Consider the following 55,737-nt stretch of genomic DNA (forward strand, 5'->3'; position numbering starts at 1 on the left):
TTGTGAAACATGGTGGAGGTAGTGTCATGACTTGGGTATACATGGCTGCCTCTGGAACTGGCTCATTGGTCTTTATTGATGATGTAACTGGTGATGACAGCAGCAGAATGCATTCTGAACTAGACAGAAATATCTTCCCATGTCCAAAAAATGCTTCCAAACATATTGGGCAGCAATTCAACCTGCAACAAGACAATAAGCTAAAACATACCACAAGAGTTCATCGGGAAATTGAAGTGGCAACTTTTGAACTGGCCAAGTCAATTTCCTGATTTGAATCCTAATCTGCCTGCTTTACTTGTTGAAGAGAACACTGAAGTCAGAGAACCCCACAATCAACTAAAAGGTGCTGCAGTTAAGTTTTGGCAATGCATCTCAAAGGAACATATGAAGAGTCTGGTGATGCCAATAGATCGCAGACTTCAAGCAGTCACTGCATGTAAGGTGTACTGTATGTGAAACAGGGGAAATGAACACAACAAATGACATTCTTCCAAAATGTCTAAACATGTAGGCAAACCAATACCTAGAAACAAAAGCTGAAATGTTATACTCTGGTCTCATATTAATTTTTTATCTGAAATACAAATTCATAGGTTTATATCAAAATGCCAAATTTCACCCACTGTCAACATTTTTACACTGTTCACTTTCTATATATTGTATATAATTAGCAAATCTATATATAAAAAGAGACACAGGATCTCATCAGTCCAGAGCTCATCTTGGTTTCCATAGCAATAAGCGGACTAGCGACCACATGACTCCCCTCTGGATTACCCACATCGTTATGTCGAAATCTATAATATAATGTATAAAAAATAAAAAACACTATGAAACAAGGCAATAGGTATAGTTTTTTTAGAGCCAATGTGTCTTTTCAAATCATTGTTACTACAGTGTCCAAAATTGTGGAGTTAGCTACACAAAGTGTTATTTCTCATGGCAAGTAATATTGTCATTCTCACCATGTTGTATACCAAGGATAAGCAGGTGCATGTCTGAAGGTTTCACATGTGAATGCCATTGGCAGGATTTGTAATGATATAACTGCTATTTAGTAGACACTGTAGCATAGTGGGTAAGTCCCTCGCCTCATAACTGGTGGGTTGTGGGCTGTTGTGAGGTAATTTACTCTGATTGCTCCAGTCCACCCAGCTCTGTGAATGGGGACAAGTGTTTGCTGGGTGCTGTGATGGACTGGTATCTTATCTGGGGGAAAGGAGGAAATCCTGTGCTCTCTGTTTGTTTAACATAATGAAAACCAGGATAATCTTGGCTGTGGCTGGATTAATGAGCATCCCCACTTAGTCCAGTTACTTTTAGCTGAGATGAAGTCACATGCAGTGTTCATTTTATGTAGAACTGGGTTCAGCTTCAAAGCTTTGATTGGTACAGCTATACAAGAGAAATAACAAGGGTGCCCAAGAAACAATGGAATGTGTTTACAGTGACTAACCAATGACACCACAATGTCCATATAAAAGGTCAAAAATACCAATGGTGTTAAATGTATTCATTTAAAAAAGAATAATCGTAGGTGGGTGTTGGGCATACTTACAGTCTTATCTATTTACACACTTAATGGTTTAACATCCTTTAGTAGAAGCATCTTTAAATTGTGTAAAATGATCCTGTTATAGGAAGGTAGTTATAAAGCATTTGTGTAGTTTATTATTACGTTTTTCTGGCCTGTTTATTGCAGCTCGTTAAAGTGATTAAAAGGCCACAAAAGAAAGGCTATGTGTTGCAAATTTTAGACTGTAAATGAAGGTAAATTGCTTTAGGATTATACAATCCATTGGTAAGACCTCTTTTTGAATACCGTGTGAAGTTTTGGTTACCATGTTATGAGCTGAACACTACTGCTCTGCAATACATTCAAGGAAGAATCATCAGGATAACAAAGTAAAGGACATAAGTATATTTTGCTCTAAACAAAGGAAACTACATGGAGTCTACAAATGCCAAAAAGGTACAGAGAAAATCAAACCAGAAATTCAAATTATCAGTTTACCTGTACATTGGTTTCTAACTAGTGCACTCACCGTAATTCATCTTCATTGTTCTTGTAAAATTTTTCAAGGTGATCAGTCAAATAATATTGATTTTTAAAACTATCGTATCCTCTTGTATTTTAACTCTATTCCTTGTCTTAGTGTAATTTTGAAAAGTGATTTTGATAAAATTGTTTGAAACTTGTTTGGTTGTTGGGTTATATCCAAGTAAGAAGACTCAAATGTGGACAATACTACAGTACATGCACAAAGATCCTGGGTAAAATGTTATTATAAATACATAGGATAAAGGTAGCTAAAAGATTAATATACTATGCTTTACTATATTTAAGCAACATGTACAGTTACTTGCTTATAGATTGTGCAAGGAAAGGAAATAGTGAGAAAACACCTACTCTACAGTATATCACCTGCAAATTAAAGTAAATAGTTATAATACAGTACATAAACTGTGACTTAGCTCTTGTACAAGCATGCATATTACTTTTATTTCTCTGGGACAGCACAGTACACATTAAAAAAATGCTTTATTAAACATAAATGCTTTTTTTCTCACAAAGACCAAGAACATTTCATTCTGTGTCAATCTACAGAACCTTGCTTATTGACTATTCCATACTCTTGCACAACCACACTGGCCTCTGTAATTACCAAAGTAACAGCCTTCTTTACAGGTGCTTTTCTATCAGTAATTCTTTTACTGAGCTGTCAGCTGTGCATAAGAAGTCTGAGAAGAGACTGTGTTGAAATATAGAAATAGAATATATACTAATAAGTTCTGAGGTACAAAAAGATAGTGATGTTACCATCTTATAGGCTGAGTTTAAAAGCTATGCAAGGCTGTCCTGGTCAGTAGGGTGTTAGGAGATTTACAAGGAAAACCATGTTGCAGATGTACTGTAGGTGACGTTGATAGACCAGAGGGTGGCACTCATCTAGCTGGACCAGAATTTCCAAACCAAAGCTCCAGTATGGGGGTTAGGGACAGTGAGCTGTCAACCTTCAGAGAACGTATTTAACTGAGGTCCTGACTTCTTGGTTGATAAACAACCAGTGGTTTTTCTCCTAGGAGTATGGGTGTCAACCCAGCTGTATTAGCTGAATTCCCCTCCAGACTTGCACAGTCTGGCCTATCTAAATGTCTCTTTTTATTCAGCCAAAGAAGTAATTTCACACTTCTCCCCCTGGTGGGGTTGGGTTAAGTGTGTCCTCTTATATATGTGAAATATCTGGATATCCTCTGGGATTAAAAGCACCATATACAGAAAATACAAAAAAATACTGTGAAATCAAAATAATATACAGTATGTGGGGCATTTCCAATCATCATTTTGAAAACTAATGTCATTTTGCATTCTACATGAAGGGACTGGGTTTATTCAACTGGAGTGAACAAAAATTGTATTATTATGTCAGTTATTATGTTATTTTTCTACATGCTCTTATACTCTATATAAGTTACAACAAAGCAGAAAGTTCTTGGTGAGGTTGAAATGTGTGTAAACAAGGAATAAATGTGAGAAATTCAAAAGTTCAGGATTTAGGCAATCACAAAATTGTCAGGACCAAAATATGTGACAAATTGCAGAATAATTTGTGGACAGCTGATTTAAAATTGTTGAGCTTGGACAGAATTTGTGGTTGTGAGCTCTGACAAAGCAGTTTTTCTACTGAAGTCTGAACTTGCGTCTGGGAATAACTGTCTGTAGAGGTACAGCACTGAATCCTGTTAGCCTTTGAATTAACTGTGAGACCTTCTGTCTTCCTGCTGTCCTAGAAATTGTGGCTGGTCCTCTTTTTAATGTACTGATTTTTTATTTAGTCATGGGCTTTTTAGTTCCTACATAGGTAGCCTTGCTGTCAGGCAACAATAGATGTTATCCTATTAAGTACTGTAATTAATTTTTAATATTTAGCATTCTCTTTTATGCTCTATTTTTAGATTTCTGTTTTGCTGAACCTATGTTTTGTGTGTATTACATGACAAGTCTTCAGCCACAGGATAATTACACTAAAAGTTATACTTAGCATACAGAACACGACAAAAAAAAACATTTGTACAAACTCAAAAAATAGCCTATTCTGGAGCCTGATCAATTTTTAAAGCACATTTTAAAAAAAGAATAGCCAGCCACATCTGTCCATCTTCAGATGTTTCGAAGGAAGTCTTATCTCAGCAACAAATCCTGTTTGTATTGCAGTCTGTTGTCTTCTCTACATTTACTATTTGGAATGTTGGGATCTGTGTCTCTGAAGCCTTTGCAATCTTAGTGCAAGATCACATTTAAGCCTTTTGACAAGTGCTGGTTTGTGCACATTATATCTGTGGAACATATTTCCAGTATCAGGTTCCTTCGTTTTTCTTCCAATAGGACACTTTAAATTCTTCCACAAAGATCATTTGCAGAGCTATCAGACTCCCCAAAAGCCTGAAAAGAATAAAATAATCAACAAAACAGCCCAATCATAATGAGGGCATTATTAAATTGTTTGGAGGAAAGATTTTTTTCACTGACAGGCCTCTGATCAAAGTGATTAAAGTGGATGAGGAAAAGCCAGCTATGCCTTGGAATGTGCAATTGCTGACTCACCCAGTCAACAGTTTCCAAGTGCAACAGAAAACAGAAAGTACTAAACACAGAAGAAAAAGTAGGTGTGCTGTAAGAGCCAAACACACAGTTTAAATCTAATTAATTAATCATAATCTGTTATAAAAACAGTAATAGCCTTAATGTTTTACACAAACATATGTTTATAATTTCAACAATATGGGCCTTTATGATTCTTTGTCATTAAGTTAAACAATATTCTAAGTGCTCCAGCAAAACTGTTCTTAAATTGTGCCTTTTCTGCACATAATCATGTAAAGGAAGCAATATTACAATACACGATACCCTGAAGCCCAGCCATGCCTTATCGTCTTAAACTTATGCATTGCTGATGATATATTTAGTCTTTATCTCATTTAGTTTTATTCAGACAATAGACATCTTTCTGGAAGCTTTCAACAACATACAATTAGTCTACCTTTTCACAAAATAACATCAGGAAAGGGTTTAGAAACTAGAACAAAGAAAAAATGAGAAGTCATAAAACAGAGTTTTACAATAAGTAAAATGTGGAATAAAATAAATAGAATTATTTATAAATCAATGAGTACCACACCTGTTGACTATATAAATCAAAACGATATACAGTAAATCAAAATAATAGTAATTTCAATTATGTTTTGATTGATATTTGTGTATGATATACTCAGATATTTTGATTATAGGAATAATTTTTGACAAGTGTTATCTGATGTCTTGCAAATAGCATGAGGTAATTGAAGGAATATTTCTGAAGGTATGGAGAGCTTGAAAAGTTAAGATATTTTTTGATAGGGATGCCTGGGTTTGAGATTATTTGACTAGCCCTCATCCTCGGAATGCTAGAGCCCCAACATCCCCAAAACCCTGAACTAAAAGCCCAGAGTGAGCAGTAGAAGGCACTGACACTGTAATTGTAATGTTATATTGAGATTTGTGTGGTAAGCTGAAACAGCACGAGACCCAGCAAAGGAACTGCAAAGGAAGAAGAAAGAACAGAGGTTAATTCCGAACTGAATAGTAGGAAGAAACAAGAAAAACACAGCGTGATTTGCTGAGGGTCATTCTCAACTCATACAGTACGCTTGTCCTCCCTACGCCATCTCTCAGCCTCATATTCCCACTCTCCCAACACTTTTGTTTATTGTCACTTCGTTCAGTCATGGAATGAACCTCTACTTGCGCCTTTACTGTAATAATTTAGCCTTTTAAAACATGGGGTTAATAAAACTTTGTTCCTCATCTACTGGATGTACAGTATCTACTAACCTCAGAATTGTTTTCATCTGATCATCTTGCCTTTGAAGTCCATTGTAAGCAATGTTTAATGCTTTTGTGCATACTTGGCTGGTTTCAGGACAATCAAGGACTTTCTCACATTGCTGTTTCATGTTGTTTAAATTTCACCTTTATTAATTTTCTGTCTGATCCAATAAGGGCAGCTCAGTGGATGCCAGGCCAATGTTGCTGAGTCATTTTTCGGAGTAAAACTAAGAAAGGAAGACACATTAGCACAAAATATTCAGTCATGTGAAAATATAATAACATTTTGGAAACTGGAAACTGCCACAGAAGGTAAGGTTTGATGGAATGTGGTGACAAATATTGTTAGCAAAATATCCCCCCTTGTGGAATTTTTGAGTGGCCCAAACAGGAAAGGTAGCTACACGAAGCACAGATGAGCCCTGTAACCCAGATGCCATCTGTGACTGGGATTCTCCAAGGAGCAGTATACAACTGCAGCGTGCAGTCAAGGTAAAGTGGGCATAAGGTCTTTTTGGGGGAAATAGAGACACCTGTGCCTTGTCACGCTCCTGCAAGCTTGTAGTGACCTTAGGAAGAAATGTGCCCCTTCACCACTCAGTGCTAACTCTCCTTTAAGGTGCATAAGAAGAATGTCTTTGACAGGCAGTCACACCTCTCCAGTCTTAAAACATTTCTTGACTCCTAGTGTTGTTACGAAAAGGAAGAATCAGATACTGTACCTCCCCACACTGAAATCACAGATGCACACTCTCAACACGTGGCTCTGTATTGTTATTCTTTTTCCATCCCATCTTATAGGATTTAATTGAGTTAAAACTAAATTTTCACCCACCAGTTGTCTTCCTGAGGGTATTATTGACACTCAATAACAGAATGATATTGGGCCATTACAAGAGAAATGTATATTCTTTACTGTGTATCACATTTGTGCATTAACAATACCATCCTAAACACTTATATTATCATCTTCATGTTTTACTATAGGTGGTGTAAAGGTAAGTAAGGTAAATGAATTACTATTACTATATTACTATAGGTAAACTTGCATAATAGGGAGCAGACCAAGCAGCACACAGAGAGAAATGGTAGCTATAGAAACAGATTTTTGTTTTCCAGTAATATTTATGCAGTCTAACAATGTCCCATAACAAAAAATAGGAAGAAGGTGAAGTTGCAATTTATTGGACACTGAACTCAAACCACTCTATTGTTGTTACATTTACAAATACATTGTTTCTACAGCTCATAATGTTAATGCATTAAAAAGAGTGGAAGACGTGCATTTATAAGTCATGTTTTACACAACCACTTAAAAAGAATCAGAAAGTTAAAAAACAAGATTAATGATAGTAAGACTCCTTTATATGCTCCATCTTGAGAAAATACCCCTGAAATGTCTATTTTTGTTCAATCCTTTAATTTCAGATCAGTAATTACCACTTTGGGTTATCGGATCTATTAGTTGTCTTAGATGTTAAAGTTTTTCAAAGGCAGAAAAGGCCATATTGTGTCAACCGTAAATAATTCAAGATATACCAATACTGCCTACTCAGCTGTAGAGAAAAATAGAAGTACTGGTTTCAACACAGAATGGATCAGAAATATAAAAATTATTGGATGCTTTTTATTTTAAACATGTGTAATCCACTTAAATCAATTTACAGTAAAATAAATGTAATGCCTGGTATATAATACCAGCACTCATCTAAAAATACAATATATGCACACACATACAGTATACAAAGTATGTACTGTGTACAGGTAGTATAAATAGCTCTAGTGTTGAAGATGTTACTTTTATAAAGAAATGTACTGTACCAGTCATTGGTTACAGTGCTCTTTATAGAGTGTTTATAGTTACGAGGCAAATTAATTTATGACTTCCCTAAAACAATTTCTCCCAGTGTCTTTTGGACACACATGAAGAAGGTTCCATAACTAAACCTACTTAGGATTTTGCCTGCATCATATCTCAACATCACTACAGTATACTGTATGTTTAAAAATATGAGTGCTATTTCTCCATTGTAAAATAGCTCTGTGAATGCAATCATTTTATCCTTACAATACTACAGAGAAGGTAATATTTATGCATTGTGAGTTCCAGACAACATGTAACATCTCATGCCAGTAAATTAACACTGATAGCATAGATTTGGATGGTGCTGAATTACAGAATCCCACTGAGGCTCTGTGCATCAGACTGTGCTGGGGAAGCAAGGCAGAATATTTGCTTGCAGAGATTTTGTGTTGGCTATGAAAGAGCACATAAAAAAGCCTATAGAGATTTATTAACAGGAATTAGGGCTAGTGCAGCATGAAGATGCATTAATGCTACTGAGGTCTGGCAGTTTGGTCTAGAGGCAGGGTACAGATAATGTGCTTGCCATTCATTTTCTTTTGGTCTTGCACTGTTCCGTCTTCCTGTGGTGATCCTGATTCTGGTCATTCACACTTAGGTTTGTCATCTTTATTATTACTGAATAAGCCCTGGGCCTCCACCCTGCATGCTAATTTGCTCTTGTCCACACATATGGATATTAAGATTTTAGACAAAGCTAAAATTGGCAAATACTATTTTTTTTAGGAAAAGGTGTTTGTGATGAACACTATAATGACAAGGTTAGAGTGACCCGTCATTGTATCCTATGAAAGAAAAGTAAAAATATGAGTCAGCAGCCTGCTGTTTAAGGACAAAAGGGGGGGGGGGACAATCAATGTTCCTGGTCAGAAGTATGTAGTGTACATGAAAAATGAATCTGACAGCTTTAATATTCATTTACACCTTTAAAGTTCTGTTTTTAATGAGGCATTACAAACATTAACCACTGTGCTTATTTCTTTCACTATAAGAAGCACAGGATTGTGTTTCTGTATTGGCTCCCTTGCTTTGACACTGCAGATGAATCAAGTTTAGAAAATGGCATTAGGGCATCATTTGTCCATGTTCATCCAGTCTCTCTTGTTCCGAATGAATACAGGAGTCCTGCAAAATGAAGGCTTTGAGGACTAAAACTTGATGTCTTTCCATAGTTCTTTAAAACTGTGGCATTTGTTTGGATGTCAGGGTGCGGATGGCTAACCCAAGGCACAGTAAAATCTTAAAACAAAATCTGTAAAGACACGAAAACCAGTGGAATTCCAGTCTCCCGCACAAATTATTTTTGGTTGCTTTTAAAACGGCTACATTTTATAATTAAAAAAATGCAATAGATGTTGGAAAAATTAAGGAAATGCATAAAACATCAATCATACTATGAACTCTATGAATGCATAGAAGTCTTTATAAAGTTCTCTTTGCAGTTTCATGGCTGGACATGAAACCGAAACACTGCAAGATATGATTGCTTGTTCACAGCAGAATTATGGAGCTACTTATGGAATTTGGTGTTTCTTTAAATGTATTCTTTACAAAAATGAATATTTCTTGCTACTCGCAAAACAAGCACAATGAAATTTTTTTACACAAATAATTTCAGAGAGTCCAGCTTTAGAATAAACATACAGTAAACAGTGAATCTGAGAGAACTGACTTCACACAGTTGTCTACCCAGATTATTCTTATGATCAAGTCAAAGAGGTAACTGAAAATGTGTATTTTTGTACTTGGAAAAAATGGCAAAATACAATTTTTAAGAAAATAATTCAATATTCAGATTATTAATACTGAAGCTAAGAACAAAACAAATGTTACAAACAAGAGGAGCTAATCAGCTTTCTTAATTTAAAAAGCAAAAATGTAACAAAATCAGAACATACTGTATACAGTATATTATGTATTGTCCTGTGTGATTATGCTACCGAGGTCGGCAAGAAAATAAACAGCCTTGAGGCAATTGGTACTGCATTAATAAATAATGCACATTTTTTACTTTAGTCTGTGGGCAGAGCATCTTTCAACACTGGTTTACAGAGCCTAAGGTCTTTTTTCTAATTCATGTCATCCAAAAGAAATGGCTAAAAATTGAAGATTTAAAGCTTAAACATTACTGAAGAAAAATCCGAAAGCATATGAAATTTCTATACCATCTGTAAGTATGTATTCTTTATGATGGGTATAATGACAGCAGTTTGACAATGAAGCTGAAAATAACCATTGGATTTTATAAGCTTTTTGGGGAAAACCCACCAGACATTGTGGTCCTATTCAATATTTAAGTGAGACAAACAATTTTATTTCTGATGATAGGTGTTTGCAAATCACATTTTTTAATGTCTTAGAAAGACTGATGCTATGGATTTTCTATTTGCCCGTATAATCTATTCATATAGGTTGACCACTTATTGGTTTCTGTGTATACAGTGGCATCTAATAAATCAGTTCATACAATAGGCTGATCTGCAATTCTTTTCTGTGATACTGAACTAAAGGAATTGATTTTCAGCACAGTAGGTTACATATGAACAATTTGTTATGGGACACCAAACTCATACCTAATATCTGTATAAAGGAACAACATTATATTATAGCCTGTATCTATTTTCTAGAGGAATCTGTAAATACTAAATTGATTCAGCATCATTTGTTCTCATTTGCAGTGATATTATTCATAGATAAGATTATAGAGAACATTGAGATATTTGGAGGATATTTCACAGTCACAACTTAATCTGGTTTGGGGATATACCCTTTTATTTCTGAGAGAGATACAACTACATGGGGAAATGTTTATGTCTCATAGACATACACACACATTCTTAGGTATATGGCTGTCAAGCTGTAATAGTAATGAGGGAAATTAAAACCTGCTAAGCTGACATGAAGTCTCGGCAGCTCTATCCACACATGCTGTGAACTCTCTAACTGATCTCAATAGCAGAATCAGAGCAATAGGGGACAAAACTGTATAACAATGACATTACTCCTTACGGTGCTGTTGAAGTCCATGTGTACATACCACCTGGTAAACCTGTTGCAGTGAAAATCTGGGCCAAATGTACAGTATGACCTTGATGATGGTCACCTCTTGTGGACATTATTTTAACTTCTCTGTTATGTGCCTCTAATTGATGAATGTATAATATAGATAAGATCTCACTCTATATACTGTAGCAGAAGTGAAAATACATGCACCAAATTGTGAATAACATCTTCAATTAACATACGTTTTCCCATACATCCAACATTTCTCATAAAAGCCCACCACCACCCCCTTTCTAAAGCTTAAATGAAAACCATGGGTTCTTCCCGGAGAGCCCCAGTCCTGCAGGTTTCATGGCTTTTAAATCAGTTTAAATCAGACCTGGAACAATTTAACTATGATCAATCAAAACATGGTATGTTCAATTTAGAAGTTTCGAAATCATTTTGAACACGAATCACAGTAACTGGACTGGGGCCCTCCATTACCAATTTTAGAGGACCCAGCTTTAAATTACAACCTGTGATGATTTCACATTTGCCCAGTTCCCATTTCAAGGAAAAAATACCAGAAACAAATGATTTAGAGGACAGCTTAAGTTACAAAAGACAGAAATAAATGGAGAGTTTAATTCTTCTGGAAAATTATGTTAAATTCCTAACAACATCTGTGAAAAATGCCACAAAATCCAGTTCTTCTTAGAAAAAGTGAAAGCACCCAAGATGGAGCTACAGGAACTCAGAAACATGTAGGAACTGTCATATCCCACATCTATGGAGGTACACAACCCATATGGTGAGACCAACAACACAGAGGAGATGACAGAGAGATCCAGATTTTCGGGTCCCAGCCTGTCAATAGAAGTAAAGGAATAGTTGACTATCATGACATGCCCCTTTAAACCTAAGATCATATCGCCGGATGGGTTTTCTCCAGACTAGGACCAGGAGAAAGACAGTCAAGACTCTCAATGGCAGGGGAGCAGCTCCCAGGACAACACTATTACAAATAAAGAAATCACAGTTGCAACAGCTTCAGTAAGTGCTGGTGCCATTAAAAGCACAAGACAAAGAGAAGCGGTGACTGTAGCTGACTGCATTCTCAAAAACAGTCTAAATGAAATATGTGTCCAGGACTCTGAGTCAACAACAGCAAGCTACTGTATAGAGCAGAAAAGCTCCCAGCAAAAGCTAGTGAAGACCCAATTACTGCTGTTCGTATGAAGACAAATAACACTTTCATAAACTGAACACTTTCTACATGAACAGCATGACCAAATCAGTGGTCTTCTTGTGGATTCTGTCCACACCATGCAAAGATGAACAACGGAGCAACACAGCACATTGTGCAATGGATTACACCTTAATGAGACAGGATATGCAAAGAAATTCAAAAACATTTACACTACAATGGAAATCAGGGAAAGTCCTAAGAAAATCTGCAAGCAGGATGCAGTAGAGTCAACACAAGAAAACCAGGGCAAAACAAAATGTCAAACAACCAGATATTTTTATGTTTAAACCTAAATGTCAGGAGGATCAGGAAGAAAATCTAAGAAGTAGTACTTAGTGCATTAGCATCCACGAGGTAATGGGAATCACTTGAACACAGAGTAGCTCACAGAAAATGACATTGAAATACAGTGTTGATATACAACATTAGTGGATACATATCTTTCCAAAGAGTAAGGAAAAATGGAAGAGGGGGGTGTAGCATGAACTCTTAAATAAGTAAGCATAAATGAATTAAGTGTTTTAGAAACTATATGGGTTGGACTTTCAAAGTACATGCTTTCAGGTATAAATCACACACAACCAAATTCAGCAATTCAGTTGTGAATCATATTGCAGTTGTATACAGTGTAACGAAAACAGGGTGGTACAGTTAGTGCAAAGGAAGAAGTGAACATTGTGGGAGTTTTTCATTTTATTAACACAGATTAGAATGCCATTAGTGATGTCTGAAAACCAAATTGAAATTGTAGACATAGCGTCCATATTCAAATTCAAACTCTTACATTTCAAAATGCCAGTGTTGATGCAGTTTTTTCAATTAAATTAAAGTGAGGAACCAAAGGTGAGAGAACCATCAGGGAATCACGATCAGAATTTGGGACGTTTTTAAATCACTTTGATATTTTACAAGTACAGTCCAGAGCAAAAGTTCATAAAGTATGGATTATAAAAGAAGGAAACAGAGCTTAAGAGAAGTAGAATGAAATGATATGATATGAAATAATCAGAAGATTAATGACAACACTTTAAAGAAATTCTGCTTGAAGCAAAGAACAGATACCACAATGGGATTCTGTTCCAAGTCTAGAAAGCTGTATCCTAAATTATTTAACAAACACTTCAAGAAAAATAAAAGAAGATAGAAAATACTTTATAAAATGATAGAAAAGAATATCATGCAATTATAGACAGGAAGGACAACAAATTCCAAACACAGGCAAGCAGCCTTATTGGAAAATCCAAGAATAGATATTAAATTAATATTGCACGGGAGGTTAAAATTAATTATAAAAGTTTAGCTGTAATATTATATTGCAACAGCAAAAGAACAGTAGAGTATGAAGTAAGGTGTCACAGATAAAAATGTAAACTTTTACAAGATGAAGTGAAAATGACTAATACATAAAATATCTATTTCACACACAATTTTTCCCAAAGAAAAACTAAATACAGTAGCATGCCTAAGCCTGAGCAAGATGAAACCCAAAATTATATTTTAAAAACTGTAGAAGTGTTGCAGGTACAAGAATGTTCCAGATAAACAAATCTGATGCCTGACTGTATTCTAATACATGTACTTAAGAACGAGTGACGTTGTTCTTAGACTGTTAACAAAGTTCTTTTAACAGTCAAAGACTGGAATATTTCTAATGCAGCGCCTACCCATGAAAAGGGTGACTAACTGATTCAGATAAATGTAAGCTAGTAATTATTGCTTCTATCCCGACTCAGATTATGGAACAATATTTATAACTAAACTAGTGAATAATCTGTGTTCAGCATTTTAAAGATTATCCAGAAAGGAGTTAAAAAAATTAGGCCTTTCTTAACTAACTTGTTATAATACTTTGAACAAGTAACAGCAGTGATGGCTACAAAGTATATGATATGGTACTGTATATTTACATTTTCAGAAGACATATGATAAATTTCCTAAAAAAACTTGGCTGGCAGTAGATGTTCACACAAATGCATGTATTTTGAGTTTGAGAACTAGTCAGATACAAAAAAGACAGCACAGATAAGGGATGAATGGTCATGTTGGTGTGCTGTAACTAGTGAAGTACCACAGGGATCTGTGCTAGGACCACTATTCTTCCTAATTCATATCAGTGATCTAGATTCCGGTGTAGTAAGTAAACCAATTACATTGACAGATTATACAAATATACAGTAGGAGGATTAGCAAGAAAGAAAATTGGTGAATGAGCTCAAGTGAAGATTGTTGCAAGTACAGTAGGTAGCAGAAATATAAACTATAGATGTTAAATGAGAAATATGAAGAGTCTCCTTCTGTATAGAGGTTAAATCTCTGTGTTGACAAAATTTACATCTTCCAGACAATGTGTAGAAGACATTAAACAGGCAAACAATGTTAAGACGTGTCATTTTAAATTTAAGTAAGATTTTAAATGTAACGAAATTATGTTAAATTGAACGATGAACCGGTTGGCACAGTGGCCCAGTGGCAAGCATTGCTGACTCGCAGCACTGGGGCCTGGGTTCGATTTCTGGGGCCCTATCTGTGTGGTGTTTATATGTTTTCCCCGTGTTCACATGGGTTTCCTCTGGGTGCTCTGGTTTCCTCCTACAGTCCGAAGAAATGTTGATAGGCTTACTAGCTTCTGGGGCTAGGCTCCGGTTCTGAATTGGATAAGCGGTTATTGAAAGTGATGTGATGTGATGTGATGTATGATGCACTACTAAGATTTAAATACAATTTTTAATTTTGGAGATGAGAATACAAAAATATTTTGCTCCATTGAACTTAGTCCAGCGAAGACCAAATAAGCACATTCCCAAGCTCAATGGAGTCCTCATCTGGCAGGCTAAAAGAGAATGTTTTTAGATTGGAACAGAAGACAAGAAGCGACCCGATTCAAGTATTGAAAATACTCAAAAGAACTGACAAAGTCAACTCAATGACTTTCTTTACAATCAGCAATGAAACCCGAAAAATGAACCATGGAATATCACTCGACACAAGGTGCATTTGAAACAGAGCAGGTGTACTTCTTATATGGCTACTTTCATGAAACAGCTGGATGCAGTCCTAGCACAAAAATAGGAATCATTAACTAGCAACCAAGCAGGCTATATGGGGTGAATGTTTCCCTCTTGATTGATTCTTGTGTTTCTACGTTTTAGAACTACCTACCAAAGAATTTGCATTCTGGTGCTCTAGTCATCCATAATAGGCATAAGCAAGACTGATGATAAATCCAGTAACACATTGTTTATGGAGACCTAAAGGGACTGATAATTATCTTATTTTTTTATGAGTTTCATGCTACAGCTTTTTGCCTTTTGCATATTCTGGTATGCTTGTTGGGAGATATAACACATTTATTTTCAACTGTGACAGTTATTTTAAAACATGAAAGGATAAGCAACACTGCTTTTTAGTGAATCTTTTAATTTAAACTGGAGTATTTCAGAAGTCTTCTGTGAGTGAAGAGGCCATTCACAGGATTGTTCAAAACATTGGAAGCGATATCCAGACAAGTCAGGGGGAAAGGATTTAGCCCATATACAGTATTAATTTTGTTCGCATCCCTGTACAGATGACTGTGAAGAAAATGAACAGGGTATTTCCGAACATTTGAAACCAAAGTTAATCAAGCAGATTAAAGCAAACTAATTAAAAATAAGATACTCAATAAACATTCACAAAGAGCCTGATTCTCAGATGTCATTATTCCTCGTGAAATATGCTCAGTATCACTAGAGGAATACAGTTATATGTGTGGAGAAAGACTTAATTTATGACAACTGAAAGATTTTGATTTTATAACAATATAGGGAATTTGACATAAATATATCATACAAATTCAATCCAATTCAATTATGTCTGCCATTTTTCCTACACTGTAAACAAACTGAGCAACAATATTTTACCATATTATTTTGCTTTGCTGGATTAATACTTTTTAACATCCATCTGCTTTTATCTCCATTACTTTCGCAGCAAACTGTTATCCTTATTATTGTATAATTGCTCACTGCTGATTTTAAATCCAACAGTGGTTTAAAATATCCTCTGTCCTTGTGGTAAGAAAATGAATGATCTTAAATTAAACATTTCTGAATGTGGACATTTTACCATATTTTTTTTAATTCAATATGTATCTGATTCATATAATTGAAGATATAAATACTAGAGTTACATTTGGCCTTATTAAAAAGTTTATAAAGTCAGAAACTCCCTCACATCAATTGCTGAAGTGTTCACAGTTCCCTTACATTGTTTCGTACTCCTGGAACTTTAAATTTTCCACAATAAGATAACATTTTTAAAGACAAACACATAGGAATATTATAAGATATTAATACTAGACTGAGTGGACAAGTAATATGGTAAAACGATCACTGTGTTCTTCTGTGTGTTTTGCTCATAAAAGGCCTGTAGTTAAATAGCTTGTCCAAATTATAATTGCAATGAAAAGGCCCAACGAATATTAAGGAATAATGTACTTAATACTTTCGTGTTTGATGTTGACTTGCCCTGCTGAGGAAATGACAGCCTTGGCTGTAAGATCAGAGTTGTCACAACCCCCCTTACTTATGAGGAATGAACCAGTGAGGCAGCTGCAAGGGTGAAGATGGGAGAGGAGAATGCTAGAAAATGTGTGAAAAGAAGTACATACTGTAGCAGGTGAGTATGTACTGTATATATAAGAGACAGGAAGTGCGAGATTACAATTTGCCCTCCTCCCACAGTTTTGTTTACACAACTCTGTACGCCATATCCAAAATAGCTGTTATTGTCACTGCAAATCTCACCTGTGTGATAATAAGCAGTTGAAATAATTTCTTAATGTCAATGAAAATCAAACCTAAGGGAAACTAGGAAGCAGTATAATGTGGTAGTTAGAGCTGTAAAGTCGTGGGTTCAAATTCTGGATAGGGCACTACTCTTGTATCCTTTAGCAACGCTCTGCACTCAGCCTGCAGCAGAAAACAGGAATGAAGGCACAGAAGTGTCTCATTATATGGGAAATGCAAAAATGTCATAATAATAGAACATGTAGTTACAAAAGTATATTAAGCAGCTTCATGCAGCTGGTTTCCTTCAGGTCAAGTCCAGGGTGCTGCTGTTGTGCCCTCGAGCAAAGTACTTCGATCAGACTGCTCCTGTAAAATGCCCTGCTGCGTGAGTTTTCTCCAGGTCATCTTTCTAAATGAGAATTTAGAAATTATTTATGTAACTCATCTGGTTAAATAAAGGGTTAAACAATACAGGCTTGTTGAACTGTAAGTTGAAATGGCTTATCCGGTTAGTGTTAAAATGACATGCTTATCTCTCTGTCAATAAAAACAATCACTTTACAAGTGCCTAAGTACATAGGCAAGGTTGAAAGACATCTTCATGAATATTCCAAATAAGCTATTTTCATTTATTTTCCAATGGACATCTACATTATTCACTGTAACTAAAAATAGTTAGTTTTGTACACAAAAACTCATTAAAGAACAAAAACAGAAAGTAATTGAAGAATTTAACTGCTCAGCACATATGGGTCCAGCTACTGACTAGATCAGACAAAAAAGACAGTAAATTTAAAATAAAGAAAAAAGGCAATATAAATTGAGATTCAACATAGACAAATTTAATTGTTTGTTGACTGCACATCACGCTATTAATATTTACTGTGCTTGTCTAAAACTACAGCAGAGTTATGCTGCTTTTTGGCACTTAGAAAACAAAAGACATAAATATAAGCAGAAAACACACTGAAAGGTGAAGAAGACTTTTTATTTTCTTCTTTGAGGTTTTATTCTTTTTTTTATAATAGTGAGCTATATCCGGGAAGGACACCCTCCAGGTACGTATCTGAAGAGTTGTGCAGCTCAAAACATATCTAGGGCCTGTGACTGTCACCTGCACAGGTTACTGGTAATGAAAAACATTGCATTTACTGGTTGGCTAGTTATGCCAAAAATGTACAACACAGAACAGTAAGTGAGCAGTGCAAAGGCATCCATTTTATTGTTTGGTTACTTCTTATCTGCAGTGGTGTTTCTCCATGAAATTTTAAATAAATCAAGCCTCTGCTGCACACAAAACACACAGTACATTAGGAACTGGGTTAGAAATGATTCAGAATGATCCGTTTCTGACAGCATCACATTAAACATGAAAGGGGACATTATGGCATCCCAAGAAGGCTGTGAAATGCAAATTGATACAAGGCAACCGTAAAACAGTTGAAGACCCGTTGGTAAAGCATTAATGACACTGCTCAAGACACTAATTGCTTAATGTAAAATGCCTTTTTAAATTTCCTGGAATTGGCTAATCATACTGCATGTTTGTTCTCCTCTAATTCTAAACAAGTTTTAGATTTTGTTTTCAGTCATTTTTGTGTGTTAACATTTTGGAGGTAAGATTTTAAGCAAAACTCTGGAGCAGACAAATTAAACATTATGGCCAAGTTACAGTATTTGGTTCTGACCAATCAATTAAAAAGTAATGAAATGGCATCAGACATTTTAAGTAAAATATAGGTAAAATACAGTACAAATATAGTTTACATTACAAAGTGTAGTTGCATTTTTAACAAACAGAAATAGCTCAATAAATGAAGTCTAACCAAGTTCTCGTCTGTAACTTATACCACTTCTATTAAGGCTAAAATTTCCCACTACGAAAAATCCAAATCCTCTGGAAAACTGTGGGCAGAGAAATCACCTAAACTGTAAATACTGTACAGAAATGAACAGTTTGAAGTGATTTATATGGATGAATATAAGTGTTTTACAACCCTTTGTCTTAGCTGAAAGTGTTTTATTGCTGTGCCTGGTTTGAAAGACTCAGTTTGACTTAAAATTGTAGCAAATTACACCTTTCATCAACATTTTATTTTGGCATAATAATCATTATCGAACATGAAATAAATGTCTCTACAAATTATGTTTTACATGCTGAAGGAAAAAAACAGATTTGCAAAATGTAAAATTTTATTTCCAAAATTTAAGCAACAGATTACACAAGTAACTTTTGGCAAAATCGCAATCCTAAATTATACCAACATCCGGACCCTTGAAAATGAAAGACTCACATACTTTATACTGCATCTACCTCTAAAATACTAAAAATGATAAGGAATAAATATTAAATTTGTCACAAGAGAAAAAGTAAAACGTAATTCAAAACAATCATTAGAGCAAATGTGCAGAAAGTATAAACAAGACAGTGTGCCTTTAATACAATTGTTTTTCTTGTTTTTTACAAATTGTGCAAGATTTCATACTAAGGCTCTGGTCTCAACGTGACAACTGTCCAACATACAGAAATACACAAGAGCTCCCTGTGATTTTAAGCACACTCAGGAATAGAGCAAACCTTTCCAAATTTAGGCCACTGTTGCTGTGTAGGGTCTCTGAAGGAGTCCAGGGGTAGCATGTGGAAAAGCTTTAAAATCATCATGCACTCCAAAATGATTCTAGACAGCTTCTGTAAAGCCTAGAGTTTACTTGATAGCAAAACTATATTATAACCATTAAGGCAATAATACCTTGAGTAGCATCAGTAAGACTGCAATACGCAGGAAGGGAGGACTGTGATACACTTAACAATACCTTGACAACTGGAAATTAGGGGTTTGCTTAGAAAAGCGCATTTCCACCCAAAACGTCTTCATTTTATTTCCAAAGAAAACAAAATATAGAGAAAAATAACAATGTCAGTCAAGAGGGAAATATGAATATGAATAATAAAACTACCATAAATATGTTCTAATAAAGTTGCAACTTCAAAGCACACAATATCACCCTTCCCCCCAAAAAATAAAACAAACACTTACATTGAAATCAAACTCCTCTTGTGTAGGTGTAATCCAACAATGTTGGCCACCCAGGACACACTTTGCTTTACAAATGAAAAATCTGTTGTAAAATAAAGTGTTGCTTTTTCATTTGTTTTGTTTTGTTTTTTCAGAAAACTGAGAAGTTCTTTTAATGCAATTGTTAAACAAATCAGCATCTTAGCATCTTCTTTTAGTGCAACTTTTTTAAAAGATGTAAAACAATATTCACTTATTCATTGGAGATAACCTTCTGCTTCTTTTATTCATAACTCCTACCTCAAAGAATAATCTTCACCAATCCAGTGAAGGGGGATTCAGTCTTTTGTTTTGTTTTTTGTTGTTGTTTTTTCAAACAGATTTCCACAGCAACGGTTTACTAGAACATAAACACAGGTTTTCCAGGATTCACCATTTCTTATCAATTTCCACTTCTTCGTATGCTCTGCAAACACTCCAATTGTTGTTTCATCATATTTTGAAGAGATTGATTGACAGTCCACTTCAGCCTGTTGAAGAGGAGAGCTGTACAACAGGAGAAACCAGAGATCAATCAGAAAAAAAGAATCCTTCATATAACACAGTAGGGTTCCCTAGGTAACCTGGATTTTCTGCAGTAGAGGAGTGTCGTGCTGAAACAGCGCCTCAGCTCTCTGTTGGAGAAAATGCAGATAAATGGATTGACTCCTGCCTGGGCAAAACTCATCCAGACTGCAGCTGTCAGGTACCCTCCTGGCACTACGGGCCCCCTGGCGAAGACTCGCCAATAGCAGGCTACCAGATAGGGGCCCCACAAGGTTAGAAAGAAGAATGTCATGATGTAGAACATCCTGCTTATCCTCTTTTCAGTTTTAAACTCATCCAACACCAGAAGCCGCCTCCTGCCTGCTGTGTTGGTATTCTGCCTTATTCCTAGCAGGGTGGGTGGGGTTGGGCCTCTTCCAAAGCCGGCTAACCAGTTGGCCGCTGCTTGCCCACTGGCCCCCGGACCGTGGAATGTCCAGTTCTGGCTGACGGCTGGCACGAACTGGACAGGCTTCATCTTTCTGCGGTCATGGACGAAAAAGATTAGCTTGAGGTAGACAAGCTGAGTGGCAAGGAGGATGAGGGCGAGAAGTAGCATAAATCCCAGGGAATCATTGGCTCGGAAGGATCGGTGCTGGAAGGTACATTGATCTTCTTCCCTGATAAACGAATAGGTACCCACGTCCAAAACAGGAGGAAAAGCCATAGCCACTGATAAAGTCCACACCATGCAGATGACAGCCAGACAGGTCCAGAATGTCAGCCTTTTTGTATAAAACCGATGGTGGGCTATAGCAAGGTACCGGGTGACACTGATGCAGAATAACATAAAGGCAGTGTGAAAGCAAGATAATACTCCTAGGAAGGCAATTACTTTGCATGTAAGTGTACCGTATGTCCAGGTCGAGCCATTTTTCACTGAAGTGAACACGAAGGGGAAACAAATTGCAGATCGGAGTATGTCAGAGCCACAAAGATCCAGCAGGAAGTAGTAAGGTGCTCTGTGTAAGGTTTTGTCTTTGACGAGAAGGATAGAGATCAGGAGATTGCCAACAACGCCGACTCCGATGATAAAACCGAGGGACGTCAGTTTGAGGAAAGTGGCAAGAGGAGACACGTTCTGCAAGATGTTGTGGTCACCTGCATGGCTATAGTTCGCCATAGATAGAGGGATCATAAGAAGATAGCTTCAATCAAGTATCATGATCTAGAAGCACAGGGAAGATATAGATCCATTGATGTGCTTTAAAATACAGTCTGGGCTTGAAAGCAGTCTCTCTTCTAAGGCATCCTTTGTTCTTTTGTTTCATCACACCCAAAGCCCTGAAAAATATTATCCACCAATCAGGCTTTCTTTTATATCAAACTGATTTCATTGCATTAATCTGACTACAAAGGGAATACAGTAACTGTATGAAGAGCTGTCTTTCTTCCAGCAATTTTTATTTTCTCCATCCCTGCACGCTACAAATAAAAAAGCAGTCAGGAGAAGATATTCTTTCCTTTTTTTGGTTCTTAAAAAATTAAACGTTTATCTACTACTACCAATGGTCAGCTTGTGACATCGAAAATAAGAAATAATTTTCATCTTTATTGTGCTATGGATTTTAATCTGTTTAATGGTTACATTTCTTCAGCGGATAGAGGCAAAGGTTTAAAATCAATCGAAGCCTGGTAGTACCAGAGAACGCGAAACATTTCATACAAATGCAGCAGAAAGCTGTTGATCACACCCAAAGACCCTGCAGAATTTATGTATCTAGCTAGCAGCAGCCTCTTTGAGCTCACTCTTCATGCATTGTTGAAAATTAATGGAGGGTTCATACAGCGCTAAGCATCTATGTTTTTGTCTATTTATCTGTTCCAATTACTTGCTGCACGTTAATAAGGTTCTCCTTTAAGAAATATGTTTAAGCGGGGGTTATTGTTTTGCAGCGCTTTGATATCCCGGATAAGGCAAAATGCTCAAATTGAGCTAATTCCTTTTCGAAATGTAATTTTTAACCCAATACATTTTTTTTCTTGATGCTTAAATAGTCAGAGATCAAACCCATTCCCATTTTATTTAAAATGAAACAATATTTTTGACTAGGAAATATAATAAGACAGACTGTTCCATATACTGTATAATGGATACGCGTTGTGATCCACTGAAGTAGCATTTAAAAATACGATATTGGAACGAGTAAACTATGAAGCTCTTCGGTTGTGGACATTAGATGTGCCTTTAATGATAACGAACATTTAAAACATTAAATTCCGTTCACAAGTACGTTCTAAGACGCATCATGATGATTTTCCCCCCATTGCAGTTTTGACAGTAAAATGTTGAATTGCACATACACTGTAAACTGCACGTCCATTAAGCAGAACATTTTTAAGTAATAGGTATTGACTGCTATTTACACCACATTTCAAGACACGGAATCGAAACAATTGCTAAGAAATGAATTAAAACCATACCTGTTGATTTTCCTCTTTGTTTCCCTAGAGGTTATTTGTATTGCAGAAGTCACTTTGCTGTAAAAAAGCTTGGTTTTGTTGCCTGTTCTCTTTTTTCACAGTGAATATACAGTAAACGGGCATGCAAGGAGCATGCGCACTGATCCTATTTGTGATCCAAGACGCGTCTTGTCTCTTGTTGCAGCACCACGGTCTCTCCCGGCAACATCTGCTCAATGGGGGCAGCATCAATAGTCTTACATTTTCTTCATCAATCATACACTCCGGCGTGTGCTACCTTCTCACTTAATTTCAGTCGAAGCTGTGCATAAGTTTCAAAGGTTCTGTCATTTATTATAGCCCACTTTTTTTCCTGAGCTAGAAGACCACCCAGAATTAAATGTGCAGATATTCTTAAAGCTGTATAGCTGTAACTACGATAACCACAACCAAAAACGGGAGTATTGGTTGTAACAGTGGTTATTTTTCGTGTTATATGCGTGCACGCCGTCCATTATTACCGAAAACGAGCAGATCGGGAATACAAAAGGGGCCAATCGTTGCAACACTGAACTGCGTTTGCATTTTAAATACATTACGGAGAAGGTGGCTAATTTAAAGATACATTTTCAATGGTAATTACTGACCTATGTTAATCGAAATTCGAGGGTAGTTCGAGAAGTTGTCTGGCTAGACAGGAGGATCAAATAACTTAACCGAGTTGCTTCAGTCCAATGAGTGTGAGCCAATCAATCTGCCCATGCAGTCATTGTTCCCAGATTGCTTTATGTAAAATCTGCTTTTGTAGGTAGAATTTAACGAATAAAAAAGCGAAAAGCTGCTGCAGCACTGTGCCGCCTTTTGTGATTGACTACCTACTGTAGCCTCTAATGTTAGAAGACGGTCTGATCCTTTAATTGGTTTTCACTAAACGCCTGCAAAAGACAAATCATAAACAAGGCACAAAGCAAACTAGAACACCGTGACCTGGTTGTCCGATCACATTAAAATGCACTAAGGAGTAGCAACGTTGCCCCGTGACGTTTCCTTCTGATACACTGCTACGCCTTCACCAACCTCATAAATATACAATCGGCTGGTGCACATATTCAATTTTGTTCCCCCGAGAGGGGCTTAATCTAGTGAATCACCACTCAGGAAGTGCGCATTTACTAGGAAATATAAATATGTCAGCACATGTGCTTCCCATTGAAGCATAAAATATCTAAAGTTAAGAAGACAAGCTGAAGATAAAAAAAGTCTTCCTTTTATCAGTTCTAAAATACAGCAATTAAACAGGGATGTACGCATGTTAAAGGCTGCTGTTTATATTCAATGTTTGCAACATAATTATTGTATTTAAATAGAAAAGATACATTTAGCACGCATGTGTCCTTTCAGTCAAGGGGTTTACAGTTTTAAAGGGGAAATAAATCAAACAAACAAACCTGACATAGCAAAGTAAAACGTTTATTTGAATGTATTATACTGGATACATTGTCAGAGTATACTAAGGCAACAAAAGCAGGTTGTATGGCTTAACATTTCCTTGGGGTAAATCTACATCAAATGCAGATGTTAGGTTTAATTATCGTAACTCACTCTTTTAGAGACATTTATAATGTGGTTTGTAAGATGACTGGTATACAGTACTGAATCACGAAAGCAAAACAAAATATTTTCTGTAGGATGTACACCACTATGAAAACACAAACCTGTGTCAGGCCCGTGTTATTTTAGCTAAAAATAACCAACTCTCACATGTAAAAGAAAATAGACTTTGCTTTTTTTGTCAACTTTTGCCACAACTCAATCTTGAAGTTAATAAACTTGTTGTGCTCTTTAAAACAATTTGTAAAAATGAAAAGGTTGTCTTAATGTTTAATAATTTAAGAGAAAGTGAACTGCGGCCGATCAAAAACAAATCCAGAGCAGAGAGCATTATCTTTCTGGTACACAACCGGATTTTTACTAGTCAATACCAGGGAAAACGGAAGAAGACAATAAATATACAGGGTAACACTTTTTTTAAACAGAATTTAGGGATTAACCCCATTTACAAATGAAACATGTAAACTGAATTAAACATTCAAAAAAGTGGCCAAAAAAACCGTCAAAATGAAGTTTACATTCTGTACTTAACTAGACAAAAGTAATTGATGTTGAAATCGATATCTTAAACTTTATGGCTGTTTTTTAAATTCTTGTAGAGTATTTAATATCTGTATCTCCCCCCATCAAAATATGCAAACGAGCACGTAGAACACTGCGAATCAAAGCAGTATGTTTTGAGGTTAAATATGTATATATCCCAGACAGATTTACACTTAATAGCTGGAGATCACACTCAGTTACTGTTTCAAATTGCTGTGAAATAGAAAGGCGAACCAAAAACCTAAGAAACAAAAGAACAAGAACAGTACAATATTCCCATTTGAGGACACCAAGTCCAAACTGAACTAAATCACTTTCGAAAACAACCCTAAATGGCAACATATTAGACTACAGAACGCAATATCGTTTAAGTTGTCAAAGTCCCAAAGCTGTAGATAACTTTTCAGTGTTTCTCATCAAAGGGGCCCAGAGGAATTCCGCATCTCTCCTTCAATCCGGACGCCAATGTCTTGATGGGATTAATTCATTAGGCAACCTGGCTCCTTCCAGGGATAATCGGAATTAATTCTCCTCCCTTTTATACAAAGTCTGCGACGTTTATCTTCTCGTCCCCCCTTCGTCCTGACAAATACCGCGTTTGTGTCCATTTTGGAGGGCGGCGGGTTTAATTTTCCACCGAAAGAGATGTCTAAATTCGGTTTCAAGGAAGTCCTTTTTTCCGGAGCAAAGCTACTTCAGAATCAAAGCTTTACATGACTTATTTTATTATTTGGTGTACAAAAGGATCGAGCAAGTCCCACGATGATTAGGGATGGAACACATCTGATTTCCGCCTGCAGGCCTGGTACAAGACAACAGCACATCACATCAGGTCTCACAACTGCCCATTTCTTTTTCTTGCATACCATCCCAAGCACGCACAGAACCCGACGACGGTGACCGTCATTCCCAAAAGCAAAGCAACAGCATCTCCGCCGTCAAAAGCTTCCGCGGTCGGCAGACAGGCCAGTAAGAAAAGCCCAAGAGTTACAAAAATGCCGGAGAAGTCAGAATTAAAAGCAGAAGCCATGTTGTTACACGAGTTGATCAGATGACCAGCGTGTATTTCCTGCCTACGTGACAGGCTTATTGTTACTGTTAGTTGTAACACCTGCCTGTCTACGGTGGTGGGAGGGCAGAATTATTCTGCATGGTTTCTTGCACAACGGGCTTCTTTTATTCAATCAGCATTAGAAACTATTCTTATGTTTGTACATATGCTTTCAAACGAAGATTCAGTTTTCAAATAAAATATCACGTCGACATCGTATAATATTGTAATCAGTATTGTATTGTAATCAACCAGCTAATTATTTTGGGTGAATTTGTTTTGTAAACGGATACTGTATAACATGATAAGTTAAGAATTGTTTGGTGCATTATTTTGATTATTTTTGACGTTGAATGTGGAACATTTTAAGAGGCAATTTAACGAACAAAAAATTAATTGGTATCTGGCAAGCTGATTTTAGAATTAGGGAGCATGTGTCTTAAAACATGCTCAAGACTGTTCAACCCCTCTAAACGAGATATTCTTTGTGGGCCTGGTTCAAACACCACCTGAAAACAAAGAAGGAGAAATTATTATGAAATAAATAAAAATTGCCGTTGATCTACTTGTTTTGGATTTTTTTTTCATAAAATAAATTAACAGAAAGACAAGTATTTAAATAATTGATCAAAAAGATTACCGTGATCCAATGATCCCCCCAAAAATATAGAACCCTGTTAAGGAAAAGGAGTGTAACGAACCGAGTAAAATCGTGGGTAAAATGGATACTGCAATGGAGGATAATTTTTTTTTTATCAGTTTTAACAACAGAACAGTAAAAGATTAAATACAAAAATAAGTAATAGGTTTACTCCATGCTGAAAAAAAGAAGAGAGAAAACATAACATTTTGGCCGTTTAGCCTTCTTCAGTGTGAGGGTGTGAGCTGCTCATACCTGAAGAAGGCTAAACGGCCGAAACGTTGTGTTTTCTCTCTTCTTTTTTTCAGCATGGAGTAAACCTATTGTTCCTTTGCAGCCTACGCATGCTGACGCAGCTACCCACCTGAACTACTACAAATACAAAAAATATCGGGGATATGAACTGAAAACTTCTAGATGGTGAAATATTTAACCGATTTTAGAAAATAATGAAGACATTAACCACGTTGATCCAGCTAAGGAATGGCAACATATTGAATAGTGATAGCTAGAGGAAGCAAAAGACTTCAAGGCAATACATGAATTCGGATTGAGAACCTGTTAGTCAATAGAAAACAGAGAGTACAGATAAGAGGTGGATTCTCTAAATATGGGTGGAGTAACACAGGGATCTGTTTTTGTACCACTGCTCTTCCTAATTTATATCAATGATCTAGATTCAGATATACTGTAGGTACTGTAGAAAAACAGTGAAGTTTGCGTATGATTTCAATATAAAATAGGAGGATTAGCAAACGGTGTAGAACCTGAAAAGAATTAGGAAGGTTTTGATTGAATCAAGACTGGGCAAACATATAGGTGATGAATTTTATTGTAGACAAGAACAGAGAAATACATGTAGGTAGCAAAATCCTGAACTATAGATTTAAAAAGGGAAACACCTGAGCAGAAAGAAGATAGGTATTAAAATACTTAGATGTTTATGTGGACACATACTGTATACATCTTCATAATTCTGATCAAGCTGTCAGAAATGTTTGGCCTCCTAGAATAATCTCACAAAAGAGTGTCTGCAATCATCTGAAAGAGCCTCTCTTTCTGTCCCCTGCTCCCACCCCTCACTCCTTTGCTTACTGCCCTGTCTTTCTTACACCTGAAGAAGGTTCCACAGCCAAAACGTTGTGTTTTCCTTCTTCTTTTTTCAGCATGGAATAAACCTATTACTTGTTCCTTTACAGCCTACGCATGCTGACACAGCTACCCACCTGAACTACTACAGTCTGCAATCATTGCTCAATTTATTTCATATGCATTGAGTATGCATCATTTTCTGGATAACAATAATTGTTGCTTTAGGCACACAGGGATTCATATGTAGTGTATCACCATTTAGAGTAAGAAAGACTCCATTATGTCCTATTGTGAACATGTTATTCAGAAGACTAAAAGGAGAGAGCCTAAGGTTAATTAGTAATATGTCACCCTCTGACCTTGTGTACCCTCTAGAATGAATCACTGTCATCTTAAAACCCACTCACCCGATATGCCGCATTGTAATTCTATTGAATTTTCACTGTTAGCAATACCTTTGCTGTGGATTTCTATAACAAAAAAACATAACACTTTCTCATTTTTTCTACATTATGCAGTTTTCGAAAAGACAATTGAAATAATGAGAGACAGTCTTACGGTGTGTTTTCAATTACTAAATTAAATGTTGCCAGTATTATTAAAACTATTATCAGTTACCAGTTAATACAAACACCAAGTGAATTAACTCATCTATCAAACTGGTAACACATTTCAGTCATTTACACACTGTGGGAAGCTCTGAACAAGCTCTTCAGATCCCTTAATGAAACAGTATTGCTAATACAGTTTTTATCCCTTTTGACATTGCACAGATGCGATCAACATCCTCATTATCCATGATATCTGAATGATCCTTTCTCAAAATGTAGGTTGTTACAGTGCACAAACGCAATATATATTTAAAGAAAACAGCCTTACAAGTCAATTTAGAAAGTCAGTTAGTACCTTTATCATTATTATCATATCCAAATCATTTGTCAATTAGTAAGCGCAGTACACACAAAAGACCTCTTGTATATAAGAATGTTAATTGTAAATGTTCTAGCACATGCAATTTCTAAGCACGTTTCAGAGAGACGAGATGTAAATTAAATTAATATGAAATGTTCCTAACATATGTCATTCTGTAATTTACAGTTACATTCTGCAATATTTAGACATTTCTAGAAGAGACCAAATTAGTTGGTATGGTCTTGTGGTACAGTAGATCGAAGATTCAGGATTCTGTGGGTAGTACAATGTTTATTTCCTTTACATTGTGATACTGTATGATCAAATAATTTTACTCGTCTGTAGGTACAGAAAATTATGGGAATGAGAATGGAAATCTTAAACATATTTATCATATATCCCCAGGCAGAAGGGGTTATTGGCCTCTAATCATGCCTGATTCCATATTCTAATACAGAGGAGCTTCTTTATTTTTTTTGTCCTATCCCACACACACAACTAGGAAAGCTGCAAAAGAGGAGAACCCACAGGCACTTTTTACTGTAAGGAATAATATTCGTTTTCATCATGCTAAGTGAGTGTTGTAATGGTCTGATGAATTTGGCTATTTCCCATTACTTTTTCTTCTTTCTGGAGAAAAATCCTTACAATGGTGAAAGCAGAAATATGAGGGGAGGGAGAAACAAGAATGAGAATTTGAGACAAAATGGGCGGGGGGCTTGGGTAGGAAAGGAGGTCCAAATATGTGGAGATTTGGGAGATTAATTCCAGGGGAAGTGTGGAAGAGAGCCGCAAACACCCAAACAGAGAGTGGCAAAGAAAGTAAACTGCATTATGGAGCCTCTGCACTGTGCATTCCCACTTCTCCTGTCTGGGAGGTGCCTCTGTGTCCCCAGATCTAATACTAACAGACACAGGAAATCTTTTATCCCCACGGCAATATCTCCTTCAAACAATTTATCCTAACTATCTCCTCCTTTATCTTGCTGCAACACTGTTGTGCTGATTTTGTCACTGTATTGTTATGCTGGGAGTGTGCTGTAAAACAAATTTCCCTGATGGGACAAAGACTGAATTGAATTGAAGGCTGAATTCTGTAAATGAATGGAGAGATTTAGAAAGAGCTGGGGGAATGGGTGAACATAGTTAAAGGACAATTGTGGCTTCTGATGGCATTCTAGAGTTAGTTTGGAACCCATGTGAAATGATTCAGAGAGAAAGGTCAGTGCAATCAGGGAAAAATTAGGGTTCTTCCTGCAAGAGCAGCAACCAATGACACTGATGCACAAACGTGGTGCCTGCTATGTGATCCTGAAGTGGACAAAGGAACTAAGTGAATGTGTGCTGTGGAATATAGAAGGTGAGATAGTGGTTCTGCAACAGAAAGGATTGACTGTGGATGGCAGTCATTGATAGTTCAGAAAAATGGACAAGAGGCCCATAGAACCTAAGTGGTTGGTGGTACTGTATGAGATGTTTGGTCTGCTCTGGAGAAAACGTTTCAGTTAAAGGGTTATCTTGTAAAAGGCAGAAGTTTATGAGTTTTGGAATTAAAGAGTTTGTGAGTGGAAGGAGAGGAATGTCATTTCTGAGCATAGGGGTTGATATTCTGGGGGCTGGCTGTGACTGCCTGATCACCCTGTCATTGCATGCAGCTTTCATGTCCACAGCTGCCATTCACACCCTGCGCTTTTAGTGAGGATTGGAAATGCTCATTTCAGTTGAGCACATAAATTTAATATGTTTTACATCAATGTACTTTACTGTATAGTGTAGAAGAGGTTTGACATTCCGTTCATTACTACAACAGAAAAAGAACCATTTAAAATAATGGGAAACTTCTAGATAATGGAAGGAAAATAACTGATGTACAAAATGAGTATTTCACTGAGGTGTTCATGAAGGAAGAAGTCAACAACATGCCCCAGGCAGTGGAAAGACATAGATCTGTATAGGATAGTATTAGTATAGAACAGACAGAGGTGTTTCGGATACTAGAAGCCCTCATGATTAATAAGCCTCCAGAGCCCCATGGTACCTTATCAATTGTGCACAAACAAAAATGTTTTTCAGAAGACCTTGGCATAAGTTTTACAACAGTTGCACACAACAGGGACAGAAACCATGTACTGGAGAATTACGAATGTAGTATTCATCCATAAAATGATTAAGAAAACTGAATCATGTAACTAAAAAATGGAAATCTGTTACATATAAGTTAATGGAAACAATTATAAAAAACGAACTAGTAGATTACCGATATGGAAATAATATCATAGGGAATAAAAACATTTATAGTCAGCATGGAATTAAAAACGTTTTGCCCAAACAAATTGTAATAGGTGTGTGAACAAGAAACAACAGTTTTACATACACATACAGGGTAATACCTGTAAGATGTAGTGTATTTAGATTTATAAGTCTTGTGATAATAATTAATAATTGGTGTGGTACTGCAGGGATCTGTACAAGGACCACTACCGCTCTCAGTTTATATCAGTGATGTAGATTCTGGTAACACTTGCTGTGGCATTACGTGGGGTGTGTTCAGTGTGGAGGTGGAGCCCTGGATTAACCTCAGCAACCACAGCTGATCTGGCTAATTTTGGACAAGGTGGAGCTGTGAAGGACTTTTAAGAGCACACTGAGTACCTCCCTGGAGGGCCGAGCAGGATCCCAGTCCTGGTACCCCCGCAAGGGGAGAACATTCCAGCAACAGTCCCGGATAGGATTGTGGAGAGAGTACTAAGGCCACATTTTTTCTTTGTTTAATTTTCTTTTTCTTTTCTCTTGTACCTCTTGTGTATTTTCACTGCGGCAGACTGAACCTTTCCTTGCCTGTCTCTGCGTGTATCTCCACCGGGACAGGTTGAGTTTTCCATTCCTTGTCCTGCCGTGTGATTACTTATTAACTACCAAACTGGTCAGATGGGCTGCATAGCCTTCTCTTTACCTTACTCTTAACCTTTAGAACCTGTCCTGATATATTCTAAATTGTGCAAATGTCTGTCCAGTTTTGCAGCTTTATGCAGAATTCTGATTTTGAGTACAATGATGTGATTGTTGTTGCACAAGTACCCAAATATAGCATTTGAGAAAATGTGTGAATTTCAGTAGTGATGTGTGGAAAAAGAACATGATGAAATATCCTAAATTGCATGGTAAATGGAAACTGCAATGTTGTTTTTATGTTTCAGGGTTAGAATCAGCATTGGTGAGTGCATTTCAAACACAATGAAAGTAAAGTATACAGTACAGTACACAGTAATGTGTACAATTTCCAATTCTCCAAATCTCCAATTATCACAAAATAAACTAATTTACAGGTATGCGCAGCGCCATGTTCTGTGATTCAGAACAAGAGAACTAAACTTTTTGGTGAAGTGAAGTGGCCCTATTACATTGTAAATAAGCAGTCTTGTGAATACATTTCTTTTATTCCAATACAAATATTGCTTCCGACAACATTAAGACTATATATTGGTTTAATAAAGTTCATGATTTTGTGCTTAATTTGGAATTTGTTAAATTTTGTGATAATTCTGTTACCGAGGTTTAATAACCAGTATGAGAAACTGGGACTGCAGTTCCTCTTTAAATATTCAAGCCTAATATGCTTATCCTCAAATATATTGCACATTGATATGCTCAGTAATTTCATTAATTCATATTTGTGTAAGTTCCTATTTAAATTATTGTATTCTTCCACTTCTATGCATCATGAAAGCTGCGAACGTCTAATAAATGTGTACTTGCTGGCAGATGAAAACTGTGTTGGACTGCTCCTTGCTAGCAGTACATGCAAATTAGTTCTAACCTGATACTTCAGAAGACACTGAAGTGGTATGAACAAGTGTCATTTTGGCATTCAAATCATCCAGCCTGCATGCACCAAAGTTAAGCCCTATTAAACAGGCTCTGTCAAAACCAAAAGTCAAATACAAATCAGCAGATTCAAGTAGGTTGTTGTCCAGCCACAATGCAGAGCATTTTACATATCTTGTCTGTGTGTTCCAGTCAGCTGGAAGTTATCTGGAACAAAGGAATATTCATGCATTATTAAATGCAAGCATTTACATTTTTAGTAATGGACTGGGAAATGGTATCTGCAGACAAATGGCATTGTACAATAAGTTTTTGATTTACTTTAAGTTGCAAAATAGATATTACTTACATATTAATCTGTCTGTACTTCTTAAATTAGAATGTTTAACATATGTCACTATTTAGTAAGCCTTGTACTTAGAATAAGTGCACCTGACCATTTCTATTATTAAAATTTACATTTAAAAACACTTTTAATAGAACCATGATGCACACAGCCATTCATATGAAACCCATTAGAAAGATTACAGGGTCATGTGTAATTCTTTTCCTATAAATATTTTACAAGGAGAACATGGTTCACTGTAAAGGAGAGAAGTTAAAAGGCAGCATTTAAGATAAAACATAGTCTAGGGAAATCTTTCCTCTTACAATGGTAACAGAAAATGTTAAATGGAATTTTGCTATTTACCAATGACAGTGCTATTGTTTATAGAGAAAAATAATTGTACTTAATAGCCTTAATTCAGTTTCTATCTCTTAACGTGTATCACTTTTTTGTTAAATACAGAAATTCCAGACACTGAAAAGCATATTTAGTGGGACAGTGAAATGAAATTTAGTCATGAGATTTAGTATGTCAGATCAAAAGGTTGACATGAGGTAAATGTATAGAATATCAGCTTTTGTTTCTAGCTATTGTTTTGCATACATGTCTAGCCATGTTGGAACGATTTAATTTTCTGCTTTCCCTCCCTCCATTTCAGGTGAGCATGCCGTAAGTATTTGGCCAAATGGCTGACAGATGTCGCTTTTTATTCTTGTACCATACAGAATGCTCTTTGACATTGCCACTTTGAGGTGCTGTCCTTCACCTTCCGAGAGGCTGTGAAGCACTTACAGTACACATCGTGGATGAGATAAGCAATCCTGATCTAAGGGATTATAGACAATTCCCAGTAAAGAACCTTTGTAAAGAAGTTCTGTGAAGTGGATTTAAGGGAACACTTTTTGAGGGATTGAGGGTAGCCCACATACAGTATGCTCAATGGGTGTGTGATAAGTCAGGAAGTGGCAGAATTGTGATACCTTGACCCTCTTTCCTGTGGAACAATTTTTAGATATTTAAGTTGATTTTATATTCCAAACATGTGCATCTCTGGTCCTTTAAAATTTAAAAGACTTGGAACCTTGCACCTTGCCATAGAACCACTAAACAGATGTGGTATTTTGTCAGAAGAGGTGTATGCTTTTGCATATTTCCTTTAGTCTCCCAGTTTCAAATAAACATATAATTACTGAAGCGTTTGCCTCAATGGTCAGGCATCACAGGAGAGAGTAAAAAAGAGCCTTGGGAAAAGTAACCATGTGTGAAATTAATCCTTGGTCCCAAGCAGTAAAAAGTCATACTTTCAACTCACCAAATATTTATACATGGCCAAAACACTGAAAGCAACCTTGGGCATATTTAATTGACAAAATGGAATTCCTGAGTATAACCTCTCCTGTTGGTAAATGTGATTAATTGGCTACTTTGAAATTAGAGCTCTCACTCAATCCATTTAGAATACTGTATATGAGCTAGACAAATGTAGTTGCATTCAATCAAGTGGTCTGTATGTCAGGGATGGTGGTGGATGAAGACAATAATATCGATAATTTAATACAGTCTAATCACATGGACAAAGGGCTCCCAAATGTAACTGTATAATTTTCTTTTGAATACCTTACACTATGGTATTTCGTTTCATAGCCACACCCAAAGAAATAAAAGAGGGCTTTAATCCGAGCAATGCTGGTGCTAGTGATGAGATCCTGGGGGCATGTGTGAGTTTCTGCTGTTACAATTAAAAAGCAACAAGATTAAGATAATGAAGCATGGTAAATGTACAAGTGATCTCTTTAACTGATTGGCATTAATTACCTTTTGGTTCCTTACATTTTAGAAATATGGAAACTTCTCGAGGTGGACGAGTAGAAACTGTCGGTGTGAGGTTTATGAGGTTATTGTTTAATGCCAGTTAAGCATTAAACAATAGTTGAACTTTGAACCTCTTTGTAAAAGGAACATAAGATTCTAAATAGTAAAGATTACAGCTTTGTGCTGCTCATTACACAGAACTCCAGTTCCCTTTCAAGTTACAAATAACCTCTGGAGGGATGGGATATTGCCACTGGACACGCAAGTTTACGGAGCTTGCATTACAAAGCAGCAGATATGCCTCTTGGAATCTAACATAGTCAAGCCTGTCTTAACTGCTAGTTACCCTGTCAACATGCAGCGCTCCAATCATCACCTAGCTGCTCTATTTTTCCAGTCAAGATCCAGCAATGAGGTTTGTCTGGGTCTTCAGACTGCTCCCACATGGTGTTCACCCAAGCAGACTGTTCCTGTACAGGATGCCCACACCAGCAGACTGTTCCTGTACAGGATGCCCACACCAGCAGACTGTTCCTATACAGGATGCCCACACCAGCAGACTGTTCCTATACAGGATGCCCACACCAGCAGACTGTTCCTATACAGGATGCCCACACCAACAGACTGTTCCTGTACATGGTGCCCACAGCAACAGACTATTCCTGTACATGGTACCCACACCAGCAGACTGTTCTTGTACATGGTGCCCACACCAGCATAGTGTTCTCATACACGGCACCCACACAAGCATATTTCTGTACATGGTGCCCACACTAGCAGACTGTTCCTGTACATGATGCCCACACCAGCAGACTGTTCCCATATACAGTTTGGTGCCCACACAAATGCCTCATATCTAGCTCCCCCCTTGATTCCCAAGTCTTCTTGTTGTGCTTCAGTCAGTAAACGCTTGGTAAACTCACTGCAGCAAGCACTCATTGCTTCATGAACTCAGTGCGAGAGGTGCAATTAGTGATTTATAAGCTCTTGGTGTTTTAGTTAGTGCAACTGGCCTTTGTTGAACAGTGCATTTGGTTCCAAATACTGTTGGTGTTCATGAGGTACTTAGTCCACATACTGTTTATTGCACTTGGTGTAGTTAGTGTTTTGTGCACTTGGTGCAGTAGGTGCACGATCCTCTTGATGCTGTAGCCTTAGATGACTGACACATGAAGAGGTCTTCCACTGTTCACTCAGATTTCTTGCTTTCACCCCAATGTCCTGACCTATGAGCCGTCTTGGAGCGTCTAGTTCCGTCATGTTTTTATCTCCGTCTTCCTGGTCCTAGTTCCCCATTCCCTGGTTTTAATCGTCTGCGTATTGGAAGGATCTCCCGGCTTTTGGATAATGGACTGCGCCCTGACTACTCCTTTTGGACTTTCCTGGATTTGGTTGCCTTGGCGTTTCCCCCGTGCACAGGATCACTACAGTCACCGCCCCCTGTCTGTCAACCTGTCCTAACCCTGCTGCCTCTTCCCCATATGTCCTTCTCCAGACTCTTCTGGATTATTCCTTCATGGGAGTCTGACCCAGCTTCCGTGATGTCCGTCATGGAATGGGGAACGGGGAACCAAGACCAGAATTACAGAGAGATAAAAGCATAACGGGACCAAACGCTCCTAGCCCCGGGCTCAGAGGTCTGGACATCTGGGATGAAGACCTATGCCCTCAGGCTTCCTCCAAGCCTGGTGGTAGATGGGCCTTCAGATGTCCATCTTTCAAAGCTGAGCCAGGAACTGCGGAGACGCTAGGCTTTTAAACCAAAATACAAATTAGACACATCGGAAAATAATAGAACCTAATCGATAACAGAAAAGGGTAGAAGCGCCCTCTAGAGGAGGGTTGTGGAACGTGACTCATGCCCATGAACATTTAATGTGCTGCCTTCTCATTTAAACCAACATTGTATTTAAGGGGGCCTTGCTCAATATTTAAATTGCTAAAAACTGGGCTTCACTTGTTCATAGGTACAGGTTTGTCTTAATGTTTGAGATCTTTCTGTTTTGACCAACAGAGTTCCAGTCCAGGTGCAGTGGTTGTTGTAGAATTAACACTGACATGACCTGTCCTTATGCTTCTGCCTTTCAGCCTCCAGCATGATTGCTTGGGGGTTCAGTTCCCATTCTGTTTAAAGGCTATTTGTGACTGGAAAGGGAACTTTAGGGATACAACCATGGTTATCAGAAAGAAACAGAGTCACCAGCATGCCAATCAAATGTGATTCGCAGTGCAGTTAACATGAATTCTGGGGTCACATCACCTCACATGGAAGCTTATGACCAGCTTTGTCCTACAAATTCAGTAAACCTGTATTACCTGAACCTAAGCTTAAATCATGTTAACATTAACTTTAATTTAAGATAATTTTCTGTGACTGTTATTTCCAGAATAAAAATGGTCTACAATGTATTCTCAAAAAGAACCCTGAAAAAGCAGATTGTAGTTCAGGTTTTAAAAACTATGCAATCAACTTGTGTTAAACCATGTTAATCTTAACTGTGAGTGAGAGATCTTTAATTGAAAGCTGATTTTATGATGCTTTTTGTTTCTGTGAAATTGCATGGAAGCAACATTATATTCCATTGGTGGCTATTTTTGACATGAAAGAGAATAAGGGTTGCGTTCTCAACCGAACATCCTTTAACATCTATGCTGTAAATGGTACATTAAAACTAATTTATTAAAATATTGCTCTTCAAAGCAGCATGCCCCACTGATTTTAGGGCAAGCTGACTTCAATGTTACTCACTCTGCCCTCTTCTAATTAACTAATTTCACTCCAAAATAAAACTGCACATGGGCCATTTATACCACAGAATTTAATCCTCATGGGACTGTCATCCTAAATACTCACCTATTGCCTCATTAGCTTAATCTGTATACAGCTGTGACATAAATCAAATGTATTTTACAAATAGACAAGCTGTGCTGAATTTCCCTAACCTTGTAAATTAATTGACATATGGCACAGCACTTTTTCAGTGGTTTGCCTGTAAGTGTTCATGCAGTGCACTGGGCTGTAATTCAATTATTGCTGTTTAGCAGAACTAAAATGTTGACCTTGCAAGACAGCCATACCAATACCTGACCTCCTATCAGTAGGTGCCAGTGTGCAGTCAGGATTAATAACCTGTGTAGGAATTTTGCTTCCAGACTGAGAGGCCCATTATAATGCTGGGGGTGCGCTCTAAGAGATTAATGGCACTGTTCTGCCCTGTTATACAAACATGTTCATTTCTTTATTCTCTTGTCCCTATGCTGATCAATTAAAGTGACAAGAAATATAAAAAAGGCCTCTTCAGAATTCAGCCTGAGCCTTATCTGTTTCTCAAAGATGTGGTGGTCCCTTCGTAATGATATAAGCTCCTTGCTATCTGACACCTACCGCATCTCTTGTTTGAATTGACAGGACATCTGGCTGGATTCTGGCTGGGGTAACAATTCTCCTGTGGTGAGTGTAGGGGTTTGTTTCCTCTGGCACTTGATGATCTAATTTATTCAAGGACAAGTGTCTGGATATCATTTGAGCAAGGAAGACATTTGCCCAGTCTGTTATAGGGTGCCCTGTTCTTGCTATTCAAGGACCTTGATTAGAAATACAATTTCTTGATAATGTTGTGAACTTGTTTCAGTATTAAGGGATAAGTCTGATGGTCAGAATATTAGAATACTGTAGGTAAAAAATACTCATAAAAGGGGTACAATCTTTCATTCACTTTTAACATTATAAGTACTGTTTATCAATATTTGGATATATGCAAATTCAACAAATGTATTCATTTTTCAAAACAGAAAAAAATGAATACATGCTAAAATGAAACAGAAAATGGAAGATGACACACTACAAAAGGGAAAGCTGGCTGATTAAACAAACGTTCAAGGCAAAATAAAGCACCTGACTGTGCCGTCATGGTTTGAGCAAAGTCAGATTGGAAAGTAGTCATATTTCTTTCCATAAGAACATTTTCAACAAAGTAATATAATCAAGCCTGAGGGTATCTCACTGTCCACCCAAACTCATAATATTGTTTTTGGCTACAGTTTAACCTGCAAGCAACTTAGTTACATATTTCTAAAAGTGTTCTACTACAGAATACTCCAAAAACACACGGATACAAAATACACGATAACTTCACTGACTTCACTGTCAACCCATCTCCCTCCCTAAGTTGCCATGGAAACTTATAACCTCGAGACTAGGAACACTTGGAGTCAGTTTATGACCACGCCCATTACAAGTGCTTTTCAGGACAAATACTTGGATCTGTCATTGAGCTTCGACACCGAGTGCCTTGTTTCTGTGTTTCCATTGCTTTTTCCCTAGTTATGTTTTGTTTGGTGCACTGATCTCTGCATGCTTGTTTATTACCTCGTCTCCCGGATCACGCCTGGGCTGTTTGTCTACAGTGTGTTCTGTAGACAAGGCAAGAGAAAGTATAATGGTGTGTGTGTTATTTGTTTAATCAGATTATGTTTCTCTATTATTATGACTTAGATGAAGATCAGATCACACTTTAGAAGAAGTAAATGCGGGAATACAGATGATTCCAAAGGGTTCACAAACGTTTTCTCACAAGTGTATAAGGGAGATGATCAGGAGCAGAAACAGCAGGTTTGTGGCTGTATATTGTAACGCCACGGGGTTCAGGTGGGCGCCCTTGCCTGCTGCCTACACAGGTCGGCCCGCACCGTCAAGGATGCGAACCTGGGCCTCTGGCGTCACTCAACAGGGACCCAGCTTGGTGAGCTAAAGAGAGATCTCCCTCCCGCCCAGCGGCTGTGGTCCTGCTATTACAGGGAAGGGCGGTGACGTCACCGCTCTGGTAAGCCAGCTCTTACACAGTGCCTGTAGGCCGTGTGCGTTACACTCTCCCCCGCTTAACTCACCGTCCTCGGCAAAGGGCTATCCCACCCAGCTTCTGACACCAATGTAACGCAACGGGGTTCAGGTGAGAGCCCTTGCCGCATTAGGTCGGCCCCGCACCGTCAGGGACATGAACCCGGGCCTCCGGCATCACTCAACAGGGACCCAGCTTGGTGAGCTAAAGAGAGATCTCTCACTAGCCTAGCGGCTGTGGTCCTGTTATTACAGGGAAGGGCGGTGACATCACCGCTCTGGTAAGCCAGCTCTTACACAGTGCCTGTCGGCCGTATGCGTTACAATATGTTCAACGAGTAAATGTAACGTGACTTAGCTTGCTTACTAGTTTTTTGAGAAAGTATTGTCTGGGAATGAGAATACAGACATATAAAAAGGAGACTTACTGATGTACAAAGGTGGCAGACAGTTAAAATATTTAAATCCACTATGTGATAACCAAAAAGTGGTTTGCTCATTTCAACTTTTGGTGCAGCACATACTGTACTGTAACAGGCTCTGCTTTCTTCCTAGTAAGAGGTGTGAATGAACACTGCCTTGAATCATTATGATTTTTGAATGTATCTTTTTTGTTGTCATTGTTATGTACAGTAGGTTCTTATTTAATAGTTTGAAAAATAAAATGCGAGGTGAATGTTGTGAAACCAATACTCGATGTTAAATCTCAGTAAACATTAAACAGCTACAAAAAGTTTTCAATAAGACTTTTTAAACAATTTTGAAGATATTATTTCAGGGGAAAATGAACATTTGATGTGGCATATCCTTCCTTTTCCTTAACCTTCCCCCTGCGACTACAAAACAAAAAACAGTTGTCATCCTTAATTACACTGACTGAACCATCTACTTTCTCTAAATAGCTCCAACACATCCTTTCTTAAGATTTATTGTTCATTGAAGGTAGATTCTGAGGAAAGACAAAAACAGCTTGAAAAGCTTTAGTGTGTCTATGGGAAATCTCTGAAACATTTATAATGATGTCATGCAGCATGACATGACAAATGGGCTCTGTTGTGACTTTTGTGCTGTTGCTCTAGATGTTAAATAGTTTGAAAGCTTGGATAATTCTATAAGAAGAATGTCCAACTAATACAGTTTATCTCTGAATATTCATATGAGACTCTTATAATTGGTTATGTCTCACACATGGACTTTAGAAATGTACCTTTACACCTTACAGTTGAATTACTGTATTAAGAGTAATCAAATAATAGTGTATTTAGAATCCACATAAATAATTCTCAAAACATTCTGCATTGATTTTTGAAGCAGTACATACATTATCAGTATGAAACTAACTTCAAGTGTTCCTTTATCTACCTTATAACTTTCAGGACATTTTTTTCTACTAATTTCTGTACCATTTCTATAATTTCTATAATTTTGAATTTATAGAATTCTATATAAAATATTAAATATAGAATTTAAAAAAATGTAGAGTTTTAGTTTTGCTTGCTCCTTAACGGAAAATGATCTGTTTCTTCTTGTATAATTGGTAGGTAAGATAATTCAATGACTGAGAAGCTCAAACCTTTTGCTGCTGCCAGTCATTGCTTAAAGTAGCTTTTACTTCTCAGAATTCTCTAGCTCTTTGCACATAATGATTTTAAGCACATAATGGTTGTAAGAAAAACACCAGAATTTCCTAGTGCTTTGCAGCAGCAGAGGTGCCTGTGTTTGGCTGATTGGCTTGCACTGGGGAGCCACTGTTTGAAGAGTGGCGGGAAGAGTATTTGAAGTTACCTGATTTGATTAAATATTATCAAAACAATTAAAGAAATGGTGACAAAAAAAGAAAACACAAAGAAATACCCCAAAATACTAATGTAGTATTCTGGACACTCACCAAAGTGTGTCACTGCTAATTTTCAAACATTATAACCATCTCTTATTCAATATATGAATACAGCCTCATAGACCTACTGTACTGTAGATTTCTAAGTCTTGTTTAGCATTTTTTCTAAAGTGCAAAAATATTACTACTTGAGTATGACAATGGCAATATTTTTTAATTACATTTTCTAAAATTACCAACATTATTGTGGTGCAACAGCAATAAGAGGGCATTTTTGTAAAGTCTTAAAACATTTTCAAAAGAATATTTTTCCTGCCCCTGATGATAATTAATTATAGGTCAGAAGCATTAAACTTAAAAGGTTTACTTTGTTTATGCTCAAGTTGTTCTGTAAGTATCATTAAATAGTTAAAACTGTGTTTTATCTCACACATAATTCTTTAAAGTAAGAAAAGAATTAATATACAATTTATTCATAGTATTGCACGATTCCTACATGACCACAAAAAGAATGAATTTGAAATGTTTAATGTAATGTATTTAAATTCTTTCCACAAAAGAAAAGGTTTGTTTCCTTAAAATATGATAGTCTTAATCTTTGATCTTAAACTTAATCAAAGTAAACACCATATGATCAGACTTTGCAGTTTCACTTAAAAGTACTAAAAAATGCTGCTACTGTATAGACAAACATACAGTATGGAATAATTGCAGAAAATGTCTAGAAAGTAATGAGAGGCAGTATACAGTACATTGTAAATCTGGTTTGATAATATCATATTAAAAATGAGGGATTTTGGGGTAACTAAATTAAAAATATAAGGTCAAACTTAAATTTATAAGTCAGTATTGACACCAGTTTGGCTAAAAAGCAAATTTATACAAGTTAAACAATACAACAACCCACTTCGTTAGGTTGGAAATGTTGTGCGTGGTCAACCGGTCTTTGTGCCTTGGCTCAATGTGGTTTCAGAGCAAATGAACTGGCAACAATTTATAAAAAAAAAACCTCAAAACTTTTAACAACAAAACTAGTAGACAAAGCACAGACCGTTATTTCCAAACAATTACATTACGTACAGTATGAATTCCTGGGCTCATCCTAGGCAAAGGCCTAGAGACTTAGCCATCTGGATCTCTAAGTAACAGAGAGATCCCAACAGCATCCTAATGAGGGACACATTCAGTAGAAGAAAATGTCCTTATACAATAAAATAATCTACTCAGGACAGACCCAGTCTAAAATAATGCTACGCTAGAGGAAACCTTTCTCCCTACACCATAAATGCATCAAAATACAACAGAGAGAGTTTTCTCTTGCCTGGCGGATACCACAGCAAGGTTCTAAGCATTTCCACTGCTATGAGAGCACAGCTCTCTTTTCCATCCCTTTTCTACCTTTAATATAGCACTCATCGAAGTACCGGGACGGAAAAATCAAAACTGTTATTCTTGCTTTACACTGAAACAATTTCAGTTTGTGATCAAAATATTAATATGACCGATAAATGTCAAATATTTTATTTTTGGATAATTCTGTGCATGCAATTGAAACGTTGTTGCCAGAAAAATTGTTCATGGGTATTAATGCGCTCTGTGAATGACAGTTGTGTCACATAAATGAATCAACGAATAATAAAAAAAGTAGAGGCAACTTTGTGTTTTATGGTGATCTGTGCTGGGTCTGGAGAAATTTAAATGGAATACTTCACATTGTGAATTTATGGCGTCTGCCTGAAAGGAAGAACGGAAAAGCTGTGATGTGGAAGCAGATTTCTTTGAGGATTGCAGAAAAAAGAAGATGTAGAAGATATCGTGTGACCCAAGCATGCTAGGTCACATTATCTTATTAACAGTATCTCCAAATGCTAGTGATCTGTTGCCGTAAAAAAAAAACATGATTTATCAACCAGCAAGAGTGTGGTTTGCTTATATCATTTAACTGGTTAAAACCTTTTTTTTTCAAGTTTGGTGCAGCTCTGCAGAGAAATAAATTACAGAGTGCAGTTGCTGGTGTGGCTTGGGTGAAGCATTTTTTTCCTTTAGGTGATTGTTTTTGGGAACTAAAACAATCAATAAATCTCATACTACTGTAATATTGTTTTGTTGCTAATAAAACACCATTGTAGTTTAGCCTTGCTGAAGATGGCATTAAATCCTCTTAACAACAATGCTTATTTAAATTGATAAAACAAAAAGAAAGATTCAATGTGATTTTAAGGAGTGAGCTATGTCAGGAGAAAACTGTAAGATGTCACACTGCTGAAGTATGATATATGAGAGAAATGAAGAAGGTGTACTCTAGCAGAGTTCTACGTAGCTTTAAATAATACATTAAAATATTAAAAAATATAAATTATAGATATTATAATACATACAGAATATATAAATAGTTTATATCAATGACAAGATTGGTATGTTTGGTACATTAATAAAGTTTACAAATTACACCCAATTAAGAAGAGTAGAAAACTGTAGCAACTGCAGAGAAACTGCCAGGCAGTTGACATTTGACATAAATAAGATGAGTGTTACATGTGGATAGAAAAAACAAAAACTGGAAAAACAGGATAAGAAAAACTGAGCTTAATGAAGCTACCTAAAAAAGAAGACTTTCATGTTTATCTTGACTTTGTTTTAATTGTGTGAAAGCAATAAAGGTTATGGAAAGTTAGGATATATTTTTAAAAGTGTCAAATTTAAATCTAGGGGTTTATGTTAAAATTCTACAATGTACTAGTAAGACCTTTTTTGGAGTAATTTTGTTTAAGATATTCCTGTTTTGGAACCAATCCAGATAAGAGTGACCTGTAATTTTAGACTTAAAGAATTGCGCTACTCTGACAGTTTAGAAAATAATTAACATTTTTAAGTTTTGACCAGAGAATATGTGGAGGGGGATCTGATTAAAGTATTCAAAATTCTTAAAGGCAATGACAAAGACAACTGAATCCACAGTGAAACATGTAGAAATGGATAGAAATGGAAACTAAGTAAAAATGAATCTAAAACAGAGGACAGAAGGCATTTATTTAGACAGAAGATTGTGGTACTCAGGAACAAGATACCCATCTATGTCACCAAAGCTAATATCCTGGCTTTCGTCATGAATTGGCTGGATGAGATCCTAAGATCAATAAGCTACTGGCATATGTATGATGTAGATGAGCTGAATGGCCTCCTCTAATTTGTAATCTTTCTTAATAGTCTTATATTTAAGTATTCTTTCCATAGTGACCCGGTGTTTGACCTGACTTCAACTGTTGTTGTGATGTATTTCAACTAAAAGAGGCATATTTATAATGACCCAATATTCCAGACACACTCATCAACATACCAGACTTAGTTGATGGGCAACACATATACATATACAGCTGAGCAAGTGAAAATTAATTGCCATTAAATGGAAATTCTGCTGACAATGAAATTTAGTAGGTAGACTAAACATTGATGAAATCTAAACTCCAGTGCCATGATGCTCCGGATTAAATGTTTTCAGTAGCTCCACATTGATAGAGGTGGAGAGAAACTTAATATATGGGGGTCAGAAAGGAAAGTCTAAAGTTTTTGAGACCATGACTGAATAGTCACCTAGCAAGCTCAGATAGAAAACATTCACATTTCTAAACTGATTTCATGTTTAAGATCACTGATGAAACACACTATAATCAGACAGTGTGAACTTTAAGTTTCCTTTACTCACAAAGCGAGGTGGCTTTGGAATTGAGAAGTCCACACGAGGAGGAAAGGCCAAGTTATAGCTTAAATTATTTTTCCTCTTTTCCTGAAAGTATCTAAAAAAATATTTTAAAAAAGAATGAACTAGTCCTATTCCATTACTCTTCCTAAGTTTTAGACCATATGAGCATTTAAAATATACATCATTGCTAATAAATCGTATTTTTTTACCTCACAGTAAAATGGTAGTGGTGAGTATATCGATTAACCCATATAAGTTCTTGAGTATCAAAATGAATAAAATATGTTTAGATTTGGCAATCAAGACTTACTTTTAAAAAAAGTGAATTTTCATTTTTAAAACTTACTTGGGATTCTTTTGGCCTTACTAATCCTCATGTATAATATCAAGGAATATGATTTTTTAACTTTATCCCTGTTTTGAGCACGTTTTTATTTTTATTTAAATTCCAATGCCATAAGGGAGGAAAAAGCACCTACCAAGCCAAACAGACCACATTCACATCTTTGAGAGCTAAACAAATGTACAGAACAGCGTTTTAGTAAAAAAAAAAAGAAAGAAAAAGAAAAAAAACTCACTTAAACAAGCAAAAACACATCATCCAAGCTGTTTTATCAAAAGCAAGCACTGGTGTCCCAAACCACCAATGTAGTCATAGAAGCTGAGTGGAACCAAGGTGTGGACATTTTTTAATCAAAATATAATGTAAACATACTATTAAAACACAAGAAAAAAAACGTCCCTATCTAGTTCTTCAGAATTCACAAATGTCATCCCTGCTAAGAAAACTTACCTGCCGAACATTGGTTAATTGAGGTACATCAAAGAGAAATGGAATCTGATAATTTAAGAACACAAATTTAATCATTTAAGGGTCAATTTTGGAATTTCAAAGACAGTATTTGTAGGGCTTTTTCGTTGTTATTTTTTCTTTGAGTTTTTAAAGCATAAGTTTACCTTACCTCTCATTTTTCCATAAACAACTAATGGGTTTAATTAAAGGCTCCTGCTCTCACTGCGCCATGTGGCCGCATTTCTTCACAAACACTTTTCTGTTGCCTGTTAAAATCACAGTAATTCTGTGTTTCCCTGCAGCTGAGCAAGCTGGGTCCCCTATCTGCAGAAAGATTCTGTCTTTTAAAAAGCTCAACAGAAAAAGCCATCTTTATTTCCGAGTTCTACAGAATCAATTATCAAGGTGCCAAAACCTTGAGGCTTCCGAATCTCAGAACTCATAACATAAGGAACCAACACGGTTCACCAGAGAAAAAAAGACAGAGATTACAGTGACACTGATAATAGTGTGTGAGTGTGTGGCAGAGAGTTTGTCTAATTTTCCCTTAACCTTTAACTTAAAATGTAAGATTTTATGAAGCATTTATAAAAGTCTTTTAGTGTATTATTTTTAGTAATCCTTAAGCCTCCTTTATTGGTTTTTCATTTAGAATATTGCTAGTCTACTGTGGCAATGTAACCTTTAATTGTTGATGACACATTGGTTTCTTTAAGACTCCTGGCTATGACTGACCTTTCATTTTGTACATTGAGAAAATTACATCCACTCTCTACTCTCATTTCACTGTTGGAAGTGAGCTCAGATGGAAAACCCCAGCTTTGTTACATTAACTGTAATGGGAATGAGCCTTTTTTTCATCTCAATGAAAAGAAGAAGAAGAGAAGCCCAACATTTGTAGCTATTGCTTTTCAAATCAAAAAATATTTTGATGTAAGAAATAAATACATTTTACTAACAAGCTGAATCTAAATTGAAATAAACGGAAAAGGGATATAATTGCTTCAGCAGACGAAAATATTTTTTTTTTTTCACGGCTTAAAATTGAAATATTCTAATGGATGCTGTTTTAAAGACGGAACCAGATATCACTTAACTCATAATGAGAAATTAGTGAAACATTAATATTACTGTCATAACTTTGGTGCTGACTCACAATGAGGTTTTTACTTGACTCTTTGTTGAGCCAATATCCTTTCCAGTAGCTCAGCCAAACCCTAATTATTGTGATGCAGAGATTAATCTTGTTGAAAGTTTATGTGGGGTGTCTTGCTTGGCTGAGGAAATAGCGGCTTGCCAGTGAGGACAAGCCTGACAACATCCCCAAAAGAAATTAAAGGAACACCCTAACAAGGAACAGAATGATGCAGTATTATGCAAGGAATGGAATGGTGCTATAATCTCCACAGGAATGAGAAAAGAGGGAGAGCATAGTTACTAATTCTCTTTGTGGGTATTATGCCAGTGTGTATCACAGTAGTACTGACAGTGTTCAGGAGATCAAGAACAGTTAACAAGGTCAATTGACGAATTGTTGATTATATGGATTTCCTTTCCTTTGCCTACAAATGTATCTTGATGCTGTTCTGTGTGTCACGATCGCTACTCCTCCTTTTAAGGGCGCTCCAGCCCTTCCTTGTTCCCTCCCATTACCCACACCTGGTCCCTATTTCAGTTCCTCCTTAAAAGCCAGACGCAGACGTCACTCGAGACTCCTCATTGAATCCCGTTTCGTGAGAGCCCGGGTCCTGCTGCGTCTGGCTCCGTCACGGTTTTAACCTTCTGTTCCTGATCCCCCCCCGCGCCGGTCCAGACTCGGTTCATGGTTTTAATTCCCTCGGATGGATCTTCTGGCATTGGACTTTCTCTTCTGTCTTGGATTACCCGTTTGGATTTACTCATGGGTTGTTCGCCCCGGATTCACTCCCCCTGGACACCTGCACCCCTTGGACACGCCCCCTGTCTCCATACCCTCTCCTGCATGACTTTTTCCCAAGTGTTTCCTCACAATTCTGGATCGTGTCGTCTGCATAGGGCCCGGAAAGAACTGTTCCGTGACACTGTGGACAGAGTCCAAAATTGCAATATCAGCAATATAATTTTTTTATCTTGTTGACCTGCATTGTACACAGTACTCTAATGCACTGGTCATAATAAATGGTCTTACTAGTCCATTGTACATTTTTAACACAATATCCCTTTTTTAAAATCTATGTTTTTACCTCTATCTCCTAAATTCTTGCTTTTTTATTGCTTCCCCACAGTGTCTAGAAGATGAAAATCATGTGTCTATATTAAAAGCTAATGCAGCCTTTTGAAGTGAGGTGTTCCCTGTTTTTCGTCTGTGTTGTCCTTCCTGCAACCCCATTCTCCTGTTGATGTTTAAATGACATAGCGTAGATATTTGCCTAGTCCTAAATATAGTTTATGTGTTATTTGGAATTTCTTTGTGCAGCTTTTGCTAATCCTCCAAGTCTGGTGTAATTGTACACTTAATCAATATCAATACTCCCTCTTGTAGGTGCTCAAACAAACTAAGTAAAAAAACATTTTTTTATGATTCATGGCAGAGTCATGTCTGCCATTTCACTTTCAGGTACTGTTTTTTCCAAATCTATGTGACGAAAATTCAATTCTTCCATGAAAACCATCTCTTCCTAGTGTATATACATATAGCCCTGATTTTATCATATAAAACTGTATTACAATAGAGGAGGCGGTGAATGTTATCAGACACTAGACAACCTGTAGTAAAGCCTGTCTGGTCACAGTGAACTAATTCAGTTATAAAGGCCTCTAGTCAGCAATCAGCATGATAGCACCTTAGCATACAACTTGACATCAAAGCAAATCATAGAGACAAGATAATAGCTCACACAAAGTAGGGGATTTTTATGTTTTTTCAGTAATGGGGATATAACAGCAGTATTAACTTTCCTGTAAAATTAACATTTATTAGTCACAGTATGTTTCATTTCAAGGAGAAGAGAACTTAGCCAAAACATCAGTCAAAAATCTACTGACATGACATCAGCATCAGGTGTTTTACCTTTTACCATGTAATGAACCATTTTTTTTAGCCCAGACAGAGATATAAAGTAGGCAACAGTATAACTGCCTCTGCAGGAGAAAGACAAGCTGAAATGAGAAATTGGAGAGAACCCTGATACATTTTTCCTGAATGCGTGAGTTTTGTGCCTTAAAAAAAAAGTTGAATTTTGCCGCATAGGATTTGACAGTGATATTTCTTTTCTATCTATCCAATGCAAGGAGTATCTTCAAACTGTTTTTTTGCCGTGGAGTACAACGCTTTTTAAATTCATTGTTCGAAGACAGTAAAGTGCAATATTGAATTCAATAGAAGGAATAATTTTGCCCTAATGTGTTTATAACAAATGTGAGCTGTTGAGCATGCTGTTGGAAAGCCAGACTATTCCAAAATGAAGTAAAATAATCTGTAAAGAAGGCATGTCCTGCAGTACACAGAATGTGACAGTCATCTACTGAGATGTGGTGAAAATCACAAAACATCTCCAATTTAGCTTGAAAAGTCATCTAAAACATCTCATTGTGTAATGAAGTGGTATTAAAACCCCCGTAGGGGGGCCTGTGAGGAATTATGGGTGAGTGTAATTCTTCAGACACCGGCAGGGTGATCTGATTGTGACATGTTGAAGGGGGTTTTCTCCTACATCTGTAGGATCATGGGATCCTCCATGGGGTGGTGGAGTGGTTTGCATTGCTGCCTCACAGCCTGGAGACTCTGGGTTCAATTCTGGACCTGGAGTACTATCTGTGTGGAGTTTGTATGTCTTCCTTGATGTCACACGGGTTTCCTCCGGGTATTCCAGTTTTCACCCACAGTCTAAACATGCTGGTAGGTTAATTGGCGTCTGGTAAAACTGACCCTGGTTTGAGTGTGTGCCTCACTGTTCCTGTGTGTGTGCCCTGCGATAGACTGACTTCCAGTTCCCCCAAGGCTCTAAATTGAGTGAAGTGGTTAGAAAATGGATGGATGGGTGTTATCCAAAGGATTAAAGTTATATTCCTTTTAAACACTGAACAAAATAGCATACATATCTTAAACAATTATTAACAGCAGAATTATTTATCTTGTCATGTCTTGTGGCACTTCTTATTGCTGATTAATTGGTACGGATATCTTGCAATTAACGTTAAGAGGAGGCATATCCAAAATTTGGGCCAGTTGACACAGGTGTTGTTTTATTTTTATGTTGCCCTAAGCTCATGCATCCATCTGATCTGTATTATTGTACACCAAGAAAAAAAAATACAGATTGGCAGACAGGAGAGACTCTAACCCCAAGCTCCCATCCCATACACTCATAAGTGATCACTCAGATAATGCTGTTGAAATTAATCTATAGTTGATTTTCCTATGTGTATCTATGCTTCCTGCTACTTTTCTAATTAGGATTATACTTTCAACCTGCTGTTCAGCTTACTATTTAAGTGCATAATGAAAGAAGAGGTAATGATAGGATAAGATAAAAAGGTATTTCTCCTGTATTTTTCAATATGGGATGGCTGGAGAATGTGCTTCTTCTTTGCTGGCTGAGATTATTTAGATATCAGCTTCATTTTGTTCAGTGTTTCCTAACTGCTGCCAAAGTTCAAGTCTGTTCTGTGGAGGTTGCTTGCTATGTTCCTTAGTAATTGTTCTTCTTGTGGTTGTTATGGAGATAAAGCTTGAGCAGGACCTTTTCTGTTTGCTTTATCATGCATCATGTCCAATAGTGCAGTAAACAACCTATTAAGTGACCTATTTATCTGAACCAGTACTGTCAGTTCACAGACCTCAATTACTTTAGCTGCATGTCTGACTAAACTGTTTCAGATCTGTTTGCTTTAAATCAATTCTTCTACAACTTATTTGCTTTAAGATGCCTCCACACCACCAAGATTTTGTCTTACTGTAAGATATGCACAGTGATCCACTCTAATAGTGAAAAATGTACAGCAACAGCACAATATCTTGATACCCTGATACAAATTTCAGTATGAAATACTGTATATAGAAACTGCATCACATTAAAACAATATGATTTTTAAAGAATCTTTCTCGTCACTGTGACAGAGAAGACATATAATGCATAACATGCCTGACTTTACTAGAGTGTAGTCACTGTTACTGATGTGATTTCAAAGCAAGAGTGAACGTGACATTTTTGTGTGTCTTCAGTCTCCAGCTAATCATCTGTTAAAAATCCCTTTATTATTTAAGGGTTCTTTTATTATTTAATTTTACTTTACACAACAATCAATCTACGACGTATAAAACCCTACCCTTTGTAGCTTACAGCCTCTGAGAGATGGTCACATTTTCCCCACAGCCTGGGGAGGACAAATACAGACCCCTTTGCGGGACAGGGAAGGCCCTCTGGCTGCAGTGTGTGGACTGCACACCTGTACTGTCTCCTGTCCCAGCTGCCCCCTGAAGTGAAAAAAGGAGTACGCTCAGTGCTGTTGGAGCCCTTATTCATCCCTTTTTCCTCAGAACTCACGCAGATGCTGAACAGCATTATTGTGTTTTAAAATACTACCATATCATTTATGAGTAAATCGGGCTTGACATACCGAAATCCCTTGTGCAGCGCAGGAAAAAAATACAGAAAGCAACTATTAAGTTCTGAATGAAGCTGCAAATATAACATTTTTAATCCTTGACATAGCTGTAACATTTGTGAAGATTAATAATATATTCACCAGTGGGGTTTGCACATACCAATGCTTCAGTAAAAACCTGATTCAGCCATTTATTATTATTTATACTAATTTATCTGTCATCTTTAGCCAAGTGTATATAAATTAATCAAAGAATTGTAAAAAAAAAATAAGATCAAGAGACCAACAGTGTATAGTTTTAAAAGGTATGAATGAAAACAAAATTGGTTAATACAATATAAAATTGCTGAAACGACACTGTACAGTATAAAGCACTCAAGTTATTGTTACACTGTGATAAATCAAAGGATGTGAAACTACAGCGTACTCTACATGATACAAAAACAGCACCAGACACGGACATGACAGCAGGACAGGAATGAATCACCAGATCTGAACATGTGGCTCTTGAAGAGGCGCCAGAAGCTGGACAGAGACACAAGAGCCAGAAGAGGAAAGGAGAAGGGATGGAGAGAGTTTTTGGTAAGGACAAGGATCTTAAATCAGATCATGATCACTTCAGTGATTCGAAGTTACTCATTAAGTAAATATTAGCTCATATGAATTAAAAACCTGTATAAAGAATAAAGTATTTGGTCCAAAAGATACTGCCATTTGTAGAATTTTGAAAATGATGTTGATCCTCTGTGCAATAGGATGTACATGTTTAGGGTCCTGTGTGCAGTGGTGTGTAGAGTATGTGCGAATGTCAGTTAAAGGCCAGACCATTTCTACTCTGTAACGGGACACACTGCATTTCCTGCAATTGAACTGCCAGTTGCTGCCAGTCCGTGAAATTAATGATGCTGCTCATTGCCCTGGTGGGAATTACACAGAACTGGTAAGCAGTGTTGTGTAAATGAATGAAGTCTAAGCTAAAAAAACATTTAATTGTGTTTAAGCTTGTGTTTTGCCTAGCAAAGGTACTGTATCCAGAGCTCTGCTAATAACATTACATTTTGATGGATTAAAAGTAATGTAAATTATTTTTCCAATTAAAGTGTTTTTTTCAAAACTGTCATGAAGAAACTGAATGCTGCTACATGTAAAAAAGGTTGAATGTCAGCAATACTTGCAAAGTGAAATTTACTGATTGCATAAGTACGCATGTGGTGGAAGAATCTTTGGCAGCAATTACTGCTGTAATATTTTAGAGTAGGTCTCTCCCAGCTTTGCACAGTGGGATGGTGTAATTTTGTCCATTCTTCCTGGAATAGTTGTTGTAGTTCTGACAATTTAGTTGGGAATAGTTGACAGAGTGCAATAATTAAGCATCATTATACAGTAACTGTACTATAAGATTCAAGTCAGGACTTTGACTTTTGGTCACTCAAGGACATTTTTCTTCTTGTCAGACCATTGCGGTGTGGCTTTGGCCTTGTGTTTCGGTAATTGTCCTGTTGGACCAATCTTAAAAGTCTTAGGTGACTCGAACTGGTTTTCTTTAAGGAATTTGTATCATAGTTTTGTTTGACTATGTGAGTTGTGGCTTGAAATTCAATATTTATATGAACAAATTTTTAGACACAGGTGCATTTTGATCATGAAATCAATTTAAATTTAAAATTTAAAACATAAGTATAATACTATTCTCCTGTACCTAACTGTTTTGCAGTCACCAATGGCAAAGAGTTTGAATACATGTGTAATTTTAGAAACTTCTAATTTGTATTTAAAAATCAAATTTATTGATATACTTTCTGGATTTTACCATTATCAGTTTACACTGTGAATTATGTATATACTATATATAAGTTACTGTTTTGCATTCTCATAATTATAAGCTCAGATAGCAACAAGATGTGGCTTGGCACAGCTTTGCAGGGTTATGAATACATTTGCAAGACACTATGTAGATTTATGGTTACCTCAGTAATCACCGGTACTTTGTCTCTCTTGGTGGTTTCAGTTCTGAAATTAAATTTGTTAGGTTTGGTGTTCCTCAGTGATGAATACACGGCCCCTTACTCTTCACCATTACATGTTCCCACTTGGTCAGCTATTAAGTTCACGTACTCTAAATGATCATTTCTATGCTGATGGTACTCAAATCTATGTCCACACTAAACCCAGCACTGAAGTGGCTGTCTCTGTGCTCTCTAACAGCATCTCTGACATAAAGCCATGGATGACTCTTAATTTTCCTATAAGATCATATCAAGACAGGAGAGGGAATGACTAAAAGAAGAAAAAGAAGATGAGACCCCAACTGAGAGAGGACACACGAACAGACGGAACTTGAAACTTGTGGCAGGCAAGAATCCCTGCTCCATGATCATCCCAAAAAAAACAAACTATGGTAGCTAGGTATTTGAACCTTACTAAAGAGAGAGGTACTTCGATTTCCCGAAAGAAGAATATCTCAGCTAAAAATTGTGTTTCCAGCTTGGTGGATGCATTTTATAAATCAGGAAATAGGCTCCTATTTATTTTGTGGCCATCCACATTTGCAGAGAGAGGGAGATTTAACTGCAGGTTGTATTGCATTTAGTTTAGATTACATTTTGGCCTCTATACTTATACATTTAGGCATTATTCAAGCATGGAAAACATGGTAGGACTCTTGGGTTTCCCTGTTTGTAAACCTTCGTAAATAAAGAAATTTGTGTGTTGTATGTTTATGTTGTCTGTAGTGCAGTGTCACTGTCGTTTTTAATAAATATTTGTTTAACCTAGTGTGCCTGAATTATTGTGCTTTTCATCAAAGCTGTGCCTCGAAGTATATCAACTTGGGTACATTATGGTTATGATTTTTTTAGTTTATTGACTAATCCACTTGGTCAGTTCCTGTTTTTCAAAATTTCTGTAACCCCCATCTGTAACAACATTATTAAAGTTATTTTCCAAATAAAGTACCAGTGTATAGGTTTTGAATAATACCTAACTAATAGTGGAGCATCTGGACAGTATATAAAATGAATGCTATAATCATTTAAAAAGAAGCAGAATGCAAGTCCTGCAACCTGAAATTATGTACAATAACGGAACAGATGAACAAGAGCTATCCCTTGTGTCCCAAATAAAAAAACACAAACCAGCACTAAATCTCCTATTGCCTATTCTATAAATGCATCAGAAACTAGGAGAGAATGTTTTTAATCTGAGGATTCCACAATAAAGGAAATCATAATTCCCTTAAATAAATAGAACAACAAGCTGTCTATAACAAGGTTCAGATTTCTTAGCCAGAATCTGGTCACCAAGATAGTGGGCAAATTGTGTTTCTTCCTTGTGTCTCCCTCTGTCTTCTTGCCATTCATTTGTTGTCTCTTTTTCTAGGACTGTTCTAGGACTGAAGAAGTCCTTGGTAATGATTTACCAAGAAGTTAATTGACTAGAGTAAACCAGAAAATATCCCTTGTTCCCCTGTTTTTAACCAGCCTGTAAGTTTACCTGCAACTGGGTAAACTGGAAATCATTGTTTAAGAATGAATTCAAATTTTCAACGCTTCCTCAGCCATAACAATATTTAATATGTAAAAAAACTTTATACTACAGGCCAATAAGTACATTTTCAAAAAGCTTAAAATGAATGCACTCCTTCAACAATCATTTTTGGCTTTATGACGTTTGGCTCCACATACCCATTGATGCATTGAAATTAATTGTGTTTTGGTTGTTTAATTTGTTGAAAAAATGACAGCTGGAGAAAAGATTGAAAACAAATTCTCAAGTATGTATTTTTATTCATCATGTTTGTGATAAGAATTATGATAATTATTGTCTTCTTTCATCTTTCACATTCATTGTTCAGTCATTTTTCTGTTATGTCCTACTCCCAGTAACATATAAATAGTTTCTTTTCAGTTTAAATTTGATTTTTTATCTCAGCTTATTGAATATTTTAAAACCATATAAGCTGAACATAAAAACAGCTATAAATATAAAATATTGGCTTTTTATTTTGCGGGGGTAGGTGGGAAGAGTATTTCCATATCATAGGTCATTACAAAACCATATAGATGACATTTATTTTCAAATTACCACCAACACAAGCCCCTGCTACCCTTTTCCATAAGAAAATAGAACCTTAAACAAAAGAAAATTGTGCTAATATTTGAAACTTAGTCATTTCCTCTTAGTTATCTTTCGATTTTGAATATTTTTAAAAGTCAGGTGGGTGTCTGAGTTCTCTGAGTTTTCAATTTTTTAAAGACAGCAAAGTAACTCACCATTACCATCCTTACTCACACGTTAAAAAGTCATTAATAAAAACTAGTATGGAGGAATTTTTTTATTCAGTGAATGCCACATGAATATGAGGAAAGACACATCTCCTCCTGCAATGACATTACCACAATGACCTTACATTTCAGAAGTATAGAAGAGA

The 55,737-nt window shown here is 36.7% G+C and overlaps 2 protein-coding genes across 2 annotated transcripts; both read right to left on the reverse strand.

Annotated features, from left to right (window-relative positions):
- Window positions 1–17,556: 17,556 nt before the first annotated feature.
- On the reverse strand, window positions 17,557–23,688 carry gpr85 (G protein-coupled receptor 85). The gene is made up of 2 exons (XM_088644875.1): window positions 22,763–23,688; window positions 17,557–21,622 (listed from the first exon to the last, which is right to left on the reverse strand). Exon 2 carries the CDS (start codon window positions 21,474–21,476, stop codon window positions 20,346–20,348), a length of 1,131 nt encoding a protein of 376 aa, XP_088501001.1. The 5' UTR covers window positions 21,477–21,622; window positions 22,763–23,688; the 3' UTR covers window positions 17,557–20,345.
- A 504-nt stretch (window positions 23,689–24,192) lies between these two features.
- Window positions 24,193–25,964, reverse strand: LOC148654927 (small integral membrane protein 30). The gene has a single exon (XM_088644885.1). It carries the CDS (start codon window positions 25,923–25,925, stop codon window positions 25,731–25,733), a length of 195 nt encoding a protein of 64 aa, XP_088501011.1. The 5' UTR covers window positions 25,926–25,964; the 3' UTR covers window positions 24,193–25,730.
- Window positions 25,965–55,737: the final 29,773 nt, after the last annotated feature.

This window comes from Lepisosteus platostomus, chromosome 9 (genome assembly GCF_059453375.1).
Source record: "Lepisosteus platostomus isolate fLepPlt1 chromosome 9, fLepPlt1.hap1, whole genome shotgun sequence".
Taxonomy (NCBI): Eukaryota; Metazoa; Chordata; class Actinopteri; order Semionotiformes; family Lepisosteidae; genus Lepisosteus; species Lepisosteus platostomus.

What these genes read in the sequence shown, in the direction of transcription:
- gpr85 (XM_088644875.1), bottom strand. Translation starts at nt 21,476, where the DNA reads ATGATCCCTCTATCTATGGCGAACTATAGCCATGCAGGTGACCACAAC.
- LOC148654927 (XM_088644885.1), bottom strand. Translation starts at nt 25,925, where the DNA reads ATGGCTTCTGCTTTTAATTCTGACTTCTCCGGCATTTTTGTAACTCTT.